Below are 72089 nucleotides of genomic sequence, written 5' to 3' on the forward strand. Positions count from 1 at the left end.
ATGTATACAGATATAACAATTGCTAATGTGGACGTGGGTCACTACAGCTCTAGTTACAACAGAGACCGAGACATCACTAGTGGAAAGCAATCGGGCATGTGACTCATATATTGTATGGATCATATTACCAATGTGTTTTTATCTAGTTTCTCAGTTTCTGTTACAGAAGGAGCTGTAATATTCATAGTATATGAAAACAGGTGGAATAAAACCAGAGATACAGCTGAACTGTCCACAAGTCTACGTTTTCATTTAGCAGTTATAGTTAAACCAAATGGACACCCATTGGATCCCATTATAATCAATGTGGGTCTATTAAAGAGGACCTTTCATGGTTTGGGGCACAGGCAGTTCTATATACTGCTGGAAAGCCGACAGTGCGCTGAATTTAGCGCACTGTCAGCTTTCCCAATCTGTGCCCCGGGTAAAGAGCTTTCGGTCCCGTAGCTCTTTACAGTCAGAAGTGCGTTCCTGACAGTCTGTCAGGTAAGTTCTTCTTCAAAGCAGCGCCTATAGCGCTGTACAGTGTGAGTGGGGAGGAACACCCCCTCCCTCTGCTCACACAGCTCGTCCATAGGCGAGTATTATCAGGAGCGGAGGGTGCGTTCCTCCCGCTCACACTGTACAGCGAGATAGGCGCTGCTGTGGAGAAGGACGTTCCTGACAGACTGTCAGGAACGCCCTTCTAACTGTAAAGAGCTACGGTACCAGGACAGAAAGCTCTTTACCCGGGGCACAGATCAAATTCAGCGCACTGTCGGCTTTCCAGCAGTATATAGAACTGCCTGTGTCCCAAACCATGAAAGGTCCTCTTTAAGCTCCATATGTGTCTGCTATTTTAGCACTCCTCCTGACCATTGCTCTGATCCTCCAATGGACACCATAAAGTCACAATGCAGATGTGAGCATAGTGTAACAATGCTTAGTTCAAGTGTAGCTAGGGAGAACTTTAGAACAATAGGTAAAAATACAACAGGTTAATAAAGTGAAACCCTTCCCTACAAGATAGCAAAAATAGTGAAATGATAGTTACACTATGCAGGCAAAGCCTGTGGACATGCTGCATGTTTCCATAAGTGAGGAAGCCAATGCAAACATCTTTATTGTTGTCACATGCTCTATATCTAGAAAATAAAATATGTATCTAGAGGCTGTGACTTTATTTAAGGCTCACAGAATGTGTCTATGGATAGCTTTGGCAAATAGTTATATGGAAGTATGCAGTGCTAAGCAGTGGCAGGCGCTTCACTTGTTAATGACTTCCTCTTTAAGCTTTTCTGCAAGTTGCTTTCTTTTCTGTAAGTTCTTCAGTTCTTCTTCAGTCATCTCTTTCTGCTGCTGCAAAATATAAAAAAATATATATATACAATTTATGTCAAAAAGAGCTCCTGCAAAATCAGCACCATCCCATTGGTGGTCCCACATACAGGTTTATTCACATGACTATGGCAGCTAATCGCGGACATGATGCTAATGTACACATGTACATGACCACTGAGGGCAATGATTGGTTACAGGAGTCATGTGATGTGATATACCAGACAACCCCTTTAAATGGGGAATCAACATTTAGAGTTGACAGTTCTCGAGAGCAATTGATTCTCTCGTGTGTTCCAAGAAAACCTTCTCCAAATACATCTGTTACACTGCAAGAAAAAGGCATAAAAATCTAAATTTGGGATTCTTTTCTTTTGTTATCTACCACCACCAGCAGGTTACCTTTATTGTACATGCCGCCTTTTCTTTGACCTCCTCGGTATTTTGGATTTCCTTCTTAGATTCCCCTTTCCGCGCTAAAAGATCTGCTCTTTTTTGTTTGAGATATTCTGCACGGTCTCGGAGTTGTTCCTTCTCGGTCTGGGTCAAGCTCTGCAGAGGAAGTTTAGTATGTTATATATTTATTTTCACAAGTCATTTTTGCTTAATTTTCAATAACCAAATCAATTACCGTATATACTCGAGTATAAGCCGAATTCTTCAGGACAGTTTTTGTGCTGAAAAAGCCCCCCTCGGCTTATACTTGAGTCAAGGGTCTATGACCAGCAGCAATAGTAATGTATAGAATCTCCCAGAAAATGGTGAAAAAAAAAAAAAAGTAGCTTTAAAAAAATATAATAAAAAAATAAAAGTTCTAAATCGCTCCGTTTCCCTAGAATACATATAAAAGTAGAAAATTACTGTGAAACACAAACACATCAGGTATCTCTGTGTCTGACAGTGCTCGGTCTACTGAATATACGGTATCTGCAGTGCTCCTGTTCTGTCGGGAAGGGGTTAATAGGAGCACTGCAGATACCCTATATTCAACCAGGCTGAATTCCAAGTGGGGAAAAAAAAAACCCAAAAAAACAACCCAGTCCTCAAGCTCAGGGAAGGGGCAGACAGACAACCAAAACACCTCCTCCCCTTTCCCAGCACCTACTGCACACCAACCATTTTAATTTTTGAAATTTTCCAGTAGCTGCTGCATTTCCCCCCCTCGGCTTATACGCGAGTCAATAAGTTTTCCCAGTTTTTTTGTGGTAAAATTAGGGGTCTCGGCTTATATTCAGGTCGGCTTATACTCGAGTATATACGGTAATAGCAAACGTTATTAAAAAAAAACACTTAGCAGAACATGCACAATATACAATGGGGCAAAAAAGTATTTAGTCAGTCACCAAAAGTTCCACCACTTAAAAAGATGAGAGGCGTCTGTAATTTACATCATAGGTAGACCTCAACTATGAGAGACAAAATGAGAAAACAAATCCAGAAAATCACATTGTCTGATTTTTTAAGAATTTATTTGCAAATTACGGTGGAAAATAAGTATTTGGTCACCTACAAACAATCAAGATTTCTGGCTCTCACAGACCTGTAACTTCTTCTTTAAGAGTCTCCTCTTTCCTCCACTCATTACCTGTAGTAATGGCACCTTTTTAAACTTGTTATCAGTATAAAAAGACACCTGTGCACACCCTCAAACAGCCAGACTCCAAACTCCACTATGGTGAAGACCAAAGAGCTGTCAAAGGACACCAGAAACAAAATTGTAGCCCTGCACCAGGCTGGGAAGACTGAATCTGCAATAGGCAACCAGCTTGGATTAAAGAAATCAACTGTGGGAGCAATAATTAGAAAATGGAAGACATACAAGACCACTGATAATCTCCCTAGATCTGGGGCTCCACGCAAAATCTCACCCCGTGGGGTCAAAATGATCACAAGAACGGTGAGCAAAAATCCCAGAACCACGCGGGGGGACCTAGTGAATGAACTGCAGAGAGCTGGGACCAATGTAACAAAGCCTACCATCAGTAACACACTACGCCGCCAGGGACTCAGATCCTGCAGTGCCAGACGTGTCCCACTGCTTAAGCCAGTACATGTCCGGGCCCGTCTGAAGTTTGCTAGAGAGCATTTGGATGATCCAGAAGAGTATTGGGAGAATGTCCTATGGTCTGATGAAACCAAACTGGAACTGTTTGGTAGAAACACAACTTTTCGTGTTTGGAGGAAAAAGAATACTGAGTTGCATCCATCAAACACCATACCTACTGTAAAGCATGGGGGTGGAAACATCATGCTTTGGGGCTGTTTCTCTGCAAAGGGGCCAGGACGACTGATCCGGGTACATGAAAGAATGAATGGGGCCATGTATCGTGAGATTTTGAGTGCAAACCTCCTTCCATCAGCAAGGGCATTGAAGATGAAACGTGGCTGGGTCTTTCAACATGACAATGATCCAAAGCACACCGCCAGGGCAACGAAGGAGTGGCTTTGTAAGAAGCATTTCAAGGTCCTGGAGTGGCCTAGCCAGTCTCCAGATCTCAACCCTATAGAAAACCTTTGGAGGGAGTTGAAAGTCCGTGTTGCCAAGCGACAGCCCCAAAACATCACTGCTCTAGAGGAGATCTGCATGGAGGAATGGGCCAACATACCAACAACAGTGTGTGCCAACCTTGTGAAGACTTACAGAAAACGTTTGACCTCTGTCATTGCCAACAAAGGATATATAACAAAGTATTGAGATGAAATTTTGTTACTGACCAAATACTTATTTTCCACCATAATTTGCAAATAAATTCTAACAAAATCAGACAATGTGATTTTCTGGATTTGTTTTCTCATTTTGTCTCTCATAGTTGAGGTCTACCTATGATGTAAATTACAGACGCCTCTCATCTTTTTAAGGTCTACCTATGGTTGAGGTCTACCTATGACTAAATACTTTTTTGCCCCACTGTATATCCCAGCACTTTCTTCTTTCATCAATTCTGTTCTTTTGGTCCCATTTTTTTTTTTTTCTTACCGTATTTTTCGGACTATAAGACACACTGAACTATAAGACGCACCTAGGTTTTAGAGGAGGAAAATAGGGGGAAAAAAATGTTGAAGCACAAAATGGTAAAATATTTAATATATAGGAGTTGTAGTTTTGCAACAGCTGCAAGGCCACATTGACAGGTGACCCTGCAGCTGTACGGTGACGCATAGAGCATTTTTTTGCGGGGTCAGATGTACTTTTTAGCTCTACCATTTTGGGAAATGTTTATTGCTTAGATCACCTTTAAATCAGAGGCAAAATGGTGAAAAAAACCCGTCAGTTTAGCACTTTTGATTTTGACGTTCACCGTACAGAAAAAATATTAGTAGACCGGGCATTTTTGGACACAGGGATACCTAATGTGTATGTGTTTCACAGTAATTTTATACTTTTATATGTATTCTAGGGAAGGGAGGTGATTTAGAACTTTTCTTTATTTTATTTTTTTTCAAGTAATATAGCAGTGACAGGCCTGGGAGCCTTCAGTAGGCTCCCGACTGTCACCAGAACAGGTCGGCTCTTACGATATCGCCGCGCAGGAGCCGGCCTGCAACTTTACAGATATGGGGCATTTTACACTTTGGGGGGGAAGGGGGGGGGTTAAGTTTTTATGCTCGCCATTAGAATGTATTCTAATTGCGGGCATTAGCTGCGGGCCTCCGCGTATAGCGGAAACCTGGTTGCTATGACGGCCGCTCTGCAGCAAAGCGGTCGCCATTACAGACCCGGCAACCGCTGTAATAGAACAACAGATGCCGGGGAGAGTTTTAGACGCCAACACAGGTGCCGGGTAGAGATGAGCTAGTACCGTTCGGATCAGCCGATCCGAACAGCACGCTCGCATAGAAATGAATGGACGTAGCCGGCAAGCGGGGGGTTAAGCGTCTGGCCGCTGTCAAAGCGGAAGTACCAGGTGCATCCATTCATTTCTATGGAGCGTGCTGTTCGGATCGGCTGATCCGAACAGTACTCGCTCATCTCTAGTGCCGGGGCCTGCGGCATTGCTACACTCCTGTCCTGCAGGAAGTCAGCAGTGACAGCAGTGTGGCGATGCTGCAATTCCGCTCCTCCACCCTCCCTTATTAGTCCACATTCGGACTATAAGACGCACCCTCATTTTCCCCCAAAATTTTTGGGGAAAAAAGTGTGTCTTATAGTCCGAAAAATACGGTATATTTCTCAGCAACATATCAGGAATGACCCGCCTCCCTTTCCCGTTCTGTTCACTGTTCTTTCCACATTGCAATCTTGCTAAAAGTGGAATCTAGACGGTCCCCAATGGTCAAGCTTTACAGAAACAGCATAGCTCTCTGAGTCTGGATTTTAGAGAGGTAACAGTAAGGTAAGAATCAGGGAACAGAACCTGGAGGGTGGGAAAGTTTAATTTTAGAGGTGGTTGCAGATTCCATGTGGTGACCTGCATCTATCACACATTTGTGGCATATCCTATGGTCCCAGGAGATGGCCACCATTGTAATCTTTATGAAACATCATTAAAAATACTATAGTAAGGTAGTTACAGTCAGAGCGCCCTGTATGCCCGCTTCCTTTCTGGCTTGCTCCATCCAGGCCTCAGCTGCTTCGGTGCTACTAAGCTCTTTAAATCTGACAGACGGCTGTTTGTAGGGAAGTTCTTCCTCTTTCAAGGACTGCTTGATGGTTTGTAAAGGTTTGACTTGTTCTGGAGATAAGAAGCACAATAAAAACAACAGTACAAGCGTCACAAGAACATAGAAAAGTGGAAGCCTAAAAATATACATTAAGTTAAGCATATAACTTCTCAGACAAAAATGCTAAATTAAAAATAGATTTAAAAAAAGGCTGTAGAAAATGTGTAGCGGCTAATAGTGTCATGTAAAAGGAGATTAATCCTGGCACATGGCTTGTTTCACCAAGTTAGAAAGTTATGCCATAATTTAAGCAGTTACTTAAAGTCTACCTAACCTTTCAATAAAATTTGACCACCTTTAATGTCCCTGCAGATAAGCAGTATCATACAACGCTAGAAAGCTGACAGTGCGCTGAATTCAGCTTTGCCGGTATGCGCCTTGGTGCAGGAGATATTATGCCATTAGTTTTGGCACCTACATCCCTCCACTGTCATAAGGGCGGCTTTACTGCTCAGTGTCATTGCTGGGTGGTAAGGAACACCCCCTCTGATAGTACAAGGCTATAGAAGAATACTATCAGGGGGTGCGTTCCTCACAGCCCAGCGATGATGCCAAGCTGTAGGACGGTCCTTCTGATGGTGGAGGGATATTAACCCCTTAACGCTAAATCACGTACCTGTACGTCAGGGAATGTGGTTAGTTCCCGCATTCCCACGTACCTGTACGTGATAGAGATCGCACGGGTTCAGAAGCAGAGCCCGTGCGATCTCCATGGGAGGCCGGCTGTATCTGACAGCCAGGCTTCCCCTGTAGCAGCAGGGACGGTGATTGCACCGCCCCCCCCCCCATTTAACCCTTAAGGTGCCATGATCCATAGTGATCATGGCACCCTAGGGGTTTGGACGGCTATAAATCATGTTGCCGGCAGCATCAGGAGTCTGTGTGAGCTGTAATTTACAGCTACACGCTGCTCCTTAATCCCTCCCCCCATCAGAGCGAGCTCCGATGGGGGGAGGGTTAACCCCTTGGATGCCAGGACGAGGGGAAGCTAGTCTATGCATCTGCATAGCTAGCTTCCTCTATAGACTGCAATACACGTGTATTGCAGTCTGTAGTTAGTATAGAACCAGCGATCCTCTCTGATCACTGGTTCTAGTGTGCTTGCAGCACAAATAAAACAATGTAAAAAAGTTAAAAAAATAAAGTGTGTAAAACAAAAAAAAAAAAACTGTTACATTTCTTGTAAATCTGGAAAATCGCTGTTACACTTGTAAGCCTTATAACGTCCAAAATAAAATTAAAATACAATCAAAAGATGATGCCGATATAAAGCAGAGATATGGGAGATAATATTTATTACTATATTTGGGTGGTATAACTATCTGCCTGAAAAGCAGAGAATTTGACATTTTGAAAATTGCTATTTTTTCCAAATTTCCATCAAATTTCCTATTTTTTTAATAAGTAAATACAAAAATATTGATTAGTGTTTACCACTAACATGAAGTATAATGTGTTACGAGAAAATAATCCCAAAATCACTTGTGTAAATTAAAGCGTCTCAAAGTTATTGCCATTTAAAGTGACACATGTCAATTTTGAAAAAATAGGCCTGGTCCTTAACATACATTTGGGCTGTGTCCTTAAGGGGTTAATAGCGCAGTGTATATGGTTGAAAAGTAACAATTATATCACTTCCCCCCTACAGACGGACTTCTGTATTCTTCCTTCATTTTTTTTCAAGCTCTACTTTGTTAAAAAAAAAATAAAAATTTAAATCTCTCTCTTACCTGTCTCTGTGTTTGTCACCGTGTCATGTGTGGACATTTTGGGGGGACTTTTATTCACATGACATCCACTTTTTTCCTAAATTTAATAAAGGGACACGAGTTACAGAAATGTCTTTTGTTTACAGTGCTACAAAATGTTACATTTTGTTTAAAAAGAATTTGAATAATTTCCCAACCTTTCTGCGCAATTGTTCCTGCTCATATTCCTCTCTTGATATCCTACAAAGACACAAGTAAACTTTCTAAAAATCGAAACAGAATAGTCCCCTCTGTTTCAACATACAGATTGACCAATAAGCAACTGATCAACACAGTATATGTATTGCACTAGGATACAAAGCAAATATTGTAACATTAAAGTGTACTGAAACTTTTTATTTCATAACTCAATAATGCAGGTGAAGGTAAACTTTGTAATACAATTTATTAAAGGAAAGTGGCTGTTTCTTTATTTTCTTCCTTTTGTCTCTGCTCTCATCACTTTCTGCATTGACTGGTTCTTTCCCAGGTTATGGGGATAATATCACTCCTTAAGGTGAGAGCACCTTCACAGGAGTATGGAGTCTTACAAAGCCATTTTTACTCCACTGGGGAATTATGGGAAAAATATGCAAATCTGGAAAACATAATCCCCCAGTAGAGCGAAAATAACTTTGTAAGACTCCATACACCTGTGAAGGTGCTCTCTCCTTAAGGAGTGATATTATCCCCATAACCTAGTCTAGAAGTCTCATCTTTGCCAAACCAGTTTTCCCTATGCTGTGCTGAAGAAATCCAACCAGATCGAAACAACGCTGTCCACAGCTGGGATTCTGTTCCTTTTGGAATAGAATAAATTGGTTTGGCATATCCTCGCATCATAGCAAAAGACTTGTTGAAAAAGTCATGCATGATGCTTAAGAGGGCTACCCCTAGAGGGCAGCAAACAGAGGAACGGTTTTCCTATTTACATCTTGGAAAACAGATTTGCATATTTTTCCCATGGTTCTTTCCCTACACAGATGGATCAATTTGCAATGAAATCTATGGAAGGGAGGAGGACAAGGGAGACACATTCACCTAATAATCCACCTCTGTTGTAGGATAAAACTGACACTGTGATAGTGAACAGGGGTCTCTTATCCTCTGCCCTGTCCTCTTCTCCCCCTCCTTAATAGACTTCTATGGCCTGATGAACAAACTTCTGTGTATGGATTTAATCTGAGGCAGGAAGGAAGGAAGTGAAGAAAACAGATCCTTATCTTTAATAAAATATATTACAATATTTACAATTATCACATTTATGAGTCTGAAAGAAAATGTAAAAGTTTAGTTATACTTAGGGCAACATGCTGATTTACAATGAAAGTTTTATAAATAATCATCGATCATTATCACCTGCAATTACATGGACTGACAGTGTCAGTAAAGTGCTGCGGAACATGATGGCGGTACATACGTAACCAAATTAACCCCTTCCCGCCGATGGCATTTTTTGATTTTCGTTTTTCGTTTTTGACTCCCCTCCTTCTAAACCCCATAACTTTTTTATTTCTCCGCTCCCAGAGTCATATGAGGTCTTAATTTTTGCGGGACAATTTTTTCTTCATGATGCCACCATTAATTATTCTATATAATGTACTGGGAAGCAGGAAAAAAATTCAGAATGGGGTGGATTTGAAGAAAAAATGCATTTCTGCGACTTTCTTACGGGCTTTGGTTTTACGGCGTTCACTGTGCAGCCAAAATGACATGTCCCCTGTATTCTGTGTTTCGGTACGGTTCCAGGGATACCAAATTTATATGGTTTTATTTACATTTTGACCCCTAAAAAAAATTCCAAAACGGTGTTAAAAAATTTTTTTTCTAAAAGTCGCCATATTCCGACGGCCGTAACTTTTTTATACATAGGTGTACGGGGATGCATAGGGCGTCTTTTTTTGCGGGGCCGGGTGTACTTTTTAGTTCTACCATTTTCAGGAAATGTTATTGCTTTGATCACTTTTTATTCAAATTTTTATCAGAATTAAAACAGTGAAAAAACGGCGGTTTGGCACTTTTGACTATTTTTCCTGCTACGGCGTTTACCAAACAGGAAAAATATTTGTATAGATTTGTAGAGCGGGCGATTTCGGACCTGGGGATACCTAACATGTATATGTTTCACAGTTTTTAACTACTTTTATATCTGTTCTAGGGAAAGGGGGGTGATTTGAACTTTTAATACTTTTTATATTTTTTTATATTTTTTTTTACTTTTTTTTTTTCTTTTTTTTTGCATTTATTAGACCCCCTAGGGGTGTTGAACCCCAGGGGGTCTGATCACTAATGCAATGCATTACAATGCTAATGCATTGCAATGCATTGCAAAAAAGCATCATCTCTTTTGCAGGCTGCATACACCAGCCTGCAAAAGAGAGAATTTGCAGACCGGCTGGGAGCCTTTAACAAGGCTCCTGGCTGTCATGGCAACGGGGGGTCGGCCCTGGAGCATGCTCCAGGAGCCGGCGATCCTTGCCAAAATGGCGGCGCCCATGCGCCACCGGGAAAATGGCGCCTCCGGCGCCTTTGACAGCAGCGCCGGAGGGGTTAATGCCTCCGATCGGTCCGGGGACCGATCGGAGGCATTAGAGCCGGTTGTCTACTGCTTGAAGCAGTAGACACCCGGCGGCTATGACGGCCGCCCGGCTCCCGGGCGGTCGCCATAGTTACAGACCCGACGCGCCGTACTATTACGGCGCATGTCGGGAAGGGGTTAAAGAACTAAAAGGGGCTGTCTGGGGAGTATAACTTACTTCTTCCAGTGACATTTTGAAACTGGACCTGGGATTTCCAGACTAGTTCTGACCCGGGGTCACATGATCAGAGCCAGTCCCCATCCCCTGGATTGCTCTGCCGCCTCCCTCCTCTCTCATTATTTTTACCCCCCAATAGCATGAGAGAGGAGGGAGAAGGTGGAGAGGCCTGGTGAATGAGGGCTGGTTTCGTTCACATGATGTGGGGTCAGAACCAGCCATGAATCTGCAACTCCAGGTTCAAAAAGTTCCCAGAAGTAGTAGTAGTAACTTAACTTACGCTCCTGAGACAACCCCCATAACATTCCCAGTGTGATCCTTGTTGATCTTTCTGGTGTAGTTCCTTTAATTCAGTCCTCTCTTCATTTCTGTGTAGTGGCCACCAGGGCCTTATTCTTGGATGGACTGCCACTGACAAAAATGGGTAAAGGGTCTCAAAATACCAAAGTACAGTGTGCTTAGTAGTCCAAGAATCTGGTGGTGATTTTACGGAAGTGAAGAGGGTGGAAGGAACTGCACCAAAGAGATTAAAAAGGAGGACACCATTTACTATTACTTTTTTTTACTGAAAACTGGAGGGCGGCTTTAATAGCACATGTGGCATTGGCAATTCTAATAAGCCTCTTATCCCTTCTTATTCCACTTTCACCCAATGATATAGTTACTACATAGATAATTAAGAACAAGCTATATAAAACAAGTATACGACATATAAATTAGTCTACCTAGTATAACCTGCTGAGAGATGAGAAGATTTACTCTATTAGGGGGCGTTCACACTACCGTCAGTGTCAGCTCCTAGTGTCTGTTCAAAATCTCGCATGGACATTAGGAGCGGACACTAGGTGTGTCTGTGACACTTTTCATTTATTTAAATGGCGATCGGGTGCGTTCTTTTGCACTCTGTGCCTGTCCTTCACTGTCTGCTTGTAAAGATGTCAAACTTTTCAAGCGGACAGAAAAAACCTACATGTCGGGTTTTTCTAAGATCACTAGCCACTACTTCTCTGTAGCATATGAAGCGAATACATGAGCAACTTACTATCCATTCATAAAGAACTTCAGCAGGGAAAAGAAGTTCTAATACTCCTACTACTATTGCTGCTTCTCCAGAAACGTATCAAGCACAAAGCAACTGGAAGTGATCAGATATTCAGCAATATGTAACACTGGACCAGGATACTTTCATGAAGTAAATGAGTATTGGATGGAGGACATTAAAAGGTCCACTCAAAACTGCTGTCAAAACTAAATAGAGGATAAGGAAAACAGTGTATACATCCAAGGGGCAATGGATATGCAGGATACATATCCAAGAAATCCAAGTTTTAATACCCCAGGCTACCATGATCACATGTGCCCGTGGCTTCTTCAGGTATGCACTGAACACTCCCCAGCCCCTCCCTCTGCTCCCAGGGACGGCTCTAGCAGCCATTCAGGAGACTACTAAAGCTGACGATAACAGCAGAGGGAAGAAACTGGAGAATATTCAGTTCAGAGAGCCCAGGGCACTGCACATGAAAGGACTGTGTCCTGAGCACTTGCAGTCACAGCAAGGGGTACATTAAAACATGTACTTCTCTGACATGCAACCATCTATCTAATTCTAAGCCATCACCCCAGCTATGTATACATATGGCTCCCCCAGTCCTCAGAATAGCACTGTCAGCAGCTCATATGCAGACATCCCATAATACTATAGTGCACTTCCCCCGCGTTCAATGCCTAATCCAAGCCAATGTAGATATATAGTAGAACAGAACTTAACGTTTTACCTTAAAGCTTCCGTGATCATTTTTATCTCCTGTTGTTCCAGGTCTGAAATAAAATCTGCACCGTTTTTCAGGCATTCTGGAAGGTCACCTATACCAAGATATATCAAATCTATTATACACATATATTGGAAACACAATAAAACAAGTCTTTTCTCAGATTGAGAAATATTCAAGGGGAATTCACACATTTCAGATTTATTGCAGAAATTCCGCAACAAAAAATCACTTCCATTCATCTAAATAGGTTGTAGAAGGCTCTGCTAGCCCTATGTAGATAAATGGGCCAGTTGCAGTAATTTCTGCAGCAAAGTTGCCTCATGTGAATTTGCCCTTAAAGGCAAACTGTTGTATCTTGCAGGTGGTAAAGCAGCAAGTAGAGAGCAGAGGCCTCCATATATTACCATTCTTTTGCTGTATTATGTGAATTGCTTGTAACTGGAGCTCTATGTTCTTCTGCAGCATCATTTCTTTAAAGACAACAAAATCTTCTACCGCTACCACAGACTGCAACATACTCTAGAATGGAGGACAAGACAATTTAGCTTCATCCGTATCAGGAAAATGAAGGTGACGTCTATTCTCTGATACTTGCCGGTCACATGAAGTAAAGCTTAGTTTATGGCAGTTCAGAAAGCAGTGGCGCACACTGATTTCCATGTAGATTAACTTACCTAAGGTCAATAGGAGGATTACAATTGTATTATCTCTTAATCTACGTTATCCCTCAAAGACTGTCCGGAAAGATTTATGGCAAGAGAAAACACAGCATATGTTGCCTTGTCATGACTGGAAAGCATCCATATTCATTGCAGAATATTAAGGGAGGGGGTTGTCTGATGTAGAAACATCGTTAGAGCTGGAATGAAGTGAAGCCTCCCATAAAAACATAACCTATTAGTAAGACTGGCAATGTCTCTTACAGGCTTGTGCATTGCATTGAGAGTCTACAGATTTTAATTATAACTGTGTAATGCTTCATTTCTCCTGTGGTGGCGCTGCAGGGGAATTGAACTCTAGCTGTCAGTTTCCTTGGCACTTCTAAGCAACGTTGTGTCACAGTGTCGCTATAGTCTTCTGATACCTACTTTATTTTCTCTCTTCCCATAGTTTGTAATGGAGATCTCACTAAGGGCGCATTCACACGATGTAACGTGCCGCGTGATATGGCACGTATACGGCGTGTGAGAGTTTGCGCACCATAAACGCTCCCATTGATTTCAATGGGAGTTAGAATCGTATACGCCGCGTTATTTCCTCAGGTATCATCCTCAGTTTTGTTCTTCAGCAGTATATCCCATAACCAGTGGCGTAACTACCACCATAGCAGCAGAGGCAGCTGCCACAGGGCCCGGGACATTAGGGGCCCGGTGACAGCTACCCCTGCTACCCCCGCTCTTATCACAGACAAACTGTTGTAACTGCGATAAGAGCGGGGAAAGATTGTAGGACCTTGTGTGACGTCAGCCGTCACATGACTAGGTGGGCGTGTCTATAGCCCGTGCTGTCCTGGAAGAGGAGAGATGTGCTGCTAGGTAATGAAGGGGAGGGGGAAGGGAGATGCAGGATGGAGAGTGTCTGTGTGTGTGAAAGTGTGTGTGAGTGATATCTATGTATTAGGAGGAGAGGTCTGTGAGTGATATCTGTGTATTAGGAGGAGAGGTCTGTGAGTGATATCTGTGTATTAGGAGGAGAGGTCTGTGAGTGATATCTGTGTATTAGGAGGAGAGTTCAGTGTACTGAGATCTGTGTATTAGGAGGAGGGGGAGGTCAGTGTCCTGATATCTGTGTATTAGGAGGGGGAGGTCAGTGTCAGTAGATGGATCAGTAATCTACACATTGTTTGCATTCAGACTTGCCTGCAATTGCTGTTACTAATGACTGTCTAATAGTAGTCAGGGGGCGCTCTGTTTATTGCATTGTATTGTACTGAAGGGGAGGGGGATGTGAGATGCAGGATGGAGAGTGTGTGTCTGTGTGTGAGTGTGTATGTATGTGTGGTGAGGAGCAACAGTAACCTAGGGGCAAATGTAAATGTTGCAAAAAACAGTCTGCCAAAAACATATCGGCCATGCTGAATATTTTTGGCCAGTTGTCAGACAAAAATACCAATGTCATTTAGTTGTTGGCACTTCAGTTCATCATATGAACAATCTCATCATCCATCAGATGACTGTCCAACATCTAAAGTACCGTATGACCAGCCTCAGTTTGTGCATCTATTAGTAATGTGAGCCTGTGACTCCCAGTCCATGCTTAAAACACTATCACTTTGGGAGTCACAGTCTGGTCAAAATCAATAGGTAATGGAACAAGGATAGATATCTATTCGGATAAATGTCATATTTTTACAATGTTTGTGCTTATGTGTACCTAAATCTCCATGCCCTTGACCGAGTGTGCTTATGATGTGGAAAGTGTGCCAAATTTCTGGCAGAATGAATTCAGATGACACTCAGAGTGACATCCAAGCGTATTACGTGATGCACTCACCTCTATGGGGCTTCCCTTCCATTCCAATGACATGGAGCAGGATAGGACCTTCTCTATAATCATCTGAGTCATCAGAACAGAATGGATTAGAAGCCCCCATAGAGGTTTTGCATCAGGTTTGCGGGTATAGTTCGGATTTCCAAATTTGTTGCATGCTCTATGTATTGCAGATATTTTACTGTACTTGTCCCAGAATGGTAAGTAGTAGATGCAATCTGCAGCAAAATCTATATGCAACAAATGCAGACTTTGCTGTGGGTTTCAGGGTATTCTGCATAGGACAGGCAGATGGCACAGCTGTGGCAGGAACATACAGAGATACTTGGCTTTTTTTCACCGCTCTGCAGCGGTTTACAATATGTAGACTATTTTTTATCAATCTAAAATCCAGGTGATAACTCTAAAGACTATTGTCACCTTAATGTCTGGAGAATGAGCGAGGGGAGATAAGCACGCCTGCTGAAACTGCTCCTCACTGATCCCCATTTCGGTCAGATGTTCTTGTATGAGCTTTTCCACCTGGAAGATTAGAAGGAATTCCACACGAGATGGTTATTATGCGAGATATGTCCATTACTGTCATGCTAGGTTCACATCTGCGCCCCTCCCTGACACTTGGGTCCACCAGGGGACCCGAACAACGGAAACCGGACCGCTGTTTTAGTGGATGTACACCGACGGCAGCTGACTTCAATGAATATAATGGGATCCGCCATTTCAAAACTGAAACCAACAGAGAGAAAGATCCTTCCTGCAGGACTTCTCTTTCTGATGATTTCTGGCACTTTCTGCGGTGGAATCTCCAACAAAGACTCTGGTGCAGATGTAAACTTAGCCTTACAGAATGAATTTGCATAATTCTAGCTCTCTCTACTGTATACACGTATTGAATATCCTTAGTAGAATACCACGTTGTGCTATGGCCGAGGACAGCTGTTTCGACCTATTTGGATCTCTTCAGCCCAGCATAGAGAAGACTGACTTGGCAGAGGTGAGAGGCTTCTAGACAGGGTTAAGGGGATATCGTCCCTCCTTAGGGAGAGACCTCAGCTGTCCTCGGCTGAGAGACTGTACTTGGTAAAATCCCACATCATTGCAGCAATGGCCTCTGGTAAGGTCGGGCATGATGTTAAAGGGAGCGCCCCCTAGTGGGCTGCATGACTGAGGCACTGTCTTCCTATTTACATCATGGAAGACAGATTTGCATATTCTTCCCATATTCTGCTATAGTACTATTAGCCTGCTGGGCTCCCGATATCTCCAAGAGTCAGATACATTACCATTCACTAGAAATAGATTGTACTTACCAGCTCCTTGTACTCATTGTGAATCTCTGTATATGACAACTTATTCTCCTCTTCATCATCGAACACTGCAGAGAGAAATGTCAGAGTGTCAGAGGATACCATAGACAGAACATACATATTATTAATTCACAGACCCAAACAGATCCCACCAAAATATCAATGGGCTATCATCCACACAGCATATCTATACAGACCCTGAACTGTACGGACCTATCATCCCTGCATGTAGCTGGGGCGTCTGCACTTGGTGACCATATTTAGCAAATAATACATAGTACATAAGCATGGTGGGCCCTGACACCAAGCCGCAATCTGAAGAGATATCAGGGTTAGATATCATTATCACAGCCCATCGCACATTGGACTGGAGGTGGCAGATATCACAGACTGGTATCTCGCTGCTCCCTACAAGGATTTACCATTATTACCAGAAATCTGACGGTATCCATGCTGCACTTCAGGGCTAGGAAAAACTGGTTGTGCCCTTTGCTCTTTATGTATCATTGCACTAATACAGATGGTAACAAGCACCATTGATCCCAGACTAGCGCCGTCTGTTCATCTCTTTACATAGAAATAGGGAGAACTTTAGTAGGGCTGTGAGAAGCCGGAGAAGAACTGCCCAGGGGACACATCTCCTGACTCTCAAATAACTAGGTTTTCTCTGAAACTAAACAGGATTTCGGATAAAAACAACATGATGGAGCCTGGTAGGATTTCATGTTGCCTCTGACTACGGTAATATGAAGCTCCTGACAGGTTCCCTTTACGAAGAGATATTTTCTGAATTCTTACATGGGACCCACAACCTGAAGTTTGCACAAAATGTCCTGTAAGTGTAGATGTGGCATGTACATGGAGCCTGTATGGCGGCACGCATCTCTGTAGTACATACTGTAGTATCTGCAATTTTCTTCAGATTTTCTATCCTAGAAGCAATGAATGCAGAATACCATAGAATATAATTCTGTATGAGCACATATATGAGGATACATCATGGCTCCATACAACCTGACTCATACCTGTTCAGAAGTCTCCGTCACACCTGACAGTAAAAACAGCCTGGCATGCAGCTTTTCTTTTCTGGCAAAATCGTGGACACCATGACGGTACCTCATTAAAAATCAATGGGAGCGGTCAGGCCTTGCTGGAGTGCTGGATCTGTTTTCAGCAAAGATCACAACTCAAGATATGAACAGAGTCCAAGAGATACCAAACACTACTTGCCGGCACACATTTACTTAGAGGGGTATCACGCTGGTGAGGAATTTGACCCAGAATTTGGTCAAGTAGAAAAAAAATTCTGCCATGTGAACATACCCTTAGGAGTAGGATTGTCACTCTGCGTGGTTACACCAATCTGTACAATAACATTATAGAATGGCCAAAATCGGATTCCTAAGGTCTTGTTTTGTGTTGTCAGTGAAGCTAAAGCAGACTAGTAATATAGGGATATACAAGTGTCATCCATCCCGACACCACAAGGCAAAACAGCCTGGAGGACTGCCATTCAATATGGGCGCTCATAATACTACACAATAAGACCAATAAGACATGTCACCATAGACACAAGCTAAGCATCTCAGGACAATTCCTTCAAGTCTGAACTGGATTCAGCTCAAATGATGGCAAATACTACAAAAAAAAAAATAAAAAAAATTATTATATGTTCAGGGATATATCTATATATATAAGAAATGATAAATCTGGACGTAAGTGGATGAGCCAAAGAGCATAGACTGGGGGAGGGGGCTCCGCAGCCATCGCAGTGACCACAGGCCAGTCCAGACACCAGCTATTGCCTCAGGCTTTTATACACTTGTAAGTCTTCAATGGGAACAGAGGCCTGAATATGTTAAAATCTGCCAGCAAAGAGTCAGGTCACCCTCATACATATTAGATGGCCAGCAGCTACAACGGGCACCCAACTACACTGGTATTTCTTCCCTACAGTCTCACTTTAGGCCAAAGAAGGATTAGAAGACTGCGTTCAATCCAGGCACATAACAATTCATTTCTCCGGAGCTGAAAGCAACACTAGACATAACTTCAGCTGGTGATGGAAACCATGACAGATGTGAACAGAGCCCAATAGAGAACAGACCTAAGCATGGAACCACCAAATGTAGCGCACTACAAAAGAAGATAACAGGCGGCCATTGATATAAGAATGTGCCCACACTCCATTGTAAGAAGAGTTCCCTTAGATCAGGGCCCCATATAGCATAAATGGCACAGTGTATTACAGTACCTGTGTACAGTACCATAGTGGGCACATGCTGCAATATACTGTATATATTTTTTTAATAAATTGTAGCATGTCAATTATAACTACAGAAACACCGGCGGTTTCCCTATAGGTATAATGGAAGCTGAAAGTCCGCAGGAAAACTCTGCAGACTTTCTGTGAAAAGTCCTGCGGGAAATACCATGATGAGTTTCCACCATGATTTTTCCCACCATGATGTTCCCACTGCGCTTTTTGGCTGTGGCTCTCTAATTGGTGTCTTAGCCCCATACTCAAATGGGCGAGGGGAGAAAGAAAGCAGTGACGGTGTACATGTATAGTCTCCCATAGAGAAGAATAGAAAGGGTCTCTTCTCCATTCTCATCCTTACCATATTATTTCCAACATTTAGCCCAATATCTCAATGTATGCCCTAAAGGATATAGGAAATCCATGTGTTGCAAAGATAAATGGACACCCCACAGATGACTTGTCCAGCTGCTAGTTCACATAAGGCAAGGTCATGTCTGTCGGACCCTTCCCGTCATTAATAATAATGCCATTAGTGCACCCAGATACTCCGCATGATACTTCCTATAGGATTATGGGTTCTCTAACCCGACCCCATACAGCAGGGTCACCTCCTCTGGTTGCTAGGCGCTATCCAAACTTATTTGGGTCCTGTAAATCAGGTCCTGCGGCATATTTAGAACGCAGATACTGAGAAACACTGGAAATCACGAGAATATTTTGCTACAATCTGAGTGAATTCTAGTCAAAATATTCTAAACATACCAAAAATCAGTTGGATTCACTGCCCTTAGAGAAAACTTCTCCAGCAACATTTACTGCCTGTATAAGGGCTAGTTCACACGGAGTAAAATGGCCCGGATTTTAACACGGTCAGTCGCGGCTTTCCGCTCCGGACTAGGCCCAAATGAATGGACCTGGTCTGGAGGGATTGTCTTGATGCGGATGCCGCACCAAGATAGGGCAGGTTGCTTCTTTTGTCCGGTTCCCATTGATTTCAATGGGAGGCAGTTTTTTGATGCGGATTCCGCGTCAAAGTCCGGACCAAATAACTACCTGTGAACTAGCCCTCAGGCCCGGTTCACATCAACGTTCGGGTTTCCACTTGGGAACCCCCCCGAACAGAAACCTAAATGCATTAAAAAGCAGTTACCTTCAGGAAAGACGCAGACCCCATAGACTGTAATGGGGTCTGTGTGGTTTTCGCTTGGTCTCCGCATAAAACATGCTGAGAGAAAAGTGCTGCAATTAGCATGTGAATAAAAACAGGCTCATTCAAAAACTACTGAGGTGATTTACATACAAAAGGTAGGTGTAGAATAGCCTTACTTGAGGCTATGCAAGGATGTGCTTAGTTAAAATGACTTTCCCACTGATCCCCAAATGGTCTCTTGTATTCAGGCCCTTAATGGATTGAAGCTGGTGCAGCGATCAGCCGACCCCCATGGGCATGAGCCCAGCTTGGCATACTTCAGTCTTAGGTTCTGTTCACACATTAGAAAATGGAGATGAATATGAGGACGTCTTTTCCTTCATATTCCGCTCTTCTTTCCAGCCCTGTGTGTGCTACAGCGAAAGCCACAGGAAGAATTAGCAGGACGCTTATTTTTTCAGTTTTTTGTTTTGGTCCTGAACACCCATTAAAAGAAAAATGGGAGGAATATTCCAGCCGAAATCTGGAGTTGATTTTGAGGCAGAACCAACGTGATACGCCTAAATAACCCCACGAGTGAAATACAAAAAACACTTTTTCCCTGCATTTTTCTCTGCGTTTTTTTTCTTCCCCTATTTATTCTATAGGGTAAGCTTTGCAGTTCTGCAGTTAATATGAACATTTTGCATTTTCCAGAAAGGCGCGCGTTTGTGGAGACGCAGCTTCTCGCAGCAATGTCTGGATGAGTTTAATGAAATCTCATTCACTTTGCTGGTCCTATAAAACGAAGAGGTTTGGGTTTTTTTAACTGCGTTTCTGCAGCAGCCAAAAACACTGCATTTTAGCCGTGTGGGGCTAAAAATAAGACTTAAAAAAAGAAGTGTGAATAGCGTCATAGGCAATGATTTTAAATGGAGATGTGAATGGTTGACACACGGGTGAATATTATGTTCATGTGATCTGAGGCGAAATAGTCAGATGTATACTCAGGGTACCGGTCATCTATGGCGGGCCCATGGCCAGCTCTTATCACTAAAGCTCCCAGTACATGCATTCGAGGGAATGGCCCAATGCTGCTAAATACCCCAATATATCATTATTAGAGGGGTCATGTCACAAACACAACTTGTAGGACCTGTGTGAATGGAGCATATAACTGTCACTCCATTCACTTCTATTGCAAGAGAAAGATGAGACCAGTGCAGAAGTAGAGTCGTTTTCACACATGCACATAACCCCTTCCCACGAGACCCCTATTCTTGCAATCATTGGGGGTCCCAGCAATCACATAGTTAGGGAGCCTTCACACAGAGTAAACGCGCGTGCATTTTTGCAAAATACACGTGTAAAAATAGGCCTGTAAAATGTCATTGAAGTCAATGGGAGTCTTATTTTTATACATGTATTTTGCAAAAATACACGCGCGTTTACTCCGTGTGAAGCCCATTCAAGATATGTTACACCAGGGGGTTCACTTACTTTCCCTTGTCCTTATTCAGCCATAGCACAAATCTCAGCCTCCCTCTAACATGTCTTCTCATCCCACACATAGGAGACTGTGAGTGTACAGGGCGCTGCGAGTATACAGGGCACTGTAAGCATATAGGACACTGAGTAAACAGAGCACTGAGCATACAGGGGAGTAAAGAGGACACGGAGTATACAGGGCACTGGGAGTATATGAGTATACAGGGCACTGGGAGTATACAGGGCACTGTGAGTATACAGGGCACTGTAAGCATATAGGACACTGAGTAAACAGAGCACTGAGTATACAGGGGAGTAAACAGGACACGGAGTATACAGGGCACTGGGAGTATATGAGTATACAGGGCACTGGGAGTATATGAGTATACTGGGCACTGGGAGTATATGAGTATACAGGGCACTGGGAGTATATGAGTATACTGGGCACTGGGAGTATATGAGTATACTGGGCACTGGGAGTATATGAGTATACTGGGCACTGGGAGTATATGAGTATACAGGGCACTGGGAGTATATGAGTATACTGGGCACTGGGAGTATATGAGTATACTGGGCACTGGGAGTATATGAGTATACAGGGCACTGGGAGTATATGAGTATACTGGGCACTGGGAGTATATGAGTATACTGGGCACTGGGAGTATATGAGTATACAGGGCACTGGGAGTATATGAGTATACAGGGCACTGGGAGTATAAAGGGCACTGTAAGCATATAGGACACTGAGTATGCAGGGCACTGTGAGTATGCAGGAGACTGTGAGTATATGAGTATACAGGGCACTGTGAGTATACAGGGCACTGTAAGCATATAGGACACTGAGTATACAGGGCACTGAGTATACAGGGGAGTATACAGGGCACTGGGAGTATACAGGGCACTGGGAGTATACAGGACGACACGGTGAGTATACAGGACACTGGGACTATACAGGGCACTGTGAGTGTATAGGGCACTGTATACCAGGGGTGCACACAGCTGTATACACACCAGCAAAGCATCACGGGAGCCGCTCCGGTACCTGAGCATTTGTGTTCTATGAAGCCGCTGACGGGCACGGTCCAGGCGGGGCAGCCGAGGAAGGCCAGCACACTGTCCAGCACCCACTCTGCGTCCTCGGCCATTGGGCCGTGCTGTGTACCGCACACCGGGGCCGGGCTCCTCCTCTCTCCCTCGGCTGTGCAGCCACACAAGTCAGGACCCCGGATGGAGAGTGATGCGCGTGCACGAGCCGGGGCGTCTCCAGGACAACCGGCGTCACCGCCATCTACTAAACACTGGCGGGAGCGCGCGTCCTCTAGTGGTGCCTGAGCTGTGCTCGGCAGATGTAGCAGTGCTCAGCTTGTCATCCTGTGATAAAATGGAAACCCTGACAAATACAGCTCTGCTGCCTCTCCTGTGTGTGCCTTGGATTATCTGGGTTAACCTCTTAAATAAATGTTAAAATTTTTTTGAAAAATGAAATAGTGAAAAAAGGGCAATCACTAATGAAATCCCCCTTCCCCAACATTGTAGGGGTGCACGCTACCCTACCTGAGGTCTTTGTTTACTTGGCTGCAGCGATGACAAGCTGTATACCTCACATGGCCATTACCGCCAGTCACTGAGCTCAGCGCTATATACTGTACATACCTCACAAACTTAAAGAACTGAAAAAGGGACAAATTGTGTGGCGCACTGTTTACCTTGGCAAATTTACGCCATCCCCACCCACCTACTTTGGCTCTGCTCATTCCAATCAATATCTCTGTGCCACAGCAGCACAATATAGTTATACTGGAGATGCCGTGGAGAGCGATCTGCTGGGTCAGTAATGGTGTGGGGCCGCACAGCCCTCCATGTGCTCGCCAGAGGTCACCTGACTGCCATTAGGTACCGAGATAAGATCCTCAGACCTCTTGTGAGACCATATGCTGGAGGGGTTGGTCCTGGGTAACTCCTAATGCAGGACAATGCCAGACCTCATGTGGCTGGAGTGTGTCAGCAGTTAATGCAAGATGAAGGCATTGAAGCTATGGACTGGCGCGTCCGTTCCCCAGACCTGAATCCAATAGAGGGCATCTGGGACATCATGTCTCGCTCCTTCCACCAACGTCACGTTACACCACAGACTGTCCAGGAGTTGGCAGATGCTTTAGTCCAGGTCTGGGAGGAGATCCCTCAGAGGACCATCCGCAACCTCATCAGGAGCATGCCCAGGTGTTGTAGGGAGGTCATACAGACACGTGGGGGCCACACACTACTCAGCCTCATACTGACATGTTTTAAGGACATTACATCAAAGTTGCCTGTAGTGTGTTTTTCCACTTTAATTTTGGGGGGACTCCTAATCCAGGCCTCCATTGGTTAATACATTTGATTTCCATTGAAGATTTTGTGTGATTTTGTTGTCATCACATTCAACTTTGTACAGAACAAAGTATTCACTGAGAATATTTCATTCATTCAGATCTAGGATGTGTTATTTGAGTGTTCCCTTTATTTTTTTGAGCAGTGTATATAGGAGATTATTCTTTCTGCGCAATCCACTCCTGGCATTGCCTTAAAACAAAACGCAGCTCAATCTGAAACAAAAAAAACCCTACGTCTCTGAAATATGGGACCTCAGCCCAAGGCCTCACATCACATCACATTTTGTATCCGCAGCATTTTTCATTGCATTTTTGCTTTCTTTATATATGGAAAGCGTGAGCAGTTCTGCAGGTAAAATTGACATTCAGAATTTTTTTTACACAATGTGTGGATGGGACTGGCCAGGATCTCACTCACTTTTAGGCTGGTCTTACACGACCGTAGTTTAGGTCCGCAAATGGTCCGCAATTGAGGGTTTTCAATTGCGGACCATTTGCGGACAGATTATACTCAATGTGGCCTCTTACACCACCGGATATTTTATCCGTGGTATGCCGGGCCGCAATCGAGGTCCGCAATTTATAGGACATGTCCATAATGGCCGCAATTCATGGCACTGCACGGACTCGCCCATAGAACTCTATGGGCGAGTGCGGCAGGTCACGGACATCTGCACAGACAATTACCCAGAACCTGATAAAAGACGTACCTCTGGAGCAGAGACCCAAGCAAGTAGGCTGTCCTCTCTTCACGACGGTAGATGTCAGAGTACTGGAGGGCCATCCAAGGGTTCCAGGTGCAGAAAAAATACAGATAAAGTGCTCCTGTTGGGCTGGAGTATGAGCAATGAGATCTTCCATTCTATAAAGAAAATCAACCTCTGCAAACCACTCTTCTACTGTCAGCACCGATTGGCTCTTCCAGCACTTTGGGAGTATATTTATTGACTTATTTATGAGGTGGCAAGAAATGCAGCAGATGTGACATTTTTTCATTTTTTTCCATGTATTACAATTATGGTGGTAGCAGACGTATTTTTTTTTCCAGAAAACTAATAAAATAAATGGTGTTTCATTTTATTTGTGTTGTGAAAACCAATGGGAACCCCCTCCCTCTCTCAAGCACCTATTGACTACGACCAGGGCCAGCACCTGTCAAACTCAGACAGACACCGGGCCCCCTACCTGGCTGAGAACTGAAAGCATCAGCTTTATTAACACAAAAGCTTTATAGTCAGTGTCTTCTCTTCCTAATCTTGCTGTCATCCATCCACAGCCCCCAATATGTTAATGTTTCTTCTCCCTAAACTCTCAACCCTCTTTGTACCTCTGCAGACTTTCTGTGAAAAGCGCTGCAGGAAAAACCACAATGCATTGCCGCTGTGGTTTTTCCTGTAGCGTTTTTTTGCCGTGGCCTGCTACGTGTGGCCTTAGAACTAGGACACAGTGGAGAACAACTATATAGTACTTAAAACTCCAGGCTGTGGGACATGTATGCAACTCCCATCTCTGTCTCTGTAAGGGTAAGATCACACAAGATTTTTTGGTCGGAACCTGAGGCAGAGGCCATCTCAGGTTCCGGACCAAAATACGAGTAGCTGCGACTGGATGCTGGTGCAGTGCACTGGCATCCAATCGCACACTCCGCTCCGGATTAGGCCCAAATGAATGGGACTAGTCAGGAGGGAGTGTCTTCAGGCGGATGTTGCAAGGCGAATCCGCCTGAAGAATGAGCATGTCACTTCTTTTTTTCCAAGAGCCGGAACAAATGGCTCCTGGAAAAAAGAACTGAACAGCTCCCATTAATTTCAATGGAGCTGTCTTTTTGGTCAGGATTTTGAGGAGGATACGGCCTCAAAATCCTGACCAAAAAACCCTGTGTGAGCTTACCCTAATTCTCACACTACGGTAGATATACTGACAAGGAATGTAGATAGAGAGCCCAACTAGGGTCACCCAGTGATGACAATGTCTGTAAAAGTGATGCTGAATATGTTGGTGCTATGTAAGGAAGGGAAATACTTATTATTAAAGAGGACCTTTCATCAGATCGGGCACATGCAGTTTTATATACTGCTGGAAAGCTGACAGTGCACTGAATTCAGCGCACTGTCAGCTTTCCCAATCTGTGCCTAGTGTAAAGCGCTATCAGTCCCGCTACCGTAGCGCTTTAGTGTCAGAAGGGCGTTTCTGACACTTAGCCAGGGACGCCCTTCTGCCCAGCAGCGCCTATCGGCTGTACTGTGTGAGCGGGGAGGAAGGCCCCCCCTCCCTCTGCTCACACAGCTCGTCCATAGACGAGTGTTATCAGGAGGGGAGGAGGCGTTCCTCCCCAGTCTTAGAGCACAGCGCGATAGGCGCTGCTGGGCAGAAGGACCTTCCTGGGTAAGTGTCAGGAACGCCCTTCTGACTGTAAAGCGCTACGGTAGCGGGACTGATAGCGCTTTACACCGGGCACAGATTGGGAAAACCGACAGTGCGCTGAATTTAGCTCACTGTCAGCTTTCCAGCAGTATATAAAACTGCATGTGCCCGATCTGATGAAAGGTCCTCTTTAAGTTACTGTATATTTGAGTGGGTTATGGGCGACTGCAGCATCTAAAACTGAAACTCTAGACGTACTTGATTTATTACTTTTTTTCTTCCCTTAAAGATGTAGACTTAAAAAAACGAAGGTGATGGGTGCAATTTTAATCCTCAGAATAAGCCAGTACTATTTCATTCTAATAATATTTCACTGTTGGAGGTCCAATTCCCTTTTCACTATATACATTACTAGCCCACTTACATAAGATTTCTGGAGTAGATTTGTATAAATGTGCTGTATCTTTGGTGTATGTCCTTTTTTTGGCAACAGCAAAACATATTTTTGGATCTGCGCCCTGTTCACCACTTTTTTCGAAAGTGGATTGAGCACACCAGAGATCATGCTCTTCCAGTATTTCCTATTACTCACAAACAGAAAACTGCATTATAACTTAAATCTACCAGTTAGGGAGATTTCAGGTTTTGCACACGGGAGGGCACCAGAGTTAAAGAGGACCTTTCACCATATCTGGGCACAGGCAGTGTTATATACTGCCAGAAAGCTGACAGTGCGCTGAATTCAGCGCACTGTCGGCTTTCCCGATCCGTGCCTGGTGTAAAGCGCTATCGGTCCCGGTACCGTAGCGCTTTACAGTCAGAAGGGCGTTTCTGACCATTAGCCAGAGACGTCCTTCTGCCTCGCAGCGCCAATCGCGCTGTGCTGTGGAGCCGGGAGGAACGCCCCCTCCCTCTCCTGATAATGCTCGTCTACGGACAAGCTGTGTGAGCAGAGGGAGGGGGGAGTTCCTCCCGGCTCCACAGCACAGCGCGATTGGCGCCGCGAGGCAGAAGGACGTCTCTGGCTAATGGTCAGAAACGCCCTTCTGACCATAGAAGAGCTACGGTACCGGGCCGTAAGCTCTTCACACCGGGCACAGATCGGGAAAGCCGACAGTGCGCTGAATTCAGCGCACTGTCAGCTTTCTGGCAGTATATAGAACTGCATGTGCCCAAAAGTGGTGAAAGGTCCTCTTTAAGACACCATATACTGTACACCATAAATATGACTGCTGTGTATCCGGACTAACTTTATAAAAGCTAGACAACCATTGCAATGCCAAGATGCTATATGTAAGACCCAGTGTCTGAAGGTCACCAATCCTATCTGTAGAGACATCAAATATGTCCAACTAAAAGTATGTGCCTACTATATATACAACATATAAGCCACCATACAGTAGATGTATTGTGCTCTCTCTATGGGCCTTTGCCAAGCACTTCTAATATTAACTTAAGGCAACTAACTGCTAATCTTATTACTTACAAGTGGATAGTTAAATAATCTCATTGACTGTTCACTTGCATCACTGTCTTGTGCACTGTAATATTATTGACATGTAAGCACCCTCTACCAACACATAAAAATGTTGTCCATTGTGCCCAAATCTCTAACAACATACACTCACCGGCCACTTTATTAGGTACACCTGTCCAACTGCTCGTTAACACTTAATTTCTAATCAGCCAATCACATGGCGGCAACTCAGTGCATTTAGGTATGTAGACATGGTCAAGACAATCTCCTGCAGTTCAAACCGAGCATCAGTATGGGGAAGAAAGGTGATTTGAGTGCCTTTGAACGTGGCATGGTTGTTGGTGCCAGAAGGGCTGGTCTGAGTATTTCAGAAACTGCTGATCTACTGGGATTTTCACGCACAACCATCTCTAGGGTTTACAGAGAATGGTCCGAAAAAGATAAAACATCCAGTGAGCGGCAGTTCTGTGGGCGGAAATGCGTTGTTGATGCCAGAGGTCAGAGGAGAATGGCCAGACTGGTTCGAGCTGATAGAAAGGCAACAGTGACTCAAATAGCCACCCGTTACAACCAAGGTAGCCAGAAGAGCATCTCTGAACGCACAGTACGTCGAACTTTGAGGCAGATGGGCTACAGCAGCAGAAGACCACACCGGGTGCCACTCCTTTCAGCTAAGAACAGGAAACTGAGGCTACAATTTGCACAAGCTCATCGAAATTGGACAATTGAAGATTGGAAAAACGTTGCAGGGTCTGATGAGTCTCGATTTCTGCTGCGACATTCGGATGGTAGGGTCAGAATTTGGCGTCAACAACATGAAAGCATGGATCCATCCTGCCTTGTATCAACGGTTCAGGCTGGTGGTGGTGGTGTCATGGTGTGGGGAATATTTTCTTGGCACTCTTTGGGCCCCTTGGTACCAATTGAGCATCGTTGCAACGCCAAAGCCTACCTGAGTATTGTTGCTGACCATGTCCATCCCTTTATGACCACAATGTACCCAACATCTGATGGCTACTTTCAGCAGGATAATACGCCATGTCATAAAGCTGGAATCATCTCAGACTGGTTTCTTGAACATGACAATGAGTTCACTGTACTCCAATGGCCTCCACAGTCACCAGATCTCAATCCAATAGAGCATCTTTGGGATGTGGTGGAACGGGAGATTCGCATCATGGATGTGCAGCCGACAAATCTGCGGCAACTGTGTGATGCCATCAGGTCAATATGGACCAAAATCTCTGAGGAATGCTTCCAGCACCTTGTTGTATCTATGCCACGAAGAATTGAGGCAGTTCTGAAGGCAAAAGGGGGTCCAACCCGTTACTAGCATGGTGTACCTAATAAAGTGGCCGGTGAGTGTATATCCTCATTGTGAGCTAGGATCACACTAGTGTTCAGGGATCCGTCCCCTATTCCGCTTGAATGCGTTCATGGAGGACTTTTCTCTCCAACGATTTCAGGTGGAAAGCCGATAGACCCCATTATAGTCTATTGGGTCCTCAGGTTTCCATGGAAAATCGCTTTTTAAGCGGACTGGCTTTTCCATTTTTCACTGCCCAAGCAGAACCAAAGAACAGAAGCCCGAATGATAATATGAGAGTTGTTCCAAATTATAATTGGTGTGCCATTTTGGTAAATTTGGCAAAATTTCTACCAACTCCTAAAAGCATACACCCTTCACACTGCTAATCCCCTCCAGTGTTTGGGCCTCAGGGCTATAATAACCCCCTAAGGACACAGGGTAGTTTGCAGGGGTAACCCTAGCTTTTTTGCCACCTGAGGCGGACGACAGAAAGCCCCCCCCCCCCCGAGGAGGGGGCAGGGCAGACGGGGCGGCATTAGCAGGCAGAGGGCAGGCAGGGAGAGGACCTGCTCTCTGCTAAGCGTGAGGGGAGGCTGCTGGAGCAGCGCTGTGTCCACAGGGCCTCCCCAATCCACCGCTCGCTTCCCGTGCCGGGCTGCCGAGACGGTGACGCTAAGCCAGTCCAGGACAGCTTGTCCTGGACTGGCTTAGGTCAGCAAAAATGCGCCCCCCCCCCCCCCCGGAGCCCTGGCATAGCGCCGCCTGAAGCGGTCGCTTCAGGTCGCCTCATGAGAGGTGCGACGCTGGTAGTTTGTATGTAAATGCTCGGTGACTTTTTTCATATTTTCCTTCCCTGCCTTCTAAAATTCATAACTTTTTTTAAATTTTTCTCTTGACATAGCTGTGTGAGGGCTTATTCTTTGCATGATAAGTTGTGCTTACATTTTGCACCATTATGGGGTACATATAATGTTTAGATTAGCTTTTATTCATGTTTTTTGGGGTCCATGTTAAAAGAAAACACAATTCTATCACCATTTTTTGCATTTTGAAACTTAACCCTAACCTCCCCCAAAATTAAATGTTTTCATTTTGGTTTTACGGCATTCACCCTGCATTAAACATTACTTGGCAACTTTGTCTGATGGATCATTACCGTTATAGCGATATCATATTTTTATTGCTTTTATTTTACAAATAAAACATCACTTTTTGAAAATCAACTATTTTCCTTGGGTCATATTTAAGGGCTCTTTATTTGCAGGACAAGTTGTATTATTCATTGGTACTATTGTTCAGTATGTATGACATTTTGATTTTCACTTGTCCCACAGGGAGACTTGAACCTTGGATGTCAGATCCCCAGTGCAATATACAGGAATACATAGTATTGCAGAACACTGCACATAGGAGGTTCCCTATGGGGAATGTACATAGCACTCAGAAGACTGTTGATTGGCCTACAGACTGCCATGGAAGCCCCTCAGATCCCACAATTTTATTGTGGGGCATCCAAAGGGTGACAGGGGTTGGGCGATCTTGCCCCCAGGCCCTCTGTATGCCATGATCATAGGGGGTTAATCCCAGCCCTCAACTGTATAACATAGCTGAGTGATGGATGGATGCTTCAGGCGCTGTACTATTATGGCACTGAGCGTTATCTATATGGTCAGCACAATGTGATGGTACAACACAGGGCGTGAAAGGATTAAAGGTACTGCACATACAAGTTCCAGGATGAACAGAGCATTCATAAAAGCACCAATACAAGTCTATGGGTACATATTGTATTTCTGAATGGCAGGAGGGTTTATTTTTCTCTTTGATCTATTTAACATACTTGAAGTATTTTGGAGAAAGTCCCCTTTAGGAGTATTGTATTGTTAGGGCTAGTTCACACGGAGTCAAATGGGCCGGATTTTGATGCGGAATCCGCGTCAGAATCCGACTCAAAAAACTGCCTCCCATTAAAATCAATGGTAGCATGTAATTTCCTTTTTCCACAAGCGGTTTGTTCCCGGTCGCGGAAATAGAAGCGAGCTGCCCTTTCTTCAGGTGGATTCCGTCTTGTGACACTCCCTCCTGACTATGCCCATTCATTTGGGCCTAATCCGGAGCGGAAAGCTGCGACAGGCACATTTTGGTCCGTATTCTGACGCAGCTTCCCACGTCAAAATCCGGACCAAATAACTACGTGTGAACTAGCCATTATAAGGAAAGAGTAATGTGAGACACAATTTGGTTACACACAGGGACTGTCTGCATTTTCATAGTACTGCATGCTGCCATTTAACTAGCGGACATTATCATTTTTTACTATCTGGCACTAAGTTCACGCTAGTGCTGTCTCTTCGTTGTTCGGATCCAGTCGGAGTCGGACTGCTAACACAGTTATACACGGAGCCCAGCGGACTCCATTGGCTGTAATAGGATCTGTAGGGTGTCTGTCATTTTTAAACTGAAACTGGTGAAGGAAAAAAAACTCTCCATGCAGGACTTTATCTTCTACCGAATCTCAATGAACACTGCAACGGACTCCAGCTCAGATGTGAACATAGCTTTACTGTGTATGATGTAATATACAGTATTTGATTACTACATATTATAGTTCTTATGCTGGGAGGATTTCTAATGCCACCTGGTGGTTGTGCTCGGAGTTGCTGCAACTGAACGATTTCAGTATGCATGTATTATTTGTGGATAAGGCCTTCGTTCACATCTGTGTTGTTATTCCATCCGGGGGAGTCCGCATGAGGACCACCCTGAACGGAATACCGAACGCACATGTGAACGACAGGACACTGTTTTTCTTTTGTTAGAGCACATAAAGTATAAGCTCCTAAAGTCTTGTAGTCCAAACATTGTTCCTGTCGGTAACAGATATATGAAGTAATGTTCCAGCCAACCCAAGTCTATCCCAACATCCAGCCCGAGTCTATCCCTCATCCAGCGCGATGAGAGCAATGGTGGCATCTTTGTTGCACCAAAAAGCTCATTAGCATTTCAGGAAAAAAACGAATATCTCAGAAAAGGAAGAACTGATCAGGAATCAGTAAAAAGAGTTTTATGTGCATGAACCCTATAACCGCTACCTGACCGTGCCTATAGTTCAATAGGAAGAATATGCAAATCTGTCTCCCATGATCTTACTATAGGGAGATAGTGCCTCAGTCATGCAGATTTGCATATTCTTCCCATGATCCCTCACAGTGGAGTGCAAATGGCTTAATAAGTCTCCATACACCTACTGTATATGGTGGTCTCTCCCTAAGGAGTGACAATATCCCCTTAACCTATAGTTCAATAGGAACGGTTCTGGGGTCAGACTCCCTTTTAACATATCATGTCCAACATGTCTGATCTACAGGGCGGCATGCTATAGCGAATAAGCAGATGAACATATTGGAATGTAGTTTTTATAGTGGGAAAAGATTTAGTATTACTTGCCATGTATGGCTTGAAATCCCTGCATTTTCTATGCTTTGGAGTCAAGAGTTTGGTCTTATTAGTGATTTACAGCCTTCCCTGCCGACTGGACTTTTAGGCATAGAAAGAACAAAGATATAACTAGCTGATATGCAAATTACACTCAATCTTTTCCCACAACTGTGTATCTGCTCAGCTTCTACCATGCTATGATAGTTGGGATATAATCTTGGAAGACTTCTCTATCTTGTCCAGCTTTGTGAGGCTTCTCTCTCAAAACATAATAAATGTATAGCCTATATATGCTTCTTATTACATATAACACTGTTCTGCAACCAAGATAATATAATGTCACCAGGATACGTAAGTGGCAGTATTAGCTTTGTCCACTAGATGGTGCAGTAAGCTTTCAAAAGACTCGGCAGAGGAGGCTGCAAATGTCTGTAAATCTAATTTATAGTTGCTCCTATACATTTTATAGGCATTGTGTATCTGGTTATTTGTTATACTACATATTTTTTACACGTTAATAACAAGGGCCTCCTGCTACTTCTGGTATTACTATTGACAATATAGTTTTACGCCCAAGGAAAATCAGAAATATGATAGTCACTGCTTCTTGACTATTTAGGTTCATTTATGGTGCAATGTGGTGAATATAAGCCGTACTATCCTTCTCCTAAAAATCACACCCACAAATTTTTTTTTAGCCCAAACTAGATGAGCCTAGATGCACCAAAGATGTGCCAAACTGTTATAGTTAATCTGTGCCAGCATGTACCTCAGTCCATTGTGTATATGCATTTGCATATTATCTGATCTGCTCCAGGCAACATGCTGACACACTGAAGGGGAAAACATGTTTAGAGAATTAGATACCTTTCTCAGCACACAGTACCACGCGGGGGAGGATTAGATACGCGCATCTGCACACAGTACCACACGCCAGAGGATTAGATGCGCGCGTCTGCCAACAGTACCACATGCCGTAAGATTAGATACGTGCGTCTGCACAAAGTTTCACTTGCCGGAGGATTAGATACGCACCTCTTCACACAATACCACACGGGGGAGGTTTAAATACGCGCATCTGCACACAGTACCACACTCCGAAGGATTAGATATGTGCATTTGCACACAGTACCACACCAACAAGGATTAGATACTTGCATCTAAACACAGTACTACACGGGGAAGGATTAGATACAGCTTTACTCCAGGTATCCATAACAACTGATCACATGTTTTTCACTGTTATCCAAAATGAGATACACATAATCACATGACGCTTATGGACATACACACAAACCACATACAAAATATACCAGTGCAAAATTAGACAATTCTTATGGGGCCACCACTACACAAACATAAAATGTAATATACCCGTGCGAAGCCGGGTCCTCCTGCTAGTAGTGTATATATAGGTGCATTATGTACAGAGTTATGCTTTCCATAAGAAAGACTTCTAGGTTAGATTTAGAGATGAGAGATAACATTTAGAATTAACTGGGTTTGGCTGAAAAAGTTAAAAAATATTGGGTGTGAATGATCCCCAGCTTCATGCAGTTTGATGTGAAAGCATGGGGAAAGTATGGCACTACATACACCCATTTACTAATAAAATCTTAAATAAATAAATATACAGTGAGTACCGGCACCGATAGCTCTTCGCCCGGGGCACAGATCAGGAAAGCCGATAGTGCACTGAATTCAGGGCACTTTTGGTATATAGAACTGCCTGTGCCCAAACCCATGAAAAGTCCTCTTTAATCCTAGCAGGATTGAGCCTATATGGTAATGTACCAGACCACGTGACATCTGGGCATTACCATATAGGCCCGAAGCCTGCTAAGATTAACATCTGATCCCGGAGAGGTAAGTAACATTGCTTATTATGTTCCCTCACCTACCCTGGGGCTCTGATTATTATACTCGGGGGTCTGAAAAGACCCTCGAGTATAATAATAGCGGCAGTGGGATCGCGGCCTAGCCCGGGCCCAGTCACTGCCGGCCTCCGAGACCTATAGTACAAGGGGAAGCGGGGGAGGCAGTGAGCAGGTCCGGGGAGGTTGGTAAATAGGCCACTACCGTATCGGCCTATTATAAAACAAAAAATATATACTTACCGATCCCGCTGCTGCTGCTCCTGCTGCCTCCGCGATCCTCTTCTCTCGACAGACATCAGGTGCAGATGTCTGAACCAGCGCAAGGAAAGTGCCAGCTCTGCGCTGGTTCAAAGAAAAAAAAAGTAAGAAAAGAAAAAACGCCCGAGCTGCCGCCCCCCTCCTGTGCGCCGCCTGAGGAGTATGCCTCACCTCGCCTCATTAGAGGTGCGGCACTGTACAAGCCATTAAAAAGAAACCTTTTAAGGCTAAGCGGAAACACTGCTTTCTTTGTTGCAGATTTTGCTGCGTTTTTTTGAGCCAAAGCCAAGAATGGCTACACAAGGAATGGGAAATATCTAGGAAGTTCATATACTTCTCCCTTCTGCTCAATCCACTCCTGGCTTTGGCTCAAAAAACCCCAACAAAAAAAATTGCATTTCCGCAATGTGGGGCTTTAGCCTAAGACTAATGCCCCATGCAGCAAATTGTTGCAAATAAACGTTGCAGAAAAGACTGCAGTGGAATTGCATTGTGTTTTTTTCTGCAGTGATTTTTCCTCTGCCGCCTTCTGCTTCTATTATACCCATATGGAAAACTTTAGCATTTCCGTAGGTATAATTGACATGCTGCAATTTACAAAAATGCAAGCATTTTTTAAATTGCCGCATTTCCATGCGGATTATTTCTGGAGTGTGTGAATGGGATTATCCAGATTAGTCATTTAAATTATTCGGAGAAGGTTTCAGTAATACTTGGAGCTGCTCTTGGAGTTGCTTTTTTGAGGCAATTCCGAAAGAAGCATTGTGAATCCACACTAATCGTGCCTTCTGTGTCTATACCATAAATGCCCAAGAAATAGCTCTTTCAGAGGTATAATGTGAAACTCCTGGGCCCCAATGCAAAAATTGTACTGCCCCCCCAACTATAATGTGTTGTCTATAATACTGGTCTCCTCATATTAGGAAGAGACACTCCTAATGCCCCTGGGCACCCTCTGCACCCGCTCAAGTTATGCCTCTGGCCTTTTTAAAGAGGACCTTTCATGTCCTCAGGCACATATGGTTTTATATACTGCTAGAAAGCAGACAGTGCGCTGAATTTAGTACACTGTTGGCTTTCCCGTTGTGTGCCACAGGGCTGGAGATATAGGTGGTGTTAATTTCAGCACCGATCTCTTCCCACTGTCAGAAGGGTATTCCTGACAGTCTAGCATCATAGCTGGGCAGTAAGGAACGCCCCCTCTGATAGTACAAGGCTATGTTACAGTACTGTTGGGGGGAGTGTCCTTCACACCCCAGCGAGAGACGTTAGACTGTCAGGAACTCCCTTTTGACAGTGGGGAGAGATCAGTGCTGAATTAACACCACCGATATCTCCAGACCCGGGGCACATACAGGGAAAGCCGACAATGCACTGAATTCAGCACATTGTTGGTTTTCTAGCCTAGCAGTATATTAAACCACATATGCATGAGGACATGAAAAGTCCTATTTAAGATGCTATAGAATTCTGGTTCCTATACTGTATATACATTGGCAGGTGCATTATTTCTAGATTTCTTATCTCCTCATCATAGACTTTGTGAGATCATATTTAGTGGATCCACTAAATACTGTACAAGCTAAAACCCACAAATCTTCATATGTGACAGATTTAGGGTAAATTACTGATGTAGCCACCACTACAGGCCTAGTGCCATTTGCAACGGAAAATCTAAAAGTTTTCAGCTATAGGAATTAGATCAAGTCTCTAATTGTGTAAGGGGTTAAAAAATAAGGTGACCAACTCTTTGCATCTTTCCCATACTCTACATTACTTTTCCTTGTTGACTCCATATCAATCTGGTTTAAGTTGCTCCAGGCATTTTTACTGTTTACCCTCTGCAAATCCCCCCATTGATCCACCAAGTCAGTCAAATCTTATTGATGTGTTGGTGTCATTATGCCTATAAGTTATCTTACCTGGCATACAAAAGATTGCCTGCCTGCATGCATTGAGCTGGAGAGGGACTACCGAGTGGACATCTTGTCAGCCAGCATGTATTGTGAAGGCGGTAATGAAGATATATATTGTATAATCATGGTCTGAATGTTTTTATATTTCCCAGAAATGTGTTTACTGATTTTCAGCGCCATGCACTGAGATTAAACAGATTCATTCTTCATTATAAACCTAATGCAAACATCTAGGGCACTCAAGGACAAAAACCGAACACAAAGCCTGAGCGAGAGCAAGGCACTGTGACATTGTCGGTGAATAAACAGTTGTGTAACACACATATAATGTCAATGCAAACGCATTTTGATATAGTGCTCTACCTTATGGATGACTTTTCGGTGAGCATTCATAGGCCTTGCTTTGAAACAACATAACTATCATTGATATCCACGATAATGAAGGACAGACATGTCATAGGGGCCCAGGAGGTAAGGGGTCCCACTGTTTACCAAAATCAACTTTTTACTGTTTTATAGCTTTGCATGTATTGGACATAGCAAGCGAATTACATAGCTTACAATTAATAATAAATTATTAAAAGTGACTTGAGTAAGGCCCTGTGATACGCTACAAGAGTGCAGGAGGGCCATACATATTTTTTCACAGGGGCCCTCTGCTGTCTATTTCCATCCTTGATGATGATAATACATAAGATGAAACTAAAGAAGCATTTCATTATGACAACCTCTGTCTGTATGTCTGTTTAAGGAGACAGCCTTCTGTGCAGTGGCGTAACTAGGAATGGCGGGGCCCCGTGGCGTACTTTTGACATGGGGCCTCCCCCCCCAACTGACACTGAAGACCTCGACCGACCCCCTCCTCCGCATTCTATTATGTCCCTTAGTAAGCCCTGCACACAATATTATGTCCATTAGTGGCCCCTGCACACAGTATTATCCCCCATAGAGGCCCCTGCACACAGTATTATCCCCCATAGAGGCCCCTGCACACAGTATTATCCCCCATAGTGGCCCCTGCACACAGTATTATCCCCCATAGTGGCCCCTGTACACAGTATTATGTCCAGGATCAGCAAGTAAATAGGGCCCGTAACGGCTAATTTTAAAAAAAAAAAAAAAAAAAAAAAACCGCAGCAGTAGCGGCTGTCACCGGGCCCCCTAATGGCCCGGGCCCTGTGGCAGCCGCCTCCGCTGCGTCTATGGTAGTTACGCCCCTGCTTCTATGAGCCCAAACAGACAGCTGCACATAGTATTTTAATGGTCTAATGTAATGAGCTTCACCCCTTAATTGCAGCTGATCGCCAGTCAAACTTTAAAAAGGACATTCCACCAATTCCAACTCATCCTTCAATATGTGCCACTCTTGATTCTGGTGTAGTTGGAATTTTTTCTCTAGTCCCCACTGTTCCTGAGCAATCATGGCTGTAAGTTTCAGCACAACTATACTCTCTACTGTCAAGTGGTCGGTCCTTGACTGGGGCAGAAAGACAGAGAACGCTCATCAGGCAGTAGAGAGCATAATTGTACAGAAACTAACAGCAGTGTACAGTGCTCAGGAACAGAGGAGACTAGAGAAAAAAATCCAACTACACCAGAATCAGTGGAGCAGCACTTATTGAAGGATATGAAGAGTTAGAATTGGTGGAGGTGGTGAAAGGTCCTCTATAAAGGAAGTCTGTCACCAGAGTCCAGCATATCAAACTTTTTGGAGCATCGGCTATGGTCTCATTGTTCCAAAAAGTTCAGTTGCATATTAGCTTGGGAATAAAGGCACCGATTTAAAAGGGAAAAAACTCCAACTCCAAGTCCATTAATTTAGGCCCAATCCAGAGGGGAATGCCGCAACTGGATGCCGGTGCACTGTATGCACTGCACTGGCATCCAGTCGCAGCTAGCCATTTTTTGAACTGGATTCTGAGGCGGCCACCGTGTCAAAATCTGATATGGTTCAAAAAACTCCCGTGTGAACTTACCCTTAGAAAGCTTATAGTGTATTACAGTCTATGGTAAAATCCCTGTATTACACCAAGGCCTGTTACAGGCAGTCTTCAACAGTTCACTTCAATGTGTGGTAGCTCATGTGCGCTACACATTGAAATCAATGGGTTAAAAAGCCTCCCATTGATTTCAATGTGTAGCACCCGTAAGCCGGCACACATTGAAGTGAATGGGATCTGTTTTGAGCGCTCACACTCTGACACGTGTATACTCGCGTTACTCCGAGGGAACGGAGCCTAACATTTCTATAACAGGACTGGGAGCCTTCAGAATAGCAGTTACGATCCAGCCATATAGGAATTTGGACCTCCGATATGGACATGAAAGTGAGCCCTTTAGATGCCATACCTACATCCATCCACAATATCTGAGGGGTTAAGCGATTACGATCAAGGGTTGTATATGATTCCATGATGCCAGACATGGCAGTTATAGAGCCCACAAATGCCATACTTAAAGAGGACCTTTCATCAGATTGGGCACAGACAGTTTTATATACTGCTGGAAAGCTGACAGTGCGCTGAATTCAGTGCACTGTCGGCTTTCCCAATCTGTGCCCCGGGTAAAGCGCTATTGGTCCCGGTACCGTAGCGCTTTACAGTCAGAAGGGCGTTCCTGACAGTCAGCCAGGGACGCCCTTCTGCCCAGCAGCGCCTATCGCGTTTTTCAGTGTGAGCGGGGAGGAACAGTGCTCATCCATAGACGAGTATTATCAATAGGGCGTCCCTGGCTAAGTGTCAGAAACGCCCTTCTGACTGTAAAGCGCTACGGTAACGGGACCGATAGCGCTTTACCTGGGGCACAGATCGGGAAAGCCGACAGCGCGCTGAATTCAGCACACTGTCAGCTTTCCAGCAGTATATAGAACTGTATGCGCCCAATCTGATGAAAAGTCCTCTTTAAATACCCCTCTGACGACGTAGATTCCCTATGGTAACTAAGCCGTGTGATATATCATAGTCAATGGTAGACTATAGCAGACACAAATATAATTCTCTAATTGTTGTTCTCTGTATATACTGTATAAAAACAGATTGAGTTGTTTTTTTTTTACTATTTTACATGTAAAAAAAAAAAAAAAAAAAAGAAAGAAATAGGCAAAAATAATTAATATAATCTAATGTAATGAAAAAGGTGTAGTTATATTCCACCTGTTTACGGTTTCCTAGTAATCCATATGACCAATAAAGAAAATGACTCCGACAATGGTTAAATGAGGGCTCGGTCCTGTAATTATACAGACAGCCTGCGAGGAAAATGAGTGTTGTGGTTTATGAAAAGTTATGAAAAGGCTGCAAAACAAGATAAATATAATACATCTGCTGGTTGTTTGCTGTAGCTCACATGATCTCCTCACGTCTGTCTCTATCACCTAGCATATTTAGTTAAGCAAACACAAGGCACATCTCGTCTAGTGCCATCCCGGATCCAGGAATTTGCCACTGAGGAAACATGCAGATAGAAATGATGTTAGCTTTGTCGTCCTCATTTTCAATGAGATATGACTTCCTATTGGCAATCTGTTCATTTTATTAAATTCAGTTTAAATAATAAAACTTTACAGTTTTTAATTTAACCATACGCGCTACTGTAAGTACAGAGTACACAGTGTACCTCCAAACCATAAAACCTTATTACCCGGCCCTGTAAAACCTGCTCGCAACACTGGGAGCAATTACCTTTTATTGCTATTGTGCCTAATAGCAATTTAGAATGGAGCCTAGACTTTGCATGGGTGGAAAATACTTTCTTTGTTTTACTTTTAGACTCATGCTATGCCTGTACAGTGTGACCAATAGTGATATAAGAAAAGTGAGAGGAATTCAGCAAAATGTACCTAAACTAACAAAACAATATATCAAAGGAGAAATGGAATTCAATATTCTGTGAAAAAGTCTCCTTTAGACTTTTAGGCCTTGTTCACATCTGTGTTGGTAATCCGTTCGGGGGAGTCTGCATGGGGAGACCCCCTCAGGCTACCGAATGCATTTGCAAGCGCTGTGCAGTGAAAGCACACGGATCCCATAGACTATAATGGGGTTCATGTGCTTTCCGCAAGATCTCCGCAGGGAACATGCGGACAGGAAAGTAATTCACAATCTACTTTTCTGTCCGCATGACTCGTGCAGAGATCTCGAGGCAAGCACACGGACCCCATTATATTCTATGGGGTCCGTGTGCTTTCACTACACACAGATTGCAAATACGTTTGGTAGTCCGTTCGGGGGTCCCCATGTGGACTTCCCAAACGGATTACCAAACACAGATGTGAACCAAGGGTAAGACTCCTCATAGCATCCTACAGTGTTTTTTTGCAACAAAGCATCACAGTTTTTCTTGCAGTGCTTTGTACAGAAAGTCCCCAGTGGATACTTCTGCAGAATTTCTGCTTTCATTATATCTATAGGGAAACCACCAGTGTTTAAAGAGGACCTTTCATGTATTTGGGCACATCCTGTTTTATATAATACTAGAAAGTCGACAGTGCACTGAATTCCCGTTATCGGTGCATTAACCAATAGCTCTTCACTGTCAGAAGGGCATTGCTGACAGTCTAGTTGAGTACGCCCCTCCTGACAGTCTGTCCATAGCTCTGTACTGTCTGAGGGTGCGTTACTTACCACCCAGCGATGACGCTAAGCAGTGTGGAACACCCCCATGGTATTAGTCTATGGACAAGTACGTCAGGAGGCAGGGAGTGGAGGGGGGAACATTCTTCACCGCTCAATGTCATGGGTGGTAAGGAACGCCCCCTATGACAGTATAGCGCTACGGACAGACAATCAGGAGGGGTGTTCCCAGCTAGACTGTCAGAAACGCCCTTCTGACAGTGAAGAGCTATCGTAATTGCATCAATATCCCTTCCCCCGGGGCACATAACGGGAAGCCGACAGTGCGCTGAATTCAGTGCACTGATGACTTTCTAGCGGTATATAAAACCGCAAGTGCCCAAGGACAGGAAAGGTCCTCTTTAATTGATAATTTTTGATTTTCAAAGACGCAACGGTTTTGCAAATCACAGCATTTCCACTATGGGTATTTTTTTGAATGTGTGGATGGGATTTGCGAGGTTATCCAGGGTGTAATAAAGCTTACCAGTTCATTCTCTTTATTACTAACATGCAAATAAGCTTTTTTACTAATGTGTACCCTATTCTTCATTCATTGCTTTTGCAGAGGACTGTGGGGGAGGCCGAAATCTGTTTCCTGTCTACCTGTAGCCATTACATCTCTAAGTCATATGACTGACTCTATTCTACTGAATGGAGCTGCAACTCATGTCTGTGGGGAGACACAGAGCTGCTGCAAGGGAGACTGAGGAACCAAAGTACCTGCCTCCCCTGCAGTCTGCTACAGATGTAATGAACAGGGCTTATGGCGAACTGGGGTGTATATTAGTAATGCTTGGGAGTTATGCGAGACCAAACTCTCTTTACACAACAAAGAGAAATTCTTGTTCTTCCTTCTTCTACTTTGTTGTATTATAGCTGACACTCGGTTCTCAGCTGTGTTCAGGTTTCCTTATCCGCTTAAAAAGACATGGACCATAATGGGGTCCGCTGTGTTTCAGCCTGGTTTCCGCCCCAAAAAATGCAGAAAAATGCAGAGAGAATAGTCCTGCTTGCAGAAACGGAATAGGGGACTGAAACCCCGAACGGAATACAGGCCCAGAATTTGACTACTTGTAGTAGCTGTTTCATTTCATTTCAGGTATAGCGGGTGCAGAGATAGTAACATTAATAAGTGAATGAATACAAAAGACTCCTCTGCAACACATAAGTAATGGTAAATGGTACATGATAGTTGGAGAAGGGGGTTCCTGTTACAGATTTTGCACTGTGGGTATAAAGGTTTTAAGTCGCACCCCTTGAAAAATGCTATTTAGGTTCATCTAAGTAACATTTCTAGAGTTAAAGTAAAAATATTGTCACATAAGAAATATATGAAGCAAATGCAGCCATACAACACAACCCCACTAAAATTAAACCTAGAATATTTTTTCTTCCATTATTGCTTAGAGTCACCCAGACAGATGGAAAATGTAAACAGTAATAAACCAATGTTCACATTGTCATCTGTGCAGCAAGGTTGTGTTCCCTATTCAGATATCGCTCATTCCATATGCCAGCTTTCTTTTTTTGGCACATTTCAGAGGCCAATAGTACTCCTGAGATGGCAAATGAAAATTTTGCCATGTGCTCGTATTTAATATTTTAATGTGGACAAAATGCAGATTTTGAATTGATCTCTTGAGAAATTTCATGCACAAAATACTAACATATCAAAGTCACCATATTAAAGGCAACAACTTAAATGGGTTGAAAGTACCGGACGTCCCCTTCCTAGGCCCCTTCCTTGTTTGCAGCAAAATCTGTACAACCATTCCTGGTTTTGGCTTATAAACACTGATGCAAACTATTGACCAACACAATGCCATCTCAGTCTGGGGTCCCACTTTGCATAAACGTTACAAAATTTGCAGCAGAAAAGATGCAATTTCAAAACCAAAAGTATGATGCCCCAAGTCCATATAGTACAGATCCCTGGGTAGTGAGCTAATCCTGATGCTTACGTTAGAGCATAATGGCTGGGCCCCAAGGCGAACATTTGACATGAGGCCCCCTGACCCATAATGATGCCAGCCTGACCCACGTGACGTCTAGGACATCACCAAACAGGCTCGAAGCCTGATAGAGCACAGGTAAGTAATAGAGATGGGCGAACACTATTCGAAACAGCAGTTTCGAATAGCACGCTCCCATAGAAATTAATGGACATAGCCAGCATGTGGGGGTTAAGCGGCCGGCTGCTGGCAAAGTCTGCGTGCTGGCTGCTTCCATTTATTTCCATGAGAGCGTGCTATTCGAAACGGCTGTTTCGAACAGTGTTCGCTCATCTCTAGTAAGTAACAGTGTTTTTTATGTTTCCTCATGTCTCCTGGCCCCTCTGATTATTATACTCTGGGATCTGAAAAGTCCTCAGAGTATAATGATAGCACTGTTTGTGGGATTTGAGGGCCAGCGGCCTCACTTACTGATTGTTCCTAATCACAACCACCTCCATTTCCCGTGAGCAGGAGTGGGGATCGGTAAGTAAATAGGGTCTGTTACCTGCTGGGGTTACTCCAGCAGGTAACAGCCTATTAAAAAAAAAAAAAAAAACATCAGGGTCCCGCTAGGCCCTCTAATGTCCCAGGCAGGGGTGAGCCTGCTCCTTTCGCCGCCCGAGGCTAACTGCAGAAAGCCGCCCCCCCCCCCCCGGCCGGAGGAGGGGGCGGATCGGGGGCGTGGCCGAGTGAAGGGGCGGGGCTTAGCCCCGTTCGCCGGCAGAGAGTAGGCCCGGAGACTGCCTGCTCTCTGCCTGAGCGTGAGGGGAGGCTGCTGGAGCAACGCTGCTCCAGTGGCCTCCTCAAACCACCGCTCGGTGATAAGCCAGTCTAGGACAGCTTGTCCTGGACTGCCTTAGGTTAGCAAAAATGCCGCCCTCCCTGAGGCCCTGGCATAGTGCCACCTGAAGCGCTCGCTTCAGGTCGCCTCATGGGAGGTGCGGCACTGGTCCCAGGCCCTGTGGCAGCTGCTACCGCTGATACCCCAGTAGTTACACCTCTATGTTAGAGTGATGTTAGAACACAAAAGGCGCAGGGATCCCTAGAAGCAGGGAGTACTAAAAATTGTACTAATCGCTCACTTTCTGGGCCCCACCAGTAACCAATGAGCCCCTTCCATCACTTACCAGCCTGTTCCTGTTCCCCTGAATCATAATTCAGGAATGCTGTGGCCCAATAGTCATGAAGACACCCCGTTTTGTATATGACCAGAATAGTGGATGAGGGTTATTGTAATATGACCTTGTTCACATTGAGAATGCAGCCGTGGTGGAAGCAGATGAACCACGCTCTATACATTTCAATGGAAGCAGCAGAGATAGCCAAAGTACAGCAGTCGGCTATCTTTAGTGATCCCTTTGACATGAATAGAGCAGGGGTGCGCCTGCATCCAACATTATATTCTCAGGGGGAGAACAAAAACACCCCCATTCTAGAGGTGAGTGGGAGTCTCTGCAGTGAAACCCTCTCCTCTAGGCAATGTATACACTGTCCTATGGATAGAGGACAGTGTATATGTTATATACACAGGATATATATTTGTGGCATACCCTCTTTAATGATAATATCTAACAGCATGGTAATATGTCCTTCTATACTGCGCACTTACTTTACTTCTGTGCATTGGTTCTTATGTGTCTCTATATTATTTGCTTTCTGGTGTAAAAGTCCATGGGTAATCCTTAGTTACATTTGTCTGGATCTTGGTGTTTATTTTGTACTTGTGTTACATTCAGCAAAAGCGCAATACAAGCTAAGTATTAAGCTAATATAATGTGCTTATCGGAGACAACAGCGTCAAACATTTACAAATAACTGTGAACAAGTTGCTATTTTCTCAACTTAAGTCTTTTTTGTAGATTTTATAGACTATCCTGACTATCGACATTGTGGAAATGCAGAGTCAACAAGTGAGAAGCAGCTGAATGATATTGCTTACATGGAAGGTGCTGATGCTTTAGGGCCCCTTCACACTACGGATACGCTGCCTGATTCTGAACGTTAAAACACGGTCAGAATCAGCGCGTATAAAGCAGATCCCATTCATTTCAATGGGAGCCGGCATACGAGCGCTCCCCTTTGAAATGAATGGGCTGCTTTTTACTCTATGAGCGCTCCCATTGAAGTGAATGGGAAGCGCTCACGTGTACGGCTCGCCGTGTGAAGGGGCCCGGCGCTCGGCTCAATTTTAACGTTCAAAATCAGGCAGTGTATCCGTAGTGTGAAGGGGCCCTATTGGATATAAGGACAATCTCCTCCAACATTCATCTGCCCACCGACAACTTGTGGAAGCTCTAGGATCTATAAGTTATAGAGAGGGTTGGGTTGAAGCCCAATGACTGTCAGCGTCCGCCATCTGAACTGTCTACCTGCTGTTATTATTGGGTCTGTTTCTTTGTTATGCTGCCCATATTACGTTCCTAACATGTATATGTAACATTATACAAGTGTTATTTCAGTACACTGGTCCCTCAAGTTATTATATAACTCCCATACTGAAATTTCCCCACTGTGGGACTATTAAAGGATTATCTTATCTTATCTTATAAATTGGTTCCAGGACAACTATGGCAGGTAAAGACCATTGTGATCTTACATCATAACTCTATGGGAAACTAGTAATTGGTTCAAAAATCACTAAAAATATGAAAAAAAAAAAATTGAAGGTTGAAGAAAAATGATCAAATAACAAATATACAGCAAGTTTTTACACAAAAAACAAAGCAACCTCAGCAGGCCTTAAGAAAAGAACCCGTGATGTCACAGGTAGTGACATTCAGGCCCTTCGCTGATTAGCCTCAGTGGTCATGTGGTGAATCCAATCAGCGGCTTCAACATAACACCGGGAGACGCTGCCGGAGCAGATGACATGGGAGATATGGGAGGACACCAGAGCAACGGGGACAGATGAGTATACTTTTTTTTTCACTGCCCCTAGCTTATTTAAACTTTAAACGGGTTGTTTTTACCTGGACAATCCCTTTAACACTGGTATTTTGTATGGCATTCTAAGTACACTGGCACAAATCGCACCTTTGTTGTCCAGAGACTTGGGCTCTTAAAAAAACAGGTGTATGACATTGAACCAAAATGGAAATTTACGCCAGGTATTGCCATAGGACTATTGTCTAGTTTATGCCATAAAAGTGGTGTGAGTTATCCTATTAATATTATAAATGTGAAAGTTTGTGAGTTTGGATGTTTGTGGGTTTGTGTGTTTGGATGTTTGGATGTTTGGATGTTTGTTCCTCAATCACGCAAAACCCGCTCGACCGATTTGGCTGAAAGTTTCCACAAACATAGTTAATACACCCGATTGCGCAATAGGCTACTTTTTGTCACAACAGTGCACATACGTTTGTGCCAGGACCCCCACAAACCCAAACTCACACCACCATCTCTGCAATCTCACACACTTTGGACCATAGCAAGCCACAAAATTCATATTGCCCTCTGCAGCCTAGCCCCTAACCCCACACAATCTCATATACATATACTTTACCACTTTGCCCCTCCCCTTAACGATACTCCAGGAGGTTCTCTTTAACGCTCCGGAGCAGCCATGTTTGCCAACCCCCACCGCTCTGACAATTCGCGACACCGCCCACCCATGTCAATACCCCTAGGAAGTCTAATAAATGCAAAAAAAAAGTTTAAAAAAAGTAAAAAAAATCTAAAAACAAATAAAAAGGATTAAAAATCCAAATCACCCCCCTTTCCCTAGAACACATATAAAAGTAGTTAAAAACTGTGAAACACATACATGTTAGGTATCCCCGCGTCCGAAATCGCCCGCTCTACAAAGCTATACAAATATTTTTCCTGTTTGGTAAACGCCGTAGCGGCAAAAATGGTCAAAAGTGCCAAACTGCCGTTTTTTCACTCTTTTGATTCTGATAAAAATTTGAATAAAAAGTGATCAAAGCAATAACATTTCCCGAAAATGGTAGAACTAAAAAGTACACCCGGCCCCGCAAAAAAAGACGCCCTATACATCCCCGGACACGGATGTATAAAAAAGTTACGGCTGTCGGAATATGACGACTTTTCAAAAAAAAATGTTTTAACACAGTTTTAGATTTTTTTAAGGGGTCAAAATGTAATTAAAACCATATAAATTTGGTATCCCCGGAATCGGAACGAAACACAGAATACAGGGGACATGTCATTTTGGTTGCACAGTGAACGCCGTAAAACCAAAGCCCCTAAGAAAGTCGCAGAAATGCATTTTTTGGTCAAATCCACCCCATTCAGAATTTTTTCCCTGCTTCCCAGTACATTATATAGAAAAAATAATGGTGGCATCATGAAGAAAAATTTGTCCCAAGAAAAATTAAGACCTCATATGACTCTGGGAGCGGAGAAATAAAAAAGTTATGGGGTTTAGAAGGAGGGGAGTCAAAAATGAAAAACCAAAATCAAAAAATGCCATCGACAGGAAAGGGTTAACTTCAAATACTTCTGTCCCAAAGTCACTATGTAAAGTTTCTCACAACACCGTATAGCAGCTCAAATACAAATTAACTGCAACACAAAAGTCTCACGTATTCTCTGAATTACAGTAAAAACAAAATACAAAGTTACATTTCATATCCCATACCTTATACAAAGTACGAAAACCTTACCCACGCCTGTATATACCCACTTCTACAATCACCGCAGACGAAGTCGCGGGTACCAGCTAGTGATAAATATATCAGAGTTAGGTGTGGCCCGCTCTCTCCCCCACTCCACCTACATTGATGGAAAGTGGCGAGTGAGCCGCAGAACAGGAGCGTTACATCTTTGGTGCAATAAAGGGCCTTGTACCAAAAATTCACCACATTATCACCCATCTACACAAGTAAACTGGCCTAGCGGCGTTGATAAACTGCCCCCAGTGTATGTTGAAAATTTGGGGGCAGATTTATTTACACTGGCATTTAATAAAGGTTCCAAGTGGTGCGAGGAACATCAGTAATATCCAAACGCTCCGGCCTCTTAATATATTGGGGCACACCTGCCAATCTGTCCAAGTCAGGAACTGGTGTAGAATTCAGATGTGGCTTATGCCAGCAAACTCAGTTATAATACTCCCTGCTTTAGTTCGCCTTGCTCCACCCAAAATTGTGGAAAGTGGCAAATGGGTAACAGATCAGGGGATGTGGCGCATCTTTGCACAAGAAAGGGCCTTATACCAACGATGCTCCACATTATCATCACAATACTCTAGAAAACTGGTGTAGATACATTAATACATCCCCCACTGTATCCTGACACCTTTGTAACTGGTAACAGTGTAATTGTAATTGGTATAATATAAAATTTTATGTAACACGAATGTTGTAAAAAATCTACATTTCGTCTTGCACCTTGGTGGGGTGGGGAGTGCTCATTTTCACAGATCCCTTATGCAGTGGATTTTCACTGTCGTGTGAATATAGGCTTACAACACATGAGCTAAAACATACACTATACATTTAACATTTGGAAAGGTTTTATAGACCGTATAACATATTCGGCAAGGTTCACAGAAAATGTTTCACAACTGCTGACCCAGACATTTAGACCTGAGAGTCACAAGCTCCATATTGTAACCGATCTCTGTGCTATACATTGTGAGGGCTCATCTCGAAAACCCTGTGGATATATATTTGCAGCTATAGCCTGTGGTGACAGCAAACATTCTTGAACCGGACAGGAGGGTAAATGGCTTATTATGCCGCACAGCTGTGACAACTCTTGTTAGGTTTAGGTCTGTGCCCTGTCATTGTATGTTTACCTGCAAATGAATCTGAAAAGACCCAGGACAGACACTGTGTACATGACCACTGAATAAATTATCTATGTAAAGTATCTATATTTGAGGCCCTATATGCTATTCTCGTGGGAAACCTGCCCATATACTTGTTCAGTAGCAATCACCATGGGCAAAAATGTCTTCAGCTAAATGGGTTCCATCAATAGTACCATGACATAAACCTACATGAAACATAGCAAACAAGTCAGGAAGGCATGGCAATCCATTTGCATTATGCTGTTTGCGTGCCTGCAGTGTCTAATGCTTACTTTTACTTATGCAAACTATTTGTCCTAAGCAACTTTTTATTATAATCTATAGATAGGAAGACGACATCCCTGACATCTTCATTTAGTTCATGTAGCAATGTTAATATCTATCTATCTATGAAGAAAAGCAGTCCAGTCTGCCAGCAATCATATAAAGCATTTTATCCCTATTATCTTGAATGCTGTCACAGAACTTTTTATCTATCTATCTATCTATCTATCTATCTATCTATCTATCTATCTATCTATCTATCTATCTATCTATCTATCCTCTTGAAGCTCATCAAAAGAATATCAAGAGTGTGCAGAGCAGGAATCAAAGCAAAAGGTGGCTACTTTGAAAAACCTAGAATATAAGACATATTTTCAGTTGTTTCACACTTTTTTGTTAAGTATATAATTTCACATGTGATAATTCATAGTTTTGATGCCTTCAGTGTGAATCTACAATTTTCATAGTCATGAAAATACAGAAAACTGAATGAGAAGGTGTGTCCAAACTTTTGGTCTGTACTGTATATCGGTGCCTACTGTATAGAACTATTGCATGTAGTTAGTTAGATGTTCATATTCTTCTGCCTACTTTATCTATCTCTTTATATATATTTCTATCCCTATTTATTGCATCTATGTTCTGTACCATCTATGCCACTATGGGTCAAAGCTTTCCTTTCCTTTCCTTTCCTTATCCCATTCCCTTTCCGATTCCCTTCCCCACTATGAGTTAAAGTGAGGCCTCCCTCTATGCCTAGACATTGGTTGTGGTGTTTCACCAATCTGGTATGATGATGCTCTGGTACTTTTATGGCTTGTTTTTGCAGGCAGATTTTGGCCCGCGTCAAAATCTGCCTGCAAAAAAGGCTCCCATTCACTTCAATGGGAACCGCTTTTTTTCAGTTAGCAGGAAAAACAAACGACATGCCCTATCTTCCCGCAGATTCTGCGGCTCAGACAGCTGCAGCATCCGCAGTGCGAGACTCACTCCTGATTAGGCCCATTCATTCAGGCTTAATCAGGAGTGAGATACCGCGACAGGATGCCGGTGCACTGCATTGGCATCCCGTCATGGCTAGCCGCACGGAGACTTCACACGCCGTATGAACATACCCTTAAGGGTCCTAATGACCTATAACCTGCTATCTTTCTAAATAAATTTCTTCTTGAACTCCTACAGCTTGCACGCATACAATGTGCCTTCTGCCAACAATTATCATTACTACCAGAGAGCAGGTACTGACCACAAACCTGCATTTTTGTCAACATCTGTACTCTCTGGGTACTCTAGGTCTCTCTGTTTCCTTCTAATCTGTTCTTGATAGTCACAATGTGATAACTAGAAATATGCAAAATTTCCAAGATTTGTTTTATTTCAGGTTCGGGTGGCTTAGTTTCCTGATTCGTTTCAGTACGAACAAGTTAGGACAAAACCGGAAGTAACATTATTATACTCTGTGGTCTATTTAGTCCTCAAATTATAATAGGTGGATGACCAGGGGAGGTGTAAAAAAAATAAAAAAAACATTTCTACTCACCTTCCCTTACTTTTTTTGGACTTCCTCGCGACGTTTGGTGACATGATGCTTGGTGTGCCCTTATGACCGCTGTGCCCCAATCAACCTGGGCACATGATGTCACCAAGAAGACTGAGAAACAGCACTGTATGCCATGAGGGGGTTCAAAAACAGGTGAGGGAAGATGAGTATATACTGTATATGTCTTTTTTATTTTTTTACACTTCCCCTAGATCTCCACCTATTATAGAGTATAATAATAAATAGTATAATAATTTAAAACAAAAAATTTGTAATATTTGCGTCTAATCTGATTTGGAACTAATCGGTTCAACCATTTCTAGTGATAATCCTCTGACTGTAGACTTACTTGACTGAATCTTTGACTGTAGTGAGGGTTTGATACCAGTTGCCAAACTGTATTTGTTCCTCAGGAATCAAAGACTTTGCCTTCTTATGTAGCTGGTTTAAACAAGGAATGCTGTAAAGTGTAAGTACATACCTGTCACGGTTCTGTAAATGTCCAAGTAACCGCGATACCGAATGCTGCTAGCACCTCTAAGGAAATGGGGTAGGAAGGCTGTCCCTGGCGCTACGATGACTGACTAGGCCCTGCCTGAGGGTGTTGGTCAGATGTACCCAAGCTAAGCTTGGCCCCAACAATTACCAGCTCTCTAAACGTGGAGACCTGGCAGACAGGTGGGGTAAGATCTGAAAGAGGCTAGGGACTGGGAAACTAGAGGTGGTCATCCCTAACAAAAGAATAGGTGCAGCTGTAAACCGTAACAACTAGGAAGGGACATGCTGGAGAACTAACAGGCGCAGCACAACCATAAACACACAACAGGACTTTGAGGAGAGGAGAACTGGAGTAGTAAGGAAAGGTATCACAGGACAGGGGCAAAATAAACCTGAAGCCCTTAAACAAAAACTCACTAATACCAAAACAGTGACAAGCAACCAGAAAATGCAGGACAGGGGTTGAGCAGTAATGTAGAGGGTTAAATAGACACTCACACAAGACAAAACTCACACCACGTCCAAATCAGTTCCTGAGACTGTGCAACTTCCACAAACCACCCCTCCTAAACTGAGCCAAGAATCCTAGTTGGTAACAACAAGGACTGAAGCCAGCCATGAGCCTTTTACAGCCCCCGGAACTACTTGATAGGTTGATGACAATGTCAAACACCTGAGGCTCGCATCTACAGAGACACCAAGCCAGCTCGAGTATACACCGAGGCAGATACTCAACATCTAACTGAACAGCTCAGTGGTAAAGAGACAAACCAGAGAGTCACAGAACACCGTCTCAAATCCCCAAACACCACCAGAAAATACACAATAATTCTACAAACAACTGAGGTCCTGACAATAGCATAGGAGCGTTCTGATTTCTGGATATGTCTGACTTATCAAATACTTGTTTTACTGTGAGGGAATTGATAGATGAGCAATTCCCCAGCAACTGCTGCTCGAGCTTGGAAGGAAAGGGAATGACTGAGACAGTGAGGCCTAATACTGAACCCATCTCCAGTCCCTGCCTACTTGCCTCAACTAGGCAGTAGAGGACAACTGGGTGACAGTCCCTTCCTATGATGCTAGTGATGACACAGAACACAATCAAGACAACCAACAACAAACAGATGCTCAGCAAGCCAAAGGGTCTGAACCAGTCAAGCAGCGAAGTACAGAGTCAGAATCCAAAAAGAGTAGTCAAAGGGAAAAAGCTGAGGCTAGAAATATGAATACAGCAATACAGATAGCAAACAGTTTACGGCCAGCACACAAAAGGCAATAGCAAGCATTAGGGAGTGGGCTGGAAAGGTGTATTAAGGAATCCGCCCTAGACTTGATTGGCCAGGAGGAATGTCAATCAAAATCTACTAAGATAATACCAAAATGACCAAAGAAACTAGAGCACTGGCTATACTAATACACAGCAATGAATCCTCAGCTGTGCTACAACAACCGCAAAGGATCAAAAGTGAACCCACCTCCAGTGCCGAAGCGTGTGACAATTACAATAGCATGTTACAATTACTATTAATACAGGATTATCTTTTCTTATACTGTAACTCAGTGTAGTGCTTTTCCTCTAATATTCTGGCTAAAAATTACATAAATTGACAACTGGGTGTTATTAGTTGGGATATTTCCAATCATTGTCAGACTGTGCAACAAGGGGAAAGGTAACGCCCAGTTGTCATCAAAATTGGGATATTTTTTGCAAGCAAATGTAGCAGATTTATCTTTTACCCGAGACACAGAATCTCCGCAGTCTTTGTTCCATTCTTTATAGTACTTACCTTTTCCTGATATAGTCAAGTGTTCTCTTCTTACCTATTTGAGTATGTTGTTTTAGCTTCCATGTTATGACCAGAATGCTTTAGTTAAAAACACATCAGTTTACCTCACGTATTTGAATGGATTTGCATTATGGTTTTCTGGGTAACCACGATACTTGACAGCTGTCTAGGGATGATAAAAGTATTATCGGATTTCAATTCAATTTCAAATGAAAGTCACAAACCATTCTAAACTTGACGCAAGTGAATTCCTATAAATGGTTCTATTTGTCTTTTCATTTATATAAAAATAAAGGTGTACAGTATTATTAGTATTATTATGTAGACTGTCATAGTAGTCTGCCAGTAGGATACTGGTGGTCATGCACAGATCTGGGACATGGGACCTTAACCCAGTAATTTCCTAAGGATGTGTGTACTGCTATAAGCACAACATCTCAGACATTGTTATAGCTGGAAACTCTCTTTAATATTAATATTATTATTAGTATTAGTAAAATAATACAATAAAACAACTACCATACGAAGCCACCGGATGCTGCTGCTTCCTGTTATAGGTACACCAGACAAGGCCCCAGAGGCATCAGCAGGCCCCTCACCTTATCATACTTCATTGTAACAAGTTGTTTCAGTATTAACAATAGTGTGCACACAAACTGACCAAGCAATGCAGAGAAAATCATCTTTTTATCTATATAATTCAGCCTAAAAGTGCATTTGGGGTGGGACCTGATTTATAGGATTTGCCTACAGACCGTTGCAAATGCGTTGGCTCTCCTCTAGAATCAGTGCCCATTCCAATCCGTTCAGCCGTTTTTGTGTGATTGAGGAACAAACATCCAAACGCACAAACTTTCACATTTATAATATTAGTAAGATAAGATACGATAAGTGAAGTTCTATAGAATTACATCAAACTGGACAAAAGGGGCTTTGAAATTGAAAGCAACACTTAGACTAAGAAATCTGCGGTTAGTTTGTGGGCTTGTAATGCCATAGAAATTGTAGAATTGATACAGTTGTTTCCTCCTAGATCTCACACCAAACCTCTAGGGTTCCTTGATTTAACAATAATTAGTCTGAATTAATAGAGAAATAGTATATCAATTTACATATATTGAAGATTTAGTTAGGCAGTAACAGGGCTGCCTAATTTACCTAAGATTTTAATATACTGCTTTTTTATTGTTTCCAAATGATTTAATTTTTATTATATGACAGATTATATTCTGATTTGCAGTATGTAAGTGAATGCAGCAGGTGTCTGGTCGGAATGTATGAACAGGATTGTACTTAATTTCACTCATTTATGATTGACCTACAGAACTACCGGACAAAAATGGAATCTGCATGCATGATCCATGTAATGAGTTTTTACAGATCCTTCTATTACAAGAGCTGTGTAGGTTATGAAAGGTCAATCTTATAATGCTAATACCACCACACACTAGAACATGACTGGTGAATGCCTTTACATAAGGAACGTATTATGTGTTTGATTAAAAAAAAAAAATAAGATTAGGAAGTTGGAGGCCAATTCTAAATATGAAGAACCTTGCATACATGAGTAAGTCCTATATAACCTTAATTAGGATTTCTATAATTTATTTCTATTCTGAATATCGACTATACATACCATATTGAAAATTCAATTATATAGATGGACGTGTGTGTTATTGTACACAGGAACCTATGATGGGAGGTTTACATAATATTAAGAGCAGCTCTACAAAACTATTAGAATCACTTGGGTACCCAATGTGACTCCCTGGTGTGACACTTAATAACCCTTTCAGTACTACCCTATATTATTCATCATAGAAAATGTTACCATACAATGGGGGACACTCATGAGTTGGATACAAATTTTGCATTTTGTTCTAGATGGACCTTTTTGATCCTAGAAAATTGGTGAACGTTGTTTAATGGGACATACTAAAAAGAATGAAGAAAAAGAATAAAGAAAAAGAATGAACATTATTACCAATGGGGAAAGATGTAAAATAAAGATTTAGTGAGCTTTCTAGGTTTAAAAGAACTGGAATGAACAGGATATATATGTAGTCTCTACTGGAATGAACATATATTCCATAGAAACAGATGTATAATACTTTTCCTGTGCTAGATACACCAGGAATGAACAGGATATATCTGTAGTCTCTACTGGAATGAACATATATTCCATAGAAACAGATGTATAACACTTTTCCTGTGCTAGATACACCAGGAATGAAAAGGATATATCTGTAGTGTATAGTGGAATGAACAAATATTCCATAGAAACAGACGTATAACACTTTTCCTGTGCTAGATACACCAGGAATGAACAGGATATATCTGTAGTCTATAGTGGAATGAACATATATTCCATAGAAACAGACGTATAACACTTTTCCTGTGCTAGATACACCAGGAATGAACAGGATATATCTGTAGTCTCTGCTGAAATGAACATATATTCCATAGAAACAGATGTATAACACTTTTCCTGTGCTAGATACACCAGGAATGAAAAGGATATATCTGTAGTGTATAGTGGAATGAACAAATATTCCATAGAAACAGACGTATAACACTTTTCCTGTGCTAGATACACCAGGAATGAACAGGATATATCTGTAGTCTATAGTGGAATGAACATATATTCCATAGAAACAGATGTATAACACTTTTCCTGTGCTAGATACACCAGGAATGAACAGGATATATCTGTAGTGTATAGTGGAATGAGCATATATTCCATAGAAACATATGTATAATACTTTTCCTGTGCTAGATACACCAGGAATGAACAGGATATATCTGTAGTCTCTGCTGGAATGAACATATATTCCATAGAAACAGATGTATAACACTTTTCCTGTGCTAGATACACCAGGAATGAACAGGATATATCTGTAGTGTATAGTGGAATGAACATATATTCCATAGAAACAGATGTATAACACTTTTCCTGTGCTAGATACACCAGGAATGAAAAGGATATATCTGTAGTGTATAGTGAAATGAACATATATTCCATAGAAACAGATGTATAACACTTTTCCTGTGCTAGATACACTAGGAATGAACAGGATATATCTGTAGTGTATAGTGGAATGAACATATATTCCATAGAAACAGATGTATAATACTTTTCCTGTGCTAGATACACCAGGAATGAACAGGATATATCTGTAGTCTCTGCTGGAATGAACATATATTCCATAGAAACAGATGTATAACACTTTTCCTGTGCTAGATACACCAGGAATGAAAAGGATATATCTGTAGTGTATAGTGAAATGAACATATATTCCATAGAAACAGATGTATAACACTTTTTCTGTGCTAGATACACCAGGAATGAACAGGATATATCTGTAGTCTATAGTGGAATGAACATATATTCCATAGAAACAGACGTATAACACTTTTCCTGTGCTAGATACACCAGGAATGAACAGGATATATCTGTAGTCTCTGCTGGAATGAACATATATTCCATAGAAACAGATGTATAACACTTTTCCTGTGCTAGATACACCAGGAATGAAAAGGATATATCTGTAGTGTATAGTGAAATGAACATATATTCCATAGAAACAGATGTATAACACTTTTTCTGTGCTAGATACACCAGGAATGAACAGGATATATCTGTAGTCTATAGTGGAATGAACATATATTCCATAGAAACAGACGTATAACACTTTTCCTGTGCTAGATACACCAGGAATGAACAGGATATATCTGTAGTCTCTGCTGGAATGAACATATATTCCATAGAAACAGATGTATAACACTTTTCCTGTGCTAGATACACCAGGAATGAACAGGTTATATCTGTAGTCTATAGTGTAATGAACACATATTCCATAGAAACAGATGTATAATACTTTTCCTGTGCTAGATACACCAGGAATGAACAGGATATATCTGTAGTGTATAGTGGAATGAACATATATTCCACAGAAACAGATGTATAACACTTTTCCTGTGCTAGATACACCAGGAATGAACAGGATATATCTGTAGTCTATAGTGGAATGAACATATATTCCATAGAAACAGATGTATAACACTTTTCCTGTGCTAGATACAGCAGGAATGAACAGGATATATCTGTAGTGTATAGTGGAATGAGCATATATTCCATAGAAACAGATGTATAATACTTTTCCTGTGCTAGATACACCAGGAATGAACAGGATATATCTGTAGTGTATAGTGGAATGAACATATATTCCATAGAAACAGATGTGTAACACTTTTCCTGTGCTAGATACACCAGGAATGAACAGGATATATCTGTAGTGTATAGTGGAATGAACATATATTCCATAGAAACAGATGTATAACACTTTTCCTGTGCTAGATACACCAGGAATGAACAGGATATATCTGTAGTCTCTGCTGAAATGAACATATATTCCATAGAAACAGATGTATAACACTTTTCCTGTGCTAGATGCACCAGGAATGAAAAGGATATATCTGTAGTGTATAGTGAAATGAACATATATTCCATAGAAACAGATGTATAACACTTTTCCTGTGCTAGATACACCAGGAATAAAAAGGTTATATCTGTAGTCTATAGTATAATGAACACATATTCCATAGAAACAGATGTATAATACTTTTCCTGTGCTAGATACACCAGGAATGAACAGGATATATCTGTAGTCTATAATGGAATGAACATATATTCCATAGAAACAGATGTATAATACTTTTCCTGTGCTAGATACACCAGGAATGAACAGGATATATCTGTAGTGTATAGTGGAATGAACATATATTCCATAGAAACAGATGTGTAACACTTTTCCTGTGCTAGATACACCAGGAATGAACAGGATATATCTGTAGTGTATAGAGGAATGAACATATATTCCATAGAAACAGATGTATAATACTTTTCCTGTGCTAAACAGAGTAGGAATGAATAGGATATATCTGTAGCCTATAGTGGAATGAACATATATTCCATAGAAACAGATGTATAACAGTTTTCCTGTGCTAGATACACCAGGAATGAACAGGACATATCTGTAGTGTATAGTGGAATGAACATATATTCCATAGAAACAGATGTATAACACTTTTCCTGTGCTAGATACACCAGGAATGAACAGGATATATCTGTAGTCTATAGTGGAATGAACATATATTCCATAGAAACAGATGTATAACACTTTTCCTGCGCTAGATACACCAGGAGTGAACAGGATAGATCTGTAGTGTATAGTGGAATGAACATATATTTCATAGAAACAGATGTATAACACTTTTCCTGTGCTAGATACACTAGGAATGAAAAGGATATATCTGTAGTGTATAGTGGAATGAACATATATTCCATAGAAACAGATGTATAATACTTTTCCTGTACTAGATACACCAGGAATGAACAGGATATATCTGTAGTGTATAGTGGAATGAACATGTATTCCATAGAAACAGATGTATAATACTTTTCCTGCACTAGATACACCAGGAATGAACAGGATATATCTGTAGTCTCTGCTTGAATGAACATATATTCCATAGAAACAAATGTATAACACTTTTCCTGTGCTAGATACACCAGGAATGAAAAGGATATATCTGTAGTGTATAGTGGAATGAACATATATTCCATAGAAACAGATGTATAATACTTTTCCTGCACTAGATACACCAGGAATGAACAGGATATATCTGTAGTCTCTGCTGAAATGAACATATATTCCATAGAAACAGATGTATAACACTTTTCCTGTGCTAGATACACCAGGAATGAAAAGGATATATCTGTAGTCTATAGTGGAATGAATATATATTCCAAAGAAACAGATGTATAACACTTTTTCTGTGCTAGATACACCAGAAATGAACAGGATATATCTGTAGTCTATAGTGGAATGAACATATATTCCATAGAAACAGATGTATAACACTTTTCCTGTGCTAGATACACCAGGAATGAATAGGATATATCAGTAGTCTATAGTGGAATGAACAAATATTCCATAGAAACAGATGTATAACACTTTTCCTGTGCTAGATACACCAGGAATGAACAGGATATATCTGTAGCCTATAGTGGAATGAACATATATTCCATAGAAACAGATGTATAACACTTTTCCTGTGCTAGATACACCAGGAATGAACAGGATATATCAGTAGTCTATAGTGGAATGAACAAATATTCCATAGAAACAGACGTATAACACTTTTCCTGTGCTAGATACACCAGGAATGAACAGGATATATCTGTATTCTATAGTGGAATGAACATATATTCCATAGAAACAGATGTATAACACTTTTCCTGTGCTAGATACACCAGGAATGAACAGGATATATCTGTAGTGTATAGTGGAATGAACATGTATTCCATAGAAACAGATGTATAATACTTTTCCTGCACTAGATACACCAGGAATGAACAGGATATATCTGTAGTCTCTGCTGAAATGAACATATATTCCATAGAAACAGATGTATAACACTTTTCCTGTGCTAGATACACCAGGAATGAAAAGGATATATCTGTAGTCTATAGTGGAATGAATATATATTCCAAAGAAACAGATGTATAACACTTTTCCTGTGCTAGATACACCAGGAATGAACAGGATATATCAGTAGTCTATAGTGGAGTGAACAAATATTCCATAGAAACAGACGTATAACACTTTTCCTGTGCTAGATACACCAGGAATGAACAGGATATATCTGTAGCCTATAGTGGAATGAATATATATTCCATAGAAACAGATGTATAACACTTTTCCTGTGCTAGATACACCAGGAATGAACAGGATATATCTGTAGTGTATAGTGGAATGAACAAATATTCCATAGAAACAGACGTATAACACTTTTCCTGTGCTAGATACACCAGGAATGAACAGAATATATCTGTATTCTATAGTGGAATGAACATATATTCCATAGAAACTGATTTATATAATATTTTTCATGTGGTAAATAGACAAGGAATGAACAGGATATATCTGTAGTCTATAGTGGAATTAAATTATATTCCATGGAAACAGATGTATAATACTTCTTTTGTGCTAGATTCACCTGGAATGAACAGGATATATCGGTAGTCTATAGTGGAATGAGCGTATTTTCCATAGAAACAGATGTATAATACTTTTTCTGTGCTAGATACACCAGGAATGAACAGGATATATCTGTAGTGTATAGTGGAATGAACATATATTCCATAGAAACAGATGTATAACACTTTTTCTGTGCTAGATTCACCTGGAATGAACAGGATATATCTGTTGTCTATAGTGGAATGAGCGTATATTCCATAGAAACAGATGTATAATACTTTTTCTGTGCTAAATAGAGTAGGAATGAATAGGATATATCTGTATATATCTATAGCCACATGTGGCTATAGAGGATTTTTCCCCTATTTTCCAAATTATGGCATGATTTTTTGTTATTTATGTTTTTATATGGACGACCACAAATAATGATCATTATTTTTGGCTGTTTATAATAAGAGGACCGCCTTTCACTGAAACGTTCCCAAGTGAGAACATAATCTAAAGGGGAACTTAGGACTGGGCATGTCTTAAAACAGTTGTAGTGGTGTCCAACCTCTGCCAATGACTGCCTGAGTAGAACTGCTGTGTAACATGCCAGGTCCCAGACCAGGAAATGATGAAGACCACAGCGGCAGACTCTAGGAGTCAGTACTGGAAGCACGGTGGGGAGTGGATGTATTTGTTTTCACCTGGGGTCTACCTGGCCATATTAAAAAAAAAAATTCAGATATATCCTGTTCATTCCTGGAGTATCTAGCACAGAAAAAGTATAATAAATCTATTTCTATGGAATATATTCTCATTCCACTATAGACTACAGATATATCCTGTTCATTCCTGGTGTATCTAGCACAGGAAAAGTGTTATACGTCTGTTTCTATGGAATATATGTTCATTCCACTATACACTACAGATATATCCTGTTCATTCCTGGAGTATCTAGCACAGAAAAAGTATAATAAATCTATTTCTATGGAATATATTCTCATTCCACTATAGACTACAGATATATCCTGTTCATTCCTGGTGTATCTAGCACAGGAAAAGTGTTATACATCTCTTTCTATGGAATATATGTTCATTCCACTATACACTACAGATATATCCTGTTCATTCCTGGTGTATCTAGCACAGGAAAAGTGTTATACATCTCTTTCTATGGAATATATGTTCATTCCACTATACACTACAGATATATCCTGTTCATTCCTGGTGTATCTAGCACAGGAAAAGTGTTATACATCTGTTTCTATGGAATATATGTTCATTCCACTATACACTACAGATATATCCTGTTCATTCCTGGTGTATCTAGCAGAGGAAAAGTGTTATACATCTGTTTCTATGGAATATATGTTCATTCCACTATACACTACATATATATCCTGTTCATTCCTGGTGTATCTAGCACAGAAAAAGTGTTATACATCTCTTTCTATGGAATATATGTTCATTCCACTAGAGACTACAAATATATCCTGTTCATTCCTGGTGTATCTAGTGCAGGAAAAGTATTTTACATCTGTTTCTATGGAATATATGTTCAGTCCACTATACACTACATATATATCCTGTTCATTCCTGCTGTATCTAGCACAGGAAAAGTGTTATACATCTGTTTCTATGGAATATATGTTCATTCCACTAGATACTACAGACATATCCTGTTCATTCCAGTTCTTTTAAACCTAGAAAGCTCAGAAAATCTTTATTTTACATCTTTCCCCATTTGTAATAATGTTCATTCTTTTTCTTTATTCTTTTTCTTCATTCTTTTTAGTATGTCCCTTGTTTAATAAATGGCCTCGTTGTGTCTATTTGCTATCTTGCAATTGGAGACAATTGGTTAGCTTTCTTTAGTGTAATAGTGTTCCCCAATTACTTTTTGTCATAACCTTATCACGCCGACAGATCCAAGGGTCTAGGTCAGACCTGGGCAAAGTCCGGCCCGCGGGCCATATCCGGCCCTCTGACTGATTCAGTCCGGCCCGCACAGCTTTGACTAGGGAGGCGTGTCTGGGGGGGCGTGTCTAGGGGGGCGTGTCTTAGTGCCGGCCGAAGATGGAGATGTGGAGCGTGTCATGATGATGAGAGATGTAAGGTGAGCTGCAGGGGGGAGAGAGAGAGAGTGTGTGTGTCTATATGTGTGCCTGTCTATATGTGTGTGTGTGTCTATATGTGTGCCTGTCTATATGTGTGCCTGTCTATATGTGTGTCTGTCTGTCTGTCTATATATGTGTGTGTGTCAGTAACCTAGGGGCAGAGATGGAAGGGGAATGTTATACTAGGGCAGAGATGGCAGATGGAGGGAGGACATGAAACTGGGGGAGAGATGGAGGGGGGACATGAAACTGGGGGAGAGATGGAGGGGGAGGGGACATGAAATGGGGAAAATAAAGGGGGATATGAAACTGAGGGAGAAATGGAGGGGGGGGGGACATGAAACTGGGGGTAGATGAAGAGGGCACAGACTGGGGGGACAGCTGTAGGGGGACCTGTCTGCCTCTAGTTGCCCCCAGTTTAATGTCCCCCTCCAGCTACCCCTACAGTTTAATGTCTGCTTCCAGCTTCCTGATTTTAATGTCCCCCTCTAGTTGCCCCCAGTTTCATGTCCCGCTCCAGCTGTCAATTTATTGCCGCCCTCCAACTACCTCCACTGTTTAATGTCCCCCTCCAGCTGCTCCAGTTTTGTGTCCCCTCTAGTTTCCACCAGTTTATACTGGGGCACCAGGAGAGGGACTTAATACTGTGGGGCAGTTGGAAGGGAATATTACAATGTGGGGGCATATAATGTACGGGTGACTGTAGGAGGATTGTACTGTGTGGGGGCACATGGAAAGATGATCGGGAATGGGCGGAGTCAACGTAGAAGTGGGTGGAGCTAAATTTGTCGTGGCACGGCCCTCTAGCATAGTTTCAATTTCTTATACGGCCCCATGGGAAAATTAATTGCCCACCCCTGGTCTAGGTGATAGGGTAACTATTAACCCAGTACTGTTGTTTTGCTACCACTAGAATGGAGCCAAATTTTTAACTCCTATGTTCCTTTACCCCTTGTAATTGACCAAGCATTGTTTCCTACAGAAGAGATGTAAATCTGGTGGTCACACATATATATCAATGCTTCATTTAAATAGGGGACCTTGGGTCACCAACAGGACCTTGGGATCAACAGCTCTAGCACTAATCTTTGACCAGACTCAACTCCATCCTTATAGTTCAGACCAATTTTCTACTGCATTCCTCCATCAGTTCTGTGCAGACCGTCACAGTCCTACTGGCTGTACAGGCTGCTGCTTAGTACAACACAACTTACACAAGATGAATAAAGCAGCCACATAATACTATGACTCTGGCCTAAATGAAGCCCATGTAGCTTCAGCATCTGCACTTGTGGCCAGAAATGGTACAGCTCCCTGCCCACTTGCAAAAGTAGACATGTAACCTAACCAACAGTAGGTAAACTATTTAAACTATTAAGAGCACAGAACTTTCCATGGAAGACTGGTTGTAACACATTGGTAAACAAAGCAGGACACGGGAAGATAAGCTTCACATCCAAGCTCTTAACACCTGCTGCTGCCTCCAAATTAAAAATATCCTTCAAATTTACTCTTTCCATGAAACTAACAACATAGTCCACACCCTAATCATCTCCCATTTAGACTAGTGGAACCCCCTCATTGAGAGTGTTGTTCTTGCTCTCCTCCAGTCCACCCTCAACTCTGCAGATCGCTTAATCCAACTCTCCCACCCATTTTTCAACAGCCTCTGCCTTTTGCCAATCCCTTCACTAGTTATCCATCGCCCAAAGAATAGAGTTCAAAATGCCAATGCTGACATACAAGACCGTCCACAACCTATCCCCTCCATATATCTGTGACCTAACATTTCACTGCCTCCCTAAACGTAATCTCCAATCCACTCAAGACCTCCTACTCCGCTCTGCTCTTATCCGCTCTTCCCAGAACTGCCTCCAAGACTTCTCTCGTGCATTTCCCATACTCTGGAACTTATTATCAAGACACATAAAACTGACCCCAACAATCACAGGCTTTAAGAAGACCTTGAAGACTTACCTCTTCAGGAAGGCCTACAACCTCCAATAACCCAGCTGCCACACCACAATCTGAACAGATAATACTACTGTCAGTTCTTGCAGTCAGGGTCCTCTCTCCAACTGTACTGGTTGGTCCTCTATCCCACTGTACCGGTTGGCCCTCTCTCCCACTATACCGTTTGGCCCTCTCTCCCATTGTACCGTTTGGCCCTGTCTCCCATTGTACCAGTTGGCCCTCTCTCTCACTGTACCGGTTGGCTCTCTCTCCCATTGTACCAGTTGGTCCTTTCTCCCACTGTACCGGTTGGTCATTATATTAGTCTATTGTTCTTGTTCTTATGTATTTTGTGTTTTGTATGGAAACCACTCTTCAAATGTAAAGCACCATGGAATGAATGATTCTGTAAAAATAAATGGTATGACATTGTACCACCAGCCCCGGCTATCCGCTCTCACATGGTAACAGTCTGGTGCACATTCATAAAGTTTAGAAGTATAATTAGGGCAAGTCAAGACTGCAGGTGGTTTAGCTCAACTGCCCGTATATCATGAAATAATGACATAAACAGTGGTGGTGAATGGTTGGGAACCTGCTATATATTTGGGAATCGTGTTACTTTGGGTTTCTAATGCTATTCATGTGGTCTTAGCTGTTAACAGGCAGGACCTTTAAATGTCACTTGATAAATTACCTCCTTAAATATTGTTACAAAGCTTAAATATTCAGGATGCCTTTGTGTCCGAGCCGCTGGGTAGGATTGGATGGCTATTTCTCTTTGCTAATGTCTGAATCAACATTTGCTTTCGAGAAGGCATTATTAGGAAGACGCCTTCTCGTGGAAACTTTGCCTGCCATAGTAGCATGTCCTCTTAGACAAGCATGCGGTGGAATGTGTACAGTCTCTTCAACATGTGAGTGAGTCTAGTCCAGTACTCAAGTCATTCAATGTGTCCTTCTATATCTGAATGCCTGACAGTATGTTCTAGCAGCATGTTGCTCAGTTGTCACAATGTAGGAGTCCAACCTGTGTTTACATAGCCTTGGATCACCCACAGTAATTTTCTACTAAGATTGTTGAGTATTTTACAGCCAGGGAAGAATGGCTCTGACAGTCTTCACATTCCTAACTCATCAGCTCCCTGGGGTAAAAGACAAACACAGCTTTCCACCTGTAGGAAATAATGTTCTCCTTGTCATGCAGATCTATCCTGGGGAGCAGAAAACACTTCCTGGACTATTGCAATTCCAGCTGCCATTTCTTCCTCTATTCTCAAGGATGTAGCGTTGGAGGTGGTTGTGTGCTTCAGGTGCACAAACAGTGGTAGTAAGAACAGGCAGAGTGTAAAGTCCTGGCTGACAGCTCTCAGACTTGTGTATTACAGGCCATCTTCAGGAAGTGTCTGAGGTTTATGCTGATTTTCAAAAGTCACAACACCACCAGCTGCAGGACTTGGAATTTTATAGCCTTTGCCTTCTTCCTGCAAAGAAAATCCTTCACCAGAAAAGATAAATTGACCATTGGTAGAGAAAATCAGAAATAAATCGGATCAATGGGGCACATTTTCATTGGCTATTCTTTTGTTACCATAAAGGCACTACATATGGGTCATATCTGGCAAAATGGGAATTAGTTTCTGGACACCATAAGACTTTATAATGCTCTTATGTCATTGAGTCATTGAGAATAGCTGTTGTAATGTTATATACAAGGGGTCAGCAACCTGACAACCTATCAAGGATAAAATAGTCAGTGTGCCAAGAGAAAATTGTAAGGGATTTGACCTATATGAAAGCCGCAAAACACAAACCGTAACAGCAACCAATTAGTTAGTCGATTATTTCAATGTGATCTTTGTCCCTGACTTTTTTTTAGCAAAATTATTCTAATTTAGTGGGTATGAATTTGGGCTAAACATGGGACTAAGAGTGGTGTGCAATAATCTTACTTTGTGGGGGGGGGGGGGGGAGGAGGCAGAGGATGACCATCACACGGCCTAGTCTTTTTCTTGAACCCAAATAAATCTTTCCAGCCTGTCCTCTGACTGAGGTACTGGCCCAGGCAGTAAGACATCATGCCTCATGTATTCTCCCCCAGTTCATCCTTTCCTCCGACTGTATTTATATGATCCATTAGAGAGAGATTGCCACCTAGAGCAGTAGAGAGTCCTGTGCCATGTAGAAAGGCCTTAGGTGCCGACTCCACTGACCACTATAAATACAACCCTGACAAAAGGAAACCTGGCCCTTAATTGACAATTTGGAGGCTGGTGGGGTATACTGATTCCCTTTAGTGGTGAAACATGTAGAATAATAATATAAAAGAAAGTGACCTGTTACATTGAACAGTTTCTTAGATTGAAGCTATTCACTGTAAGTCTGGCTACGATAAACAACATACCGGTACTTTTCCAGGGGAAGTCATAGCCATCCAAACATTTGAAGTTATTGTATTACATGGTGGCAATTTGGAGGATTGGGGTGCAGATATCACAGCAAGCCCAAAAGCGAGAATAAGTGGGAAGCAGAGAAGTGAATGATGAATCCAGCTCATTACTCACTGACTGGACATCACTGAGTGAGGGAAACACTCATTATTTTGTGTGTGGAGGCTCGTGGGGGCCATTATATTGTGTGTAGGGGCGCTGAGGGAGCCATTATAGTTAGAGATGAGCGAGTACTGTTCGGATCCGCCGGTCCAAACAGCACGCTCGCATAGAAATGAATGGATGTAGCTGGCACGCGGGGGGTTAAGCGGCCGGCCGACATCAAAGCGGAAGTACCAGGTGCATCCATTCTTTTCTATGGAGCGTGCTGTTTGGATCGGCTGATCCGAACAGTACTCGCTCATCTCTAATTATAGTTTTTGTATGAACACTGAAAGGATCATTAAACAGTATCTGTGGGAACTGAGGATGCCATGATGCTGTATGAGGGGGCGTTATATAGATCATTATATGGTATGTGTGGACCTTGAAGGGACCCAGGGCCGGCTCCAGGTTTTTATGGGCCCTTGGGCAACAGAGCCTCAGTGGGCCCCCTTGTAAAGGAGGCGGGGGGAGTCGAGACACTGTGCGTCGCAGATGAAGCAAATGACGTCATGCAGGAGTGTGGCGTCACCAACGCCATACCTCCCAATTTTTAAAGAGAAGAAAGAGGAGTAAAATGTGCGGCGCGTTCTGCGTGCCGCGGCAAATTTGGCTCCACCCACTTTTGTTGATTCCACCCATTCTCATTCATTTATCATGTGCTCCCACAAAGTACAATCCTCCTACAGTCACCCGTAAATTATATGCCCCCCCTCCATCTCTCCCCCAGTTTCATATACACCCTTCCTTTGCCCCCAGTTTCATGTCCCCCCTCCATCTCTGTCCCCAGTTTCATCACGTTCTCCCCCTTCATCTGCCCACACAGTTTCATGTCCCCCGTCTCTGCCCCAGTGTCATGCTGTTCTCTCCCCACCCCCTTCATCTGCCCCAGTGTCATGCCGTTCCCCCCTCCCCTTCATTTGCCCCCCAGTTTCATTGGGCCCCCTCCATCTTTGTCCCCAGTTTCATGCCGTTCTCTCCCCACCACCTTCATGTTCTCCAGTGTCATGCCGTTCCCCCCCCTCCCCTTCATTTGCCCCCTAGTTTCATGGGCCCCCTTCATTATGTTCCACCTTTATATTTAATACAAAACAAACACTTACACTCACCTTCCATCACTCACCTTCCATCGATCCCCCGACACTCCTCTCTCCAGTCACATACGCGATTAATGCAGGAGCTGTGAGTTCAGCTCCTGCTTAGCTGCGGCCCGGCTTGCGTGTGTAGGCGTGATGACGTCATCGCGCCTACACACGCAAGCCGGGCCGGAGCTTTAAAGTAGGAGCTGAACTCACAGCTCCTGCTTTAATCGCGTATGTATTCCAGCTCATCGGCGGACGGACGCCGATGAGCTGAAATCGTGACAGGCAAGTGCCGGGGGGCCCCCAGAGGCTCTGTGGGCCCCGGCACTTGCCCGACTATGCCGTGCGCTGACGCCGGCCCTGAAGGGACCAATATGCTGTATGCATCAAGGAATTAAGGGGTCCTCTATTCTATGTGTGGGAACACTGAGGGGGCCATTATACTTTGTGGGGAAGCACTAAAGGGGAATTATGCTGGGAATGACATTATACTGTGTGGAGGTATTAACAGACCATTATTCCTACTTACCAACTCTCCCTGGACATTTAGGAGTGACAGAAAATGGAGTGACCTGTTCTGCTTCTCCTCGGCTCTTTGTTATCTTACTTGTAACTTGGGCACGTTATGTGTACGGGCATGTCCAACACAATGCGTGACTGCATCACAAAAAGAGGAGTGACATACCCAAAAGTGGGATTGACTTAGTAAAAAATTGCCATGGTCATCCCAAAATTTTTTATTCCCCTCTTTACATCGAAGCAGGTCCTATTTCCCCAAATATCACCTTCTTCTACAGACCCCATTGCCTTATAAATGGGTCTGCCCGGGTGATGTGGAAAAGTTAATAGCTGGAAAGGCATGATACTTGTTGCTGCAGTCCCTTCATTCTATCACTTTTGTCTCATCTGTTTTAATTTTCTGTTTGAAGTTTTTTTATTCTATTTTTTGTACATGATTATCGGAGCTGCCATCTTGCCTGAGTTTCTCCTTTGCTCTGTTAACAGCATTTAGTGATATGCTTTACAACATAGTTGTGAGGGAATTGCTAGAAGAGCAATTTCCCAGTAGCTGCTGTTGAAACCTGGGAGGAAGGGAGGACAAGGCAGTGAGTACTAAGCTCAACCCCTCCCCTGTCCCTGCCTACTTGCCTCAATGCCCTATGCGGCAGAGAACAACTGGGCGACAGTCCTTACTTAGATTTAAGTCATGGCACAGAACGAAGACAAGACAAACAACAACAAAAGGGAGGTCAGCTAGCCAAGGGGTTGATACCAGTTGAGCAATGCAGTACAGAATCAAAATCCAAGAGAATAATCACAAGAAAAGCCAAAGGTCAGAAATACAACTACTAAGAATCATTTACCTGGTTACAATAATCATGTCATGTGTTGACATGTGACTAATACAATTACTGCTGTAGGGAGGACATTGACGTCACTGAGGTCACATCGATATCACTGAGGACACATTGACATCACTGAGGACACATTGTCATCACTGAGGTACCTGCTGATGAAAGATGTGTGCAGTATGGAGTACCTGACTGCCTCCCTCAAGCACACGCTTGACGCCTTTCAAGCTGTATGGTCCTCGTGGGATGCATATATTTGCCTTTGACCCTATCCCCCCTCCTCCTCCCTCCCCCTCTCACTTCATGCTTTGTATTACTTATCAATGGATTTTTATTTTGACTTGCACTTACTTGTTCTTCTTTTCCTGTTTGTTCAAATTATAAAAATGTTCAATAAAAATTAGTTTTTTTTTTTTTTTTATCTGAGTCCTCATATTACACCACACATCACAAACTGCAATATTATAGGAATTGTATTATGGTGTCTAGAATCTGCTTTAGAACAATGCTGTATCAGGTTTTCCTCTCATTCACTAGCACAGGGGTCCCCAACCGCCGGTCCGCGGGGCATGTTGCACTGGTCCGCGTACCGGCGGCGAGGAGTCAGCAGCTGCTGTGAAGCCAGCGAGTGCCCGGGGTTGAGCCAGGACCCGGAATTTGTCCAGTATAGTATAGTATCTCGGACAAATGGCGGGTCCCGGCTCAGCCCCGGGCACTCGCCGGCTCCACAACACTGACATCCAGTGACAGTACGGCAGACCGCGGCCGCAGCGGAGTGCCGTGTTCAGAGCTCCGCTGCGGTCGCGGTCTGCCGTTCTGTCTTCCGGGTCCAGTGGCTGACAGCCACTCACCTCTCCCGGGCGCGCTGTCTGTCACAAGTGGGATAACAAGGAGAGTGGAGGGCCGTGCTCAGAGCTCTGCTGCGGATGCGGTCTGTCGTACTGTCACTGGATGTAAGTGTTGTGGAGTTGGCGAGTGCCCGGGGTTGAACCAGGACCTGCCAGCCGGCTCCACAACACTGACGCTTGGTTGTTGCTCATCAGGTGAGCAAAGTGCGGGGTTGAGCCGGGACCCGCTGGATGTCCCGGATTCTAGTACTATGCAGGACATGCAGCGGGTCTTGGCTCCACCCCGCACTTGCCTACCAAACTTTCTCTTGTATTTTCAAATGTACATGATTCTAATCTACAACCCCATGCTTAACCCCACCCCCATCCACACCCCTTCCCACCCCCACCGGGCCATAGAAAAATTGTCTTGCTGAAACTGGTCCCTGGTGGAAAAAAGGTTGGGGACCACTGCATTAGCACATAGGGGCTCAGGATAGACCATGTATGCAGCTTTAACATGACTCAATAAAATCTCCATGCATGCAGTTTTACCATGTGTATTGACCCTAAGGATTCAAGCACACAAGGACATATCAATATGGCGTTCAGTGGTCACAGTTGCTGCCAGGCCCTAGAACCTCAGGGGGCCAAAGAAGTTCCCTTGCCCCACAAAATATACCACAATTCTAAATGGCACAAAGTATTTAGGGGCTCCACTACAGAATTTACATTTGGGCTCCAGTAACACCTCTGCATACGCACAACATTAACAATGGATGAAAGTGTCCATTGTCAGTGAAAAAAACTGTTTAACTATAATGGTATTTTTTATACCCAAACAACTCATCTATAGTCAACGTTAATTAAACTGAAATATTACCAAAAAATAGATGCTAAAACTTGACCCACAGACCTGTATGGGGTCCATCAGGCCAGAAAAATAAGCAATATTAGGACATGTCCTATCTGAGGTTATTCACTAAAAAACGCACATGTGTATGTAGCCATTGTTGTAAAAACAGATGTAAAAAAATATCTGGTACGTGTCCGTTTTTCACTGTGGTGTGCATGGGGCGTTATAGGAGAATAATGCAAAAATCATGTCCATCTTTCTCTTTGGGTTCACACACAGACATGCATATGAAGCAGAGATGGTGTTGTAGCTCTATATACTCATATACTATATACGGTAAATGCTGCCTAATTTATTTATTTTTTAAACATTTTTCCAGGAGCAGTTTTCCTATTTCAATTCAGTAGCGGGGGAGTTAAGCACCTGAAAACCCGCATTAACCTTAAAAAGGAAGACGTACAAAGGGATAGTGGTTTATGGCACATTAACATACAAAGATTCCGAAATGTTGCTTGATTTGAAGATGCTCAATTTATCTTCCTTGAAAGAAGCTGTCTGGAAATGGGCCATATCTTACATTAACACATGTTTTCCTATGACTTTATATTTGTTCTGTGTCAGGCTTGAAAAGAATAGATTATGAGATCATTGGGTAGGAAATGTAAAGTGACTTTTTTTTTACTTTCATAAAATTTAGCACAAAACAGTTTGCAGATGTCATGACTGATATTCCTGTTCATACTAATCAAATAAATAGTAATAAAATATATGTTTGGAAAATGATGCAAAATAACACAAAATTGTTTACATTCAAAGCAACATTTCCTTTTTTTCTATTTTTTTATCACGGCATCCATGTGAGTAAGGCGATGCCTACATTCACACGAATGGCGCTAAAAATGGACATGAAAAACGTCAATTTTTCTCGGCCGTTTTGCAACTAAGGGCTGCCCATTTTCATCCATTCCTCATATATTATAGTGTATTATAGCAAAATAGGTAACGATAGAGCATGACATATATTTTGGCAGCCTGTGACCATGGACTGTCGTATAATAATGGTCATGTGATTAGCCCCCATTCGCAAGAACGAACTAATACGGCCATGTGACGGCCATTAAAAAACTGCCTTCGGGCAGCCATTTCCAACGTTTGTGTGATAACAGGGTAACCCCTCGTTCACATCTGCGTTTGGTAATCCGTTCGGGGATTCCACATGGGGACCCCCCCTGAATGGACTACTGAACACACTGGCAAGTGGTGTGCAGTGAAATCACATGGACCCCATAGACTATAATGGGGTCTGTGTGCTCTCCGCGTACATGAATCATGCAGACATGAAAGTAGATCAGGAAGTCTTTTTCTGTCCGCATGTTCCGTGCAGACACCACGCAGAGAGCGTGGGGTCCATGTGCTTTCACTGCACACCGCTTGGCAATGCGTTTGGTATTCCGTTCGGGGGGTCCCCATGCGGACTCCCCAAATGGATTATCAAACGCAGATGTGAAGGAAGGGTACCATTGCTGTTCAGGCTTCTCCTTTAATTTGTCTATAAAATGTCATATATATATACAGTCCTATGAAAAAGTTTGGGCACCCCTATTAATCTTAATCATTTTTTGTTCTAAATATTTTGGTGTTTGCAACAGCCATTTCAGTTTGATATATCTAATAACTGATGGACACAGTAATATTTCAGGATTGAAATGAGGTTTATTGTACTAACAGAAAATGTGCAATATGCATTAAACCAAAATTTGACCGGTGCAAAAGTATGGGCACCCTTATCATTTTATTGATTTGAATTCCCCTAACTACTTTTTACTGACTTACTGAAGCACAAAATTGGTTTTGTAACCTCAGTG

The 72089-nt window shown here is 42.7% G+C and overlaps 1 protein-coding gene across 2 annotated transcripts; it reads right to left on the bottom strand.

The window, feature by feature from the left end:
• Positions 1-793: 793 nt before the first annotated feature.
• On the bottom strand, positions 794-22156 carry CFAP36 (cilia and flagella associated protein 36). Of its 2 annotated transcripts, none has more exons than XM_075267597.1 (10): positions 21975-22156; positions 16056-16120; positions 15166-15267; positions 12660-12774; positions 12259-12346; positions 7886-7928; positions 7710-7785; positions 5830-5990; positions 1720-1869; positions 794-1335 (listed from the first exon to the last, which is right to left on the bottom strand). In XM_075267597.1, the coding sequence occupies exons 1-10, from the start codon at positions 22075-22077 to the stop codon at positions 1246-1248; spliced, it is 993 nt and encodes a 330-aa protein (XP_075123698.1). In that variant the 5' UTR covers positions 22078-22156; the 3' UTR covers positions 794-1245. The 2 variants fall into 2 exon arrangements, with proteins under 2 accessions (XP_075123698.1, XP_075123697.1); XM_075267596.1 differs by having other exon boundaries at positions 795-1338; positions 21975-22155.
• Positions 22157-72089: the final 49933 nt, after the last annotated feature.

This window comes from Leptodactylus fuscus, chromosome 3, assembly GCF_031893055.1.
Source record: "Leptodactylus fuscus isolate aLepFus1 chromosome 3, aLepFus1.hap2, whole genome shotgun sequence".
Taxonomy (NCBI): Eukaryota; Metazoa; Chordata; class Amphibia; order Anura; family Leptodactylidae; genus Leptodactylus; species Leptodactylus fuscus.

Bases quoted from the DNA above. Each gene is read 5' to 3' on its own strand.
- CFAP36 (XM_075267596.1), bottom strand. From the start codon at position 22,077: ATGGCCGAGGACGCAGAGTGGGTGCTGGACAGTGTGCTGGCCTTCCTC. The intron at 15,268-16,055 runs GTAAGTACAATC...CTAATCTTCCAG, and splicing joins ACAATGAGTACAAGGAGCTG to GTGGAAAAGCTCATACAAGA. The intron at 12,347-12,659 runs GTAATATATGGA...ATCTTGGTATAG, and splicing joins CATAATACAGCAAAAGAATG to GTGACCTTCCAGAATGCCTG.